General features: G+C 35.8%; 1 protein-coding gene across 1 annotated transcript; it reads left to right on the top strand.

Moving 5' to 3' along the window:
• Positions 1-36,789: 36,789 nt before the first annotated feature.
• Positions 36,790-70,736, top strand: LOC127723410 (glucose dehydrogenase [FAD, quinone]-like). The gene is made up of 12 exons (XM_052230038.1): positions 36,790-36,833; positions 43,991-44,137; positions 49,166-49,371; positions 51,845-52,034; positions 53,176-53,304; positions 56,404-56,525; positions 56,866-57,033; positions 59,435-59,585; positions 60,303-60,454; positions 65,474-65,648; positions 68,591-68,816; positions 69,914-70,736. Exons 2-12 carry the CDS (start codon positions 44,005-44,007, stop codon positions 70,047-70,049), a joined length of 1,788 nt encoding a protein of 595 aa, XP_052085998.1. The 5' UTR covers positions 36,790-36,833; positions 43,991-44,004; the 3' UTR covers positions 70,050-70,736.
• Positions 70,737-72,089: the final 1,353 nt, after the last annotated feature.

Here is a 72,089-nt window from a genome sequence, read left to right as displayed (position 1 = left end):
TCAAATGTTTTTCTATACTATATAACGCTTTTTAGTTAAACAATCGAAGACACTATGAATGCGTTTTAGGGGTGGATCCAAGAATTTTGAAGGTGGGAAAGGGAGGGGGGGGAGGGGTAATTGCCAAAAACGATATATATATATATATACCGCCGAATGGAGGGATACAAAAAATTGTTGGACGATTTTATGCAAAAAATAAGAAGATATTTTCCGTTGGAAGAGGAGGGTGGCGTACGCCCTCCACGCCTAATCTGAATCCGCAACTGACTTTTACATTTTCATTTCTTGATCAAGAATTAAAAGACATTTGTATATTTTATCAACACACCGCGCTTCACGCGTTGAAAGGGTGAGATATAGATTAAAAAAAATATATATATAGTACACTGCAAGAGTGGAGAAATAAGGAAATACTTTTTTAAAACACAGTGTTAAGCAGTATTTTGTTTAACAATTTAAATTGTAACCCTCAAAAGAACGGAAATGTGGAATACAATTTTTGTTAAAAATCTTTAAAAAATATGATTTACCTCCCTTTAAAACTTACTACTTTAGAATAATTAAAATATTAAGTCTTCTTTGATGCGTAAAAATACAAATACTTGTATCATAAGGTGTCAAGCATTTATTCATTAAATATTAATGATCATGTAACAAACAGTTACAGAAATTATATATAATTAAGCTAATTTCAGTTTTATTTTACGCCTATTTCATGAGACTCATTGTGAATATTCATGAAGTTCGAATAACTCTTTTTCTGCTTCGGAAATACAATGAACAGTTATCCACAAATGATATGAGAAGGAAGTGATTACTATTTATTTTGAATTTGGTTGATGAATTGTAGCTAGTTAGAACTGAATGTAAGCAATGAAATGAATAAGCTGTCATAGACAAAGTGAGAACTAAACATAACCCATCTTGTCGAAAACAGGATGAAATGAATATTCTATCCAAAATAAAGAACTATTGTGTACGAAATCGAAAGTAAATTTTCGCGCGGCTTTGCCGGCCCCAAAAATGACTATTGTGAAGCTAGTCGGCGATAACAGTCGGCAACTTTCTATCCAATCTGCAATAATATTTATGAGCCTGCGATAATATTCATGAGATGACCTGGGTTCGATTAAGCGTTGTAAGGAAATATCGTTTATTAGGATAAGATCATGTTTGCTGTTTATATTTGATATTGCTATAAATAACAATAAAATCTGAACACTATGTGTGTCTTCTTAAAGGTTTGCGTTTTCTTAATCAATTATAAAAGGGGAACGCTTACGGAGAACCGACAATTACAAATATTTTTTCGGTAAATTATATAAAATTCCAATTGAAACATCAATGAAAAGCCTTTTATATAAAAACATTAAGCTGAACCATAAATACAATCTACAGATGTTTCTCGGTAAAGACACGTTCCATATAGAATTACAAAATGGTTGTTATTAAATTCTCTTACATGCCGACGTGACATTTTTTACTGGTTTTAAATCACTTTCACAATTATACAGTACTCCTATTATAAACAATCGTTTTCGACCATATTTAACAGCTCAGACTAAAAGATAAGACCAGGTACCCCTACCCTATGCTGACAAACTTGTACGGATTTAGGGCATAGGTTCTATGAGCCACTTTAGAGGCAACAACTGGTACCAACGGGAATAATATCTAGGTTTGGCCAGCCGACAGAAGTGAAGTTGGACTATGTGACATATCAGGATACTAGGAGCCCCCCCCCCCCACCACCACACATGCTAACAAACTCGTACGGGTCTAAAGCAACACACCCTTCGTTAAGTAATGACAAGCTCGTATGGGTCAAGGGTATAAGTGCTCAGAGCCATGTTAGAGGCAATGTCTTCATCTTCTTCTTGTTTCATGGCCAACGTGGTGAATCTCTTAGTGTGGCCAGCCGGCAATAGTTAAGTCGAACTATGTGACATACCCGGTACACCGACTCCCTCGCCCTATGCTGACACAATTAGGTTGACTTGCCAGCAATAGTTAAGTGAGAGTATAGCATACCAGGTACCCCCACCCCATCCTTCGCCCAATGCTGACAAGGTCTTAAGGGTCAAGGGCATAAGTCATAAGGGCCATTTTAAAGGCAATGTCTTCTTCTAATTCTTGTATCATGGACAACGTGTATAATATCTAAGTTTGGCCAGCCGACAGTAGTAAAGTTGGACTATGTGACATATCAGGATGCAAGAAGCCCCCACCCCCACCCCCTCCGCCACCACACATGCTAACAAATACGTACGGGTCTAAAGCATACGTGCTATGGGCCATTTTAAAGTTGGACAATGAGAGGTCCCCCGAACCCAATACTGAAAACTCGTACGGCTCTAGGCCATCAGTGCTATAGGCCATTTTAGAGGCAATGCATACATCTACTTCTGGTATCATGGTCAACGTGAATAATCTTTTAGTTTGACAAGCCGGCAATAATTAAATTGGACTATGTTACATATTAGGTGTCCCTTTTTATCCAATGATGACGAACTCGTACGAGTCTACGACATAAGTACTATGATGCATTTCAGAGGCAATATCTACCTCTACCTCTGGTACCAAGGCCAACGTGAAGAATGTCTTATTTTGATCAGCCGGCAATAGTTAAGTTGGACAATAAGACATACCAGGTCCCCCTAACGCTATGCTGAAAACTCGTACGGCTCTAGGCCATAAGTGCTATAGGCCATGTTTGAGGCCATTCATGCCTCTACTTCTGGTATCATGGTCAACGTGAATAATCTTTTAGTTTGACCTGCCGGTAATAGTTAAATTGGACTATGTTACATATAAGGTGCCCCCTTTTTATCCCATGCTGACGAACTCGTACGAGTCTACGACATTAGTACTATGATTCATGTCAGAGGAAATATCTACCACTACCTCTGGTATCATGGCCAATATGGAGAATATCTTAGTTTGGCCAGGCGGAAAAAGTAAAGTCAGACTATGTGACATTCCAGGTACAACCGGCCCTTCGCCCAATATTGACAAGCTCGTATGGGTCAAGGGCATAAGCGCTCAGAGCCATGTTATAGGCAATGTCTTCTTCTTCCTCTTGTACCATGGCCAACGTGGTGAATCTCTTAGTGTTGCCAGCCGGCAATAGTTAAGTCGGACTATGTGACATACCCGGTACCCCGACTCCCTCGCCCTTTGCTGACACAATTAGTTGGGCTTGCCAGCAATAGTTAAATGAGAGTATGACATACCAGGTACCCCCGACCCATCCTTCACCCAATGCTGAAAAGGTCTTACGGGTCAAGGGCATAAGTCATAATGGCCATTTTAGAGGCAATTTCTTCTTCTACCTCTTGTTTCATGGCCAACGCGAATAATATATAGGTTTGACCAGCCGACAGTAGTGAAGTTAGACTATGTGACATACCAGGTATACCCCATTTAACCCTATGCTGACAATCTGCCTACAGATCTAGGGCATAATTGTTAAGTGCTATTTTAGAGGTAATGTCTGTCTCTACTTCTGGTATCATGGCCCAAAGTTGATAACCTTTAAGTTTGGGCAGCTGGCTCACTGAAATATGCTGACAAACTTATAATTGTCTAGGGCAAAAGTGCTCAGAGCCATTTAAGATGCAACGCGTATCTAAACCTGTGGTACTATGGCTAACGTGGAGAATTTCTTAGTTTGGCAAGCCGGCAATTGTTAAGTGAACTATGTAATAAACCAGGATACAACGACCCCCCTTCCCACCCACCACCCCAATCCCAAAATGCTGACAAGCTCGCATGGGTCTAGGTCATAAGTACTAGTGCTCTGAGCGACTTTAGAGGCAATGTCACCATCTACCTTTGGTATCATGGCAAACATTGTGATCTCTTAGTTTGGCCAACAGATAATAGTAAAGTTCGACAATGAGACATACCAGGTACCCCAAACCCTATGCTGAAAACTCGTACGCGTACGGGTCTAGAGCATCAATACTACGAGCCCATTTAGAGGCAATGTATACCTCCACATCTGGTATCATGGTTGACGTGATCAATCTCTTAGTTTGATAGTTAAATTGGACTATGTGATATTCCAGGTTCCCCCCTTTTTACTCTATGCTGACAAACTCGAACAGGTCTAGGACATGAGTGCAACAAGCTATTTAAGAAGTAATATCTACCACTACCTATGGTACCATGGCTAACTTGGAGTATTTCTGTTTGGCCAGGCGGCAATAGTTAAGTCTGACTATGAGATATAACAAGTTCGCAAGTTAACATACCAGGTACACCCCCTCACCCTTCACCCCATGCTGACAAGCTCGTATGGGTCAAGGGCATAAGTACTCAGGGCCACTTTAGAGGCAATATCTTCTTCTACATCTTGTATCATGGCCACTGTGGAGAATCTCTTATTATGCCAAGCCGGTAATAGTTAAGTCGGAATATGTGAAATGCAAGAACCCCAAACCCTATTCTGACAAACTTATACGGGTCTAGGGCGTAAGTGCTAAGAGCCATTTAGAGGCAATATCTACTTCTTCCTTTGGTACAATGGCTAACGTGGATAATCCCTTAGTTTGGCTAGCAGGCAATAGTTAAGTCACACTATGTGACATACTAGGTACAACGCCTCCCCCTGTTCACCAAATGCTGCCAAGCCCGTTTAGGTCGAGGGCATAAGTGCTAAAGGCCATTTTAGAGGCAATGCCTCTACCTTTTGTATCATGGCCAACATGTAAAATCTTTTAGTTTGGCCATCCGGCAATAGTAAAGTCGGACTATGTTACATACCGAGTTCCCCCACCCGATGCTTACAAACTCGTACGGGTCAAGGGCATAAGTGGTAAAGGACATTTTAGAGGCAATGTCTTCTACCTCTTGTATCACGGACAACGTGGAGAATTTCTTAGTTTGGCCAACAGGCAATAGGTAAGTTAGACTATGTGACATACCAGCTACATGTACCCCCCACCCTATGCTGACAAACTTGTATGGGTCTAGGGCATAAGTGTTATAGACCATTTTTGAGGCAATGTCACCATCTACCTCTGGTAGTATTGATTTTAGAGAATAAATTATTGTATGGTACCATGGCCAACGTGGAGTATCTTTTAGATTGGCCATCCGCCAATAGTTAAATCGGACTATGAGATATAACAAGTTCGCCCCATCCGATGCTGACAAACTCATACAGGTTTAGGGCATTAGTGATCAGAACCATTTTAGAGGCAATGTCTACCTATATCTCTAGTACCATAGCCAACGTGGAGAATTTCTTGTTTTGGCCAGCCGGAAAGAGTTAAGTTGGTCTATGTGATATATGGCAGGTAACCCCCGCCACCCCCACCCCCTTTTCACGATATGCTTGTAAATTGTATGGTCATAGTGCTTCAGTGCTATGAGCCATTTAAGAAGCACTGTCTTCTTCTTCCTCTGATATCATGGCCAACGAAGTGAATCTCTTAGTTTGGCCACCCGGCACTAGTTTACTCGGAATATGTGACATACATGGTACCCTAATTCACCTCATCCCTCACCTTATGCTGACAGGCTCGTATGGGTTATTATTTAGGGCATAAGTGCTAAAAGCCAATTTAGAGGCAATTTCTAATTCTACGTCTGGTTCCATTGCCAACGTGTCTTGGCCATCCCGAAATAGTTAAGTTTGACTACGTGACATACCAGTATCCCCCTCATAACCATATGCTGACAAAATCGTTCGGGTCTAGGGCATAAGTGCTATTGGCCATATTAGAGGCAATGTATGACTCTACTTCTAGTACCATGGCCAAAGTGGAGAATCTTTTATTTTTGCCAGCTGACTCACTCTAGTTTGTTGACAAACTCATACGGGTCTAAGACATAAGTGGGAAGGGCCATTTTAGAGGCAATGTCTACCTGTACCTCTGGTACAAAGGCCAACTTGGAGAATTTCTTAGTTTGGTCGGCCTTCGATAGTCAAGATGGACTATGTGTTATATAGCAGGTACCCCCTCTTTTTTCACCATATGCTGATAAAAGTGTTCGGGTATAGGGCATCAGTGCTATGAGCCTTTTTTGAGGCAATGTCTTCTTCTACCTCTGGTATCATTACCAACTTAGAGAATATCTTAGTTTGGCCAGCCGGTCATAGACAAGTCGGACTATGTGACATACCAGGTACCCCCAACCCTATGCTGACAAGCTTGTACGGGTCTAGGGCATAAGTGCTATAGACCATCTAAGAAGCAATGTCACCCTTTGCCTTTTGCAGTATTGAATTTTAGATAAAACAGTATTGAATGATACAATGGCCAACGTGGAGAATCTTTTAGTTTGGCCTTCTTGCAATACTTAAGTTAGACTGTGTGACATTTCTTGTACCTCCCTTTTACCTGATGCTGACAAACTCGTATATGTCTAGGGAATAAGTGCTTAAGGGCATTTAAGAGGCAATGTCTACCTATACCTCTTCCACTTCCTTTGGTATCATGGCCAACGTGGTGAATCTCTTAGTTTGGCATACTGAAAATAGTTATTTTTAACTATGTGACATATTAGGTAGCCACAGCCCTATGCTGACAAACTCGTACGGGACTAGATCATACGTGCTAAAGACGATTTTAGAGGCAATATCTCGTTCTACCTTTGCTACCATTGCCAACGTGGAGAATGTCTAAGTTTGGCCAGTCGCAATAGTTATTTGGAATATGTGACACACCAGGTACTCCTCACCCTATGGTGACAAATTCGTACGGGTCTAGGGCAGAAGTGCTATTGACCATTTTAGAGGCAATGCCTACCTCTATCTCTGGTACCATGGGAAATGTGGAGAATGTCTTAGATTGGCCAGCCGGCTCATTTTTTCCAGACTTGGGAACTTAGTAAAGTTTTCAGCAAATTGAAAGAGGGTACAAGTTTTGTGTAATTATCTCGTCCTACAATTTTCAAGCTAGTCTCCTGAAACTTTGCAGGACGTTTGTACATATATTGAAGCTATTATTGATTTTTTTGGGGATTTTTCTCTCATTTTTCAAGACATTGGAAATCATTCATTTTTCAGCAACATTTAGTCAAAAAGACTGTGACCTATTTTTACGGGGTAAATTTAGGGTGGTTAGGGGGTTATTTATGTCAGACATTGACCTATGTAGAAGACTTTCCGTTGGTTGTACCACCAGGGATTTTTCGGCAATGATGCCTTTGGCCTCGTGCAGATAATGAATTGCCGTAGAGAAATAAAAGGGAAGAGGCACAATGTCAGATCCCGATATAGGACCTCATTAGGTCACTGACTTTTATTTGTACATAGTGCGAAACAAGAATTGCTATAGGGAACGATTCAAATTTAGGCCAAGTACAGTTTGTCTGTAATGTCAGACCCCGATATTGGACATTCCTGGATTGTCCAAACTAGGCCTATGTATGGTGTAGACCTTTTCCGTGAGTTGTTTGGGCATTTTGAATCAGGAAATAAAAGTTCACTGCCTTTGATTGGAATCTAGTGCATATAAAATAATTTCAGAGGTTTTTTCCAAATTAAATTTAGGGCGAGTGACGGGGGTCAGTAATGTAAGACCCCGATATTGGGCATGTGGTGAAGACCTTCGGTGAGTTTTCTTACCTGGGCCTTTGTCCAGGAAACCTTAGGTCTCTCGTTTGCATTTATACCTTGTGGAGATCAAATAAAAGTATGGTCATAAGGATTTGTTTATGAGTTAGATTTAGGTTGGATAAGTCATACCTTGATATTGGACCCATGGTATAGACCTTCTGTGAATTGTCACCCTTGAGCCTTTTGGTCCAGGAAATATAGGGCTATTGGATTGTATTTGAACATTATAGTGCAGATAAAAGCATTGTCGTATTGATTCTTCTTTTACGAATGAAAATATGGTTGATAGGGTCAGTTATGTAATTCCGATATCCTATGTTCTATATATTATATATGGTTAAGGTTTAGACATTCCGTGAAGTATCCTATCTGGGCATCTTGATTAAATAATCAATAAACCACTGCCTTTCATTTGCATCTAAGGTGAAAAAGGTATCCCACTAGAAAATTTGATCTAGAAAACTATAGGCCACTAGCTTTTATTTGTACCTTTTGTGAATAAAAAGCCTTATAGGATCGATTTTTTTAGGGGGGGGGGGGTAAAAATTAGGGTAGGTATGGGGTCAGGTATTTCATACCACGGTTTGGAACCAATGCTGTAGACCTTCCTTGAGTTGTCTCGCCTGGGCCTTTTAGTCCAATAAATATTTGGCCTCTGTCTTTCATATGCGCCTAGTGCAAAAAAAATTATCGACATAGGAATCTTTTCACAGATTAAATTCAGGCTATGAAAAAAACCTATCATAGATACCATGATTAGAATTTTGTACGCCAGACCCGCGTTTCGTCTACAAAAGACTCGTTAGTGACGCTCAAAATCAAAAAGTTTAAAATGGTAAATTAAAGTACAAAGTTGAAGAGCTTTGAGGACCAAACAATTCCGAAAGGTTTTGCAAATACAGCTAATTTATAAGGTAGCCTATTCCTGAGGTAGAAAATCCTTTTTTATAAAAGTTTAAAGTTTGTTAATTTATAATTATGACCATAATTGTCAATGATAATTCATATCAACCTACAGAGGTCAGTAACGTCAGAACTCGATAATAGAAATGTGTTGTTGACCTTCCAAGAGTTGTGTCAAAATGTGCAATTTGACTCAAGAAACCGTAGGTCACTGGTTTGATTTTGTTAATAGTGTGGATAAAAGCATTGGCGTATGGAGTTAGATTTAGAGTAGCTAAGGGGTCTGTTATATCAGACCCCCATATTCAACATATAAGGTAATCCTTGCGTGAGTCCTCATACCGGGACATTTTAGTCTAGGAAACCTGAAGTCATTGCCTTTAGGTGTCAGACCTAAAATTCACTCACTCCAATCTAGAACGTAAAAGTAGCCCATTTCTTGACTAAAAATAGTGCTTTTGATGTCATTGTTTACTTAAACTGACCAAAAAATTTGCAGAAATAATACTGTTGATGAAAGAAAAATATATATTGAGCCAAAATTTACTTGTCCATAAGCTTGCATTAAAAATTGGGGATTAATGCGGTCCATAGTACACTTATTCAAGATGTCCTGAAAACCAGGGGTTATTGACAGTAGTAGTTACCTTCGGAACGTTGGTATTTTACTACAAGACTTTAAAGAGAGGCGAAAGGGACATTCAAACTCATAAGTCAAAATAAACTGACAACGCCATGGCTAAAAAAGAAAAAGACAAACAGAAGCAACAGTACACAAAACACAACATAGAAAACTAAAGACTAACCAACAAAACCCCACCAAAAACTGGGGGTGATCTCAGGAGCTCCGGAAGGGTAAGCAGATACTGCTCCATATGTGGCACCCGTCGTGTTGCTCATGTTGGTACCCAGTAATAAGTCTAATTCGGTAGATCATATTCGGGAAAAGGGAGGACGGGATTGTAGTTACGACAATCGGAACATATCCGTTATCGGTTATGATCTGTGAATCGGATATTCCATAACGGTCAACCAACACGTGATGGCGTCTGTAAAATTTACGAAGGAATGACTTCAACTTCACCACTTGGAACTCTTGGTTTAGAAGTTTCCTTATGAGCAGCAACCCTCTATCAAGGAAATCATGACAGGAAATACAAGCCCTGGAATATCGTATCAACTTTTAGATATATACGCCGTATGCAGGCGCTGCTGGATGAGTTGAACATGGGTTGAAAATTAGCATGTAGAAAGGTGATACATGTACAATTCAAGATATAACTGGTTTCCATGAAGTTAATCTTGAGGTAAAATATTGCGAAAGCTGTGAAAATGGAAAAAATTGGTTGAATAGATGGGATTTTGAATTGGCGGTTTGACATTTTTAATTTGCATCATGTGCGGATCAAAATATTGTCGTAAGAATCTTTTTAATTAAGTGATGGTAAGGGGTCAGTAATCTCAGACCCCGATTTGTAGCCTATGATGTGGATCTTCTGTTAGTAAACATATCTTGGCCTTATGGTCGGTAAAACCTTATAGTCTATCTTTCATATGCTATAGTCAGGATAAAAGTACTGCAGTGGGGATCTTTTTCGAATTAGATTTAGACCATAGGAAGGAGGTAAGTATTATCAGACCTCGATATTGGATCTGTGGTGAGATCTATCGAGGGTTTTTCCCCCTGGGTATTTTGTTCCAGAAAACATTAGGTCAGTATTATATAATTGACAGTGTGGCTGCACAAAAACATAGCACTGGGTTTTAAAATATAAACCCGAAACATTAATCCTTAACCAGTACAAACAATAGTCTAGTTCGAAAGAACAATTGACCTGGCATGAGAATGATAAAAATGAGAAATACAATAAAGACATGGCATTAAAAAATAAAATGGAAAGTGAGGGAGATTGTATTTACACTGATGATCTAAATGAAAACGAATCATTAAGCTATAAAAAGGGAAAAAAAAATACCAGAAAATGTGATATTTAAAATCACAGGAATTACAGAATTGGATGTAAAAAGTTTTTTATTCTTAGGAATAGAAGAACTGAAAATTAATACAATCTGGGCTTTCACTAGACTAGAAAAAAAAGAAAATGAATTGATGGGAACCTATGTTAAAAGTAACGGTTTACAAATAAACCCTAAATCATAATAGGCTTATTTTCCCTCCTTGTTGATAAGTAACTAGTATCGGGGTAGGGTATAAACAAATTATTAAATAATCTTTGAAATGATAAAAACAATTGTTTAGAAGGATGATAAAAAGATATACAATAGCGAAATGGCATTAAAAAAAGGAGGATGTTGGATGTTGAAATAGTAAAACAGTTATTGCAAGGAATCAACTGCTTGAAAAAATTAAAAGATTAGAAAAAGCTCATATAATTAAACTGATTCAAACAAAACGGAATTTAAACGTAACAAATATGTTGTCAATCAAGAAATCAAGCATCTTGATAATGTCAGTTTCAGAGAATATTTTGTTTGAATCAGAGTGATTCTTTACAAAGTAGGATTTATCCCTCCCCAAGACAAGATACTTGTATCTACGTTCGCCATTCTTTTTAATGAAACTTAGTAATACCAACTCTTTCAATTTGTCTTTTAGTTTAGAATGGGGAATACTTGTGTAAAGTGTAGAAAAGTCAAATGTTTTAATACTATTGCAAGATGAGAGAGTCTTAGATTGTTTGTGCTCTAAACGATCTTTGGAATTTTTTAGTATCCACATCTGATTCACGCCACCTCTAGAATAGGCAGTTTCACAATAACTTTGGAGCCCAGCTTTGATTGCTGATAAAATAGATGTTAATCATTTAGAAGACCCATCAATATACCGTTGTTTGTAAGGACACTTATGTAGTTTAGGTATCCAATAAAGTGATGGAAGATCCAGTTCTTCATCTTTGGTTGAAATTCCAAAGGAACATAGAACAGACCTATGATTATCCAGGAATTCCTCTTTGGTATGTGTCGTGAGGGTATATGTTGAGTTTCCAAATGAATTGTCAATACCTAATTCATTTATCAAGCAGTTTATGTTATGATATTTACACACAAAAACGATGTTGTTTGGGGCTTTATCTGCGGGGACAATAACATAATTGGACGGAGGTAGGACATGTGTTTTGCAAGATTTAGGTCTTTAAAAATTGACGTAGCGTGGGTATTGATAGACCCATTTAGTTTTTTAATTCGGATTTGTTTCAACGACCTCACAGCCTTAATCCATTCGGAAAGAGTATCTACGTCTTCTTTCTCGCGTTTAGCCCATTGCCTGGCATAATCCTCGACTGAATCCATCAGTATTTTGAAGTTGTATTTCCAATTGATGGATTTAGGCTCACGATATTTCGGACCTTTGGATAACAAATTTCGCAGGGAAGTGTTATTGACAATGTTGAGGTCTCCGGTAATAACGTGGCCAGCAGGATTATATGTGAATTGGGAACTAGCACAGGTGCAATCAGGAGGTTTAGACTTGGAGTCACGGCCGGGCGAACAAGTACCAGCGATGGGAGATGAGTTAACGTTGAAAGGATTGATTTCCCAGTGAATCTCAAGAACATTACCAAGTTTGAGAAAAACAATCCAAATATATTCATCAACTTGAAGTGTTTAGAAAAGAAAAGGATCTACCCACTGATGATATCGGACACTGCGAAAAGAGAACTGAATGTGGACTTGTTGACGATTGAGAAAGACGGATTGACACATTGCTTTGTGTACTTGTTTTTTTTTCGTCGTGCTTTGTTTTTTGCCATGGCATTGACAGTTTGTTTTCGACTTGTGAGTTTAAATGTCTCTTTGGTATCTTTCGCCTCTCTTTTAATCACTTCCAAAGTGACCCTATCCCAGCAAAAAGAGTAAGATAATAACAAGAAAACTGTGAATGTAAAGATGCCGGATCAAAGGGCTTAAGAAGATTTTAAAAACCACATAAGAACAATGAAGGTTCCATTATTTCGTAGTGTACGCAGAATTTGACTGCTTTCCTGAGTGTCAATAGCGCAAACTACGTTCCTCTTTTATTGTACTTTCGTTTGTCGACGTCGGTGCGTCAATGATGTCGGCTTGGGCAGAAGTCGAAATAAGATGTTATCAAATGGTAAACTTGAACGACTGTATATTTTACACGTCTCCTACCGCCACTGCATTTTGGTGCCGTGACTGTTGGAAATAATGGATTCGAAGTTGAAAGCAGTACGGGCAGGACACAGAGGACAAGTGACACGGTAACTAAAGAAATTCGAGGACATTGAAAGAATTCGGACTTAGACAAAATTCGAAAAAAACTGTCACACACTGATTCCCTGTCTCAAAATGTAAGAGTCGCATCAACGTCTTTAGATCCAAATGCAAACAGTTTTACGCCAACTTACCCGACGAATTCATCGCTTATCAATGACAATGTCATACATAGCAATGGAAATGGAATAAATGTACAACAAACACATTTTGATGATTTCCGCTCCATGCTAAATACCCATCGTGACTTGCAGTCTACAAGTAATTTGTACAACCAAGGCTTTTCTTCGGTATCAAATAGCAGTCAAAACCATAGATTATCGAAACTAGATTTACCGCACTTTGATGGGGACATTTTACAATGGCAAACCTTTTAGGATTCGTATGAATCAACTATCCATTTAAACAGTAATTTGACCGAGATACAGAAATTTAGTTACCAGAAGGCCCGACTCCATGGTCACGTCGCCCAAACAATTGAAGGTTTCGCACTGACAAATGCAAATTACACCACAGCAATCAATTTACTCAGAGAGTTTTGGACAGCCCCATAAGATAATTCATACCTACATGATAGCGTTAATGGAAATGCCGATTCCTAACAACAGTTCACAATGCCTGACAAGTTATGGAGACAATCTTGAAGCGTATGTTCGGGGGCTAGAATCAAAAGGCCAGGAACAAGAGATGTACGGAGCCCTGTACATGGAAAACTTCCACCTGAAATTCGCAAAAATATCGCACGAGAACATGGCAGCGACAATATTTCTTTGATTGAATTCCGCAAATCGATTGTAAAAAAAATCAGCATTCTAGAAGTAGGCCAGACTACAGATTACAGAGTTAATAGCATGACAGCTACTTGTTTTTCTGGAGCGAAGTCGAGACAACAATCTCATTATGACCATAAATAGACAAAAATGACAAAAGAGACACATGTTTGCGTATTTTGTGACGGAACACACCATTCTAATGATCCTAATGATTGTATAAAGGTAAAAGACCCCAGCGCCAGAGTTGCCGTAGTAAAACGTAAGAAGCTATGTTTTTATTGCCTTGGATCGCTTCTCGCCAAAGAATGTAATTCACAGAATAAATGCCGAAAATGCAACAAGAAGCATACAATCATGTGTGAAGGTCGATTTGTAACTGGACAGAAGTCACAGTCAGTAAAGACGGAAGGTCAAAACGGAGAGAAAGCCGTATCAGTTGTAATGCACACGTCATCTAAAGTTAAACTACACTCGAATGTTTTGTTGAAAACCGCAATAGCACCAGTACATTTTGAACACATTTACGCAGAAACAAACATTTTATTTCACGAGGGTGCTCATCGTTCCTTCATAACTGAGAGTTTAGCCAGGAAAGTGAATGTTAACGCCACAGGAAAAGAAACAGTTCAACTTGCTGCATTTGGAGATGTGAGTAACAATGTACGTCAACTTGAATCTGCAACCATTGATATACAGACCGATTCTGGACAGAATATACCAATTCACGCACTGATTGTTCCAACCATATACGTTCCTATGCAGACCAACATGACACGTAACGTGAGAAATCTGCCGTATTTGAGAAGTCTTAAATTTGCGTATCCACTGACTTCACATGAACAGTTTGAAATTTCGTTGCTGATAGGAGCAGACTTTTACTGTAAGATAGTATAGATTAAGGTGATAAGAGGTGATTGACTCACAGCAATTAGCTCCAAAATTGGTTTTTTATTGTAAGGACCAGTTAGCGATAACAGGACTTCATCAATTTTTCCCGTCCTTTTGAACATCATCAAGTCATCATATGGAGGAGAAAAGAATTGAAAACAGTCTTAAATGATTTGAAAACGAACAGTACCAGGCCAAATTGCCATGGAAACATGAACACCTTGACTTTCCATCAAACTTTTATATCGTTAAATCGGGAACAGAGAGTTACTACACAGATATGGGGATATTATTAAAGAGCACGAGAAAAGAGGATTCATCGAAAAGGTAAATTAAGACACAATTCCAATCAAAACTCATCACATTCCACACCATGCTGTAAGAAAGGAATCAGCTACCACACCCATTAGAATAGTATACGATTGAAGCTGCAAACAATCGCAAAACCATGCCAGCTTAAACGACTTACTTAATGATCTAACAAAAATTCTGATGAGATTTCGACTCAACAAAATTGGAGTGAGCACAGATATTGAGAACGCCTTTCTACATGTTGGCCTAGACAACAGTGACAGAGATGTAACACGCTTCATATGGATCTGAATAATCAAACTAGCCAGCTGACTACTTACAGGTTTAAATCTGTATTATATGGCACCAAATGCTCTCCATTTATCTTAAATGCAGCATTACTGAAGCACTTAGATGAAGATGAATACAAAACGGAAACTGTGTTTACCATGAAGAAGGATTTGTTTGTTGATAACATTTTGTCAAGCCTTAAAAATGAGATGAAAGCTCTTAAATACTTCCGTGAAGCAAGATCGTTAATGTCAGAAGCTGGGTTTAATCTTCGCTCATGGACATCAAGTAGTAACCATCTCCCGAAAACTTGCACAAGCTGAAAATGTACTGGACAAAGACACTAAAACGAAAATACTTGGACTACGTTGGGATACAACAACAGACAAACTAGTCCGGAAGTAAAATTGAACCAGGAAATAGGGAATATCACAAAGCGGGAGATTCTTAGCCAGTCTTCAGGGATTTACGATCCGTTAAGTCCTATTACTGTGTGAGCCAAACTACTAATGCAAGATTTATGGAGACAGAAAATGGACTGGGACAAACCTCTACCGTGGGAACTACAACATCTATGGATAAAACTTGCTAAATATTTAAAGATCACAACAACTGCAGAACTGAGACACTATTTCACAAGCTCGTCAGTCAACATGGACCACAATGAACTACATGTTTTCGTCGATGCAAGTATGGGCGCATATTGAGCAGTAGTATATATTGGTGATGAAAGTAATTTAGCAGTAGTAATGGCGAAGAATCGCGTAGCACCACTAAAAAAGTTGACTCTTCAACAACTAGAACTAATGGAAGCACTTATCGGCGCTCGCCTCGCTAGCCACATCAGGACTACCCTACCTAGCAACAAAGTGGTATTTTGGTCGACAGCCAAATTGTTCTACACTGGTTGAATACGTCGAGACAGTTAAAACGATTCGTTCAGAAAAGAATTGATGAGATAAAAAATTTGACTGCACATGATGAATGGAGATATTGTCCAACTAAAGAGAATCCAGCAGACTTACTGACTCAAGGACTGACTGCGGAACAGTTTTTATAGAACACACTCTTGTTTAACGGACCTGAATGGCTAACAGATGAGAAAAAATGGCCGACATGGAACTCACAAGTAGTACCGTATAATCATCCTTCGTAGAACACGACAACAAGGACAACACACCAACAGAAGAAAGGAACAGTCTAAAGGAAACAGGAATTGATATTATTATGAACATTACTCGGTATAGCACCTTATACAAAACGATCCGAGTGACCGCCTTTATTCTGAGATTTGTAGACAACTGTAAAATTCCAAAATCACAGAGAAAAACCGACCAGCTGCTTGATACTAGTGAATTACAACAACTTGAAGTCACAGACCAGCAAAAGATTGTCACTGGTGAAACAGTTAAGACTATTTTTTGATTTAAATGGAACTATTCGTTGCGGTGGGAGGATTCACAACGAACCACTGACAGAGACTGCTCGATTCCCTTATTTATTACCTATAGATCCCCCACTTACTCCATTGGTTGTACTGGATGTACATGAAACATTGAAACATTCTGGAGTACTAGCTACAGTAACTCAGATAAGACAAACATATTGGGATCCATGTATTCGCCAGTACGCGAAGAAGGTTCTACACAAACGTATAACTTCCCGAAAAGTTAGCGGGAAACCACACAGAGAAACTGACCAGCCACCATTGCCGAAAATCAGATTGACAGAAGCATCAGTACGAGCGAATGAAAGAATTCACAAGTGGATACACGGACAATAATTTGTTAAATTCAGTGAAATCTAATATTGACTGTTTAAAGTTAATTTCACTTTCTGCCGTAACCATGGACATGTTTAGAGAATTATTTGATTTAAAGTCATTAATTGGTAACTGGAAACAAATTTTTTTTTAAATAATTTATTTCTTTGCGTGCCCGGATAATGTCGCGAAAATAGCGCGAACTACGTTCCTCTTTTATTGTACTTTCGTTTGTCGACGTCGGTACGTCGTCTTGGGCGGAAGTCAAAATAAGATGTTATTAAATGGGTCACTTGAACGGCTGTATATTTTATATGTCTTCATCGCCACTACACTGAAGACGTCAAGTCAAAAAATTGTGAGGGATCGAAGAGAAATCAAGCCAAAGACTTTGTAAAATAGATCAATGAACAGAAAGAGATCTCAGCCGCAGAAATCATGAGTCACTGATGCCGAATGAATGACTGCAAACCAGACATCAAACCCTACCAGAAGCACACACCGCCCGGAATTTGCTATTTCATTAAGTGCTATGACGACAGGGTGTTAACTAGAGAACCACTTTGTTATACACATTGTACAATGCAGTGGCCAAGATCTTTGTGAATAAACTTGAATAAGATTTTTGAGCGCTGTACCAGTAAGATAAATATCAAAAATCCAATGATATATCGAAGGAGAATAAACAACGGGTCTAGAGTATAAGTGCTAAAGTTCATTTAGAGGTAATGTCTCCCTCTACCTCTGGTACTATGGCCAACAAGGAGAATATCTAAGTTTGGACAATCGGCAATAGTTATTGGACTACTAGTATGTGACACACCAGGTACCCCTCACACTAATGTGACAAGTTCGTACGGGTGTAGGTATAAGTGCTATTGGCCATTTTAGAGGCAATATCTACCTTTATCTCTGGTACAATGGGCAACGTGGAGAATATCTTAGATTGTCCAGCCGGCTCGTTAAAGATTCCAAGAACTTTCTTATTGACCTTAGTCTAAACTTTAGATTTATGGTCAGTCGGGTAATTGGAGATCTCGTACCACTGAGCACATGTTTATATATGTATTTGTAAATGTCTGTGGTCTGAATATTGCAAACGAGACTTAGTATTGTGTGTGAAGCAGATCGTGGCTCGCGTTCCGTATTTGTTTTTTAGGTAGTCTTATTCATAATCAGTCATAAGTGTTTTTAGCAGGTCCAAAATCTCCAGACGTAGGGAGATTGGTTTGTCAAATACCTGCTTGGTTCGTGTCCTGTGGATTACAGGCAATACATCATTAAATATAGTCCGTTTCTTGAATTTGGGGATGATTGCTAGTTTTAAAGCTTTTGTGTTGTTACGGATACCAACACGGCTCCGGATATTTTCAATGCTTTTGCAAACACTTTGAATTCATCATCCTATTGAATTCTTTTTTAAATGTTGTCATATGTTCGGCTTGGAGTTTCGTTTTCTTGTCAATGTAAGGTTTCAACCGTGGGCTTTGGTTAAACATGATAACTTTATGTAGATTCTTAAGTTTCAACCCCGTGGCCAGATATCTCTTTAAGTGCCATGATGCACCACATATGTTGTCTTGTTCTGAAGATTAGCTACTGGTTCTTGATTTGACTCCGTTCATTTACAAAGCTTGTGGAGCCAGTGGACAATCATTAGGTAACCCTTCTTTTGCTATCATATCTCCATCGATTTCCTTAACAGGAAACGTGATGTCACAATCAATTACTTTTTACTTTCTGGGAACACCATTGATTAATCAAGGCAGTCTGTTGCGTGATATATATTCTTTGCGAAAAAATTAATCCATCGAACACAAAAGATTGTACGTTTATCCAAACCTCAGCCGAGGTATGTAGTTTTCGACAAATTAAAGGCCAGTAAAATTTGGTGACCATTCTTTGTGTATATCTCATACATGTGGTCTTAGTAAATTAAAGTGTGTGTCTAATTTTTCCAGCTTATATTTTACACTCCGAGTTTTACCGCAGTCTAGTATCATAAGAAAAACCCTTCTACTGCAAGTAACGCAATACACATTTATCATTGAGGCTGGCTAGGTAGTCACGTATTCATGTTTACCGGGTAGTCGTGTCTACTGTCATTCGTTTGATATAGCAAGCCCTAAGTTGGAATTCATCCGGATCAAGGGAAAATTTCTCTGAACACTTTCTGTACACTATGATTGGTACTTTCATTTATCTCATATGGTTTTTAAAATCTTGGTAGGTTCCTTGATCCGGCACCGTTACATTCGCAGTAATCTTTTTTTATTACAGTATTCTCTTTGCTAGGTTAGGGTCTGCTCACTTTGTGATTAACAGAGGCGAAAGATGCCAAAAAGGATATTTTTAAAGGGTAAGCAAATCCTGCTGCACATGTGACACCCGTCGTGTTACTCCTATAAAATATGTTCATTAACTATATCAAAATGAAAAAATGATTTATGAGCTTGTTGAAAGCATGTTCTCTATGGGCAAAAAAAACCCAAATACCTCGACAGGGTGATTGTTAAATTGAAACATACGACTGAATCTGAGCGATCACGTAAAACCGACGATGACAAAAAAGTGTTTAACCTCATCAAAGTCCTTTTTCCCATACTAGGTACAAACGAACGTTGGGGAACTAAGGTTTGCTTGAGAAAGAACATCCAGGGTGTAGTATCTTTTTTTTTTAATAGGTTCAAAGTTGGGGTCCGACCCCCTACCCCACCCTAACTTTAAAAGTTAATCAAAAATTTCCTACGGCAATACTTTTTTCCACACTAGGTGCAAATGAAAGTTGGGACCCTTAGGCATGCTTGACTAAAAAATCCAGGTGGGGTATAGCACGGATTTTTTTAAAAATTGGTCCAAAGTTGGGGTCCGACCCCCTTCCCCACCCTAACTTTAAAAGTTAATCAAAAATTTCCTACGGCAATAATTTTTTCCACACTAGGTGCAAATGAAAGTTGGGACCCTTAGGCATGCTTGACTAAAAAATCCAGGTGGGGTATAGCACGGATTTTTTTTAAAATTGGTCCAAAGTTGGGGTCCGACCCCCTACCCCACCCTAACTTTAAAAGTTAATAAAAAATTTCCTACGGCAATACTTTTTTCCACACTAGGTGCAAATGAAAGTTGGGACCCTTAGGCATGCTTGACTAAAAAATCCAGGTGGGGTATAGCACGGATTTTTTTAAAAATTGGTCCAAAGTTGGGGTCCGACCCCCTACCCCACCCTAACTTTAAAAGTTAATCAAAAATTTCCTACGGCAATACTTTTTTCCACACTAGGTGCAAATGAAAGTTGGGACCCTTAGGCATGCTTGACTAAAATATCCAGGTGGGGTATAACACGGATTTTTTTTAAAATTGGTCCAAAGTTGGGGTCCGACCCCCTTCCCCACCCTAACTTTAAAAGTTAATCAAAAATTTCCTACGGCAATAATTTTTTCCACACTAGGTGCAAATGAAAGTTGGGACCCTTAGGCATGCTTGACTAAAAAATCCAGGTGGGGTATAGCACGGATTTTTTTTAAAATTGGTCCAAAGTTGGGGTCCGACCCCCTACCCCACCCTAACTTTAAAAGTTAATAAAAAATTTCCTACGGCAATACTTTTTTCCACACTAGGTGCAAATGAAAGTTGGGACCCTTAGGCATGCTTGACTAAAAAATCCAGGTGGGGTATAGCACGGATTTTTTTAAAAATTGGTCCAAAGTTGGGGTCCGACCCCCTACCCCACCCTAACTTTAAAAGTTAATAAAAAATTTCCTACGGCAATACTTTTTTCCACACTAGGTGCAAATGAAAGTTGGGACCCTTAGGCATGCTTGACTAAAAAATCCAGGTGGGGTATAGCACGGATTTTTTTAAAAATTGGTCCAAAGTTGGGGTCCGACCCCCTACCCCACCCTAACTTTAAAAGTTAATCAAAAATTTCCTACGGCAATACTTTTTTCCACACTAGGTGCAAATGAAAGTTGGGACCCTTAGGCATGCTTGACTAAAATATCCAGGTGGGGTATAACACGGATTTTTTTTAAAATTGGTCCAAAGTTGGGGTCCGACCCCCTTCCCCACCCTAACTTTAAAAGTTAATCAAAAATTTCCTACGGCAATAATTTTTTCCACACTAGGTGCAAATGAAAGTTGGGACCCTTAGGCATGCTTGACTAAAAAATCCAGGTGGGGTATAGCACGGATTTTTTTTAAAATTGGTCCAAAGTTGGGGTCCGACCCCCTACCCCACCCTAACTTTAAAAGTTAATAAAAAATTTCCTACGGCAATACTTTTTTCCACACTAGGTGCAAATGAAAGTTGGGACCCTTAGGCATGCTTGACTAAAAAATCCAGGTGGGGTATAGCACGGATTTTTTTAAAAATTGGTCCAAAGTTGGGGTCCGACCCCCTACCCCACCCTAACTTTAAAAGTTAATCAAAAATTTCCTACGGCAATACTTTTTTCCACACTAGGTGCAAATGAAAGTTGGGACCCTTAGGCATGCTTGACTAAAATATCCAGGTGGGGTATAACACGGATTTTTTTTAAAATTGGTCCAAAGTTGGGGTCCGACCCCCTTCCCCACCCTAACTTTAAAAGTTAATCAAAAATTTCCTACGGCAATAATTTTTTCCACACTAGGTGCAAATGAAAGTTGGGACCCTTAGGCATGCTTGACTAAAAAATCCAGGTGGGGTATAGCACGGATTTTTTTTAAAATTGGTCCAAAGTTGGGGTCCGACCCCCTACCCCACCCTAACTTTAAAAGTTAATAAAAAATTTCCTACGGCAATACTTTTTTCCACACTAGGTGCAAATGAAAGTTGGGACCCTTAGGCATGCTTGACTAAAAAATCCAGGTGGGGTATAGCACGGATTTTTTTAAAAATTGGTCCAAAGTTGGGGTCCGACCCCCTACCCCACCCTAACTTTAAAAGTTAATCAAAAATTTCCTACGGCAATACTTTTTTCCACACTAGGTGCAAATGAAAGTTGGGACCCTTAGGCATGCTTGACTAAAATATCCAGGTGGGGTATAACACGGATTTTTTTTAAAATTGGTCCAAAGTTGGGGTCCGACCCCCTTCCCCACCCTAACTTTAAAAGTTAATCAAAAATTTCCTACGGCAATAATTTTTTCCACACTAGGTGCAAATGAAAGTTGGGACCCTTAGGCATGCTTGACTAAAAAATCCAGGTGGGGTATAGCACGGATTTTTTTAAAAATTGGTCCAAAGTTGGGGTCCGACCCCCTACCCCACCCTAACTTTAAAAGTTAATCAAAAATTTCCTACGGCAATACTTTTTTCCACACTAGGTGCAAATGAAAGTTGGGACCCTTAGGCATGCTTGACTAAAATATCCAGGTGGGGTATAACACGGATTTTTTTTAAAATTGGTCCAAAGTTGGGGTCCGACCCCCTTCCCCACCCTAACTTTAAAAGTTAATCAAAAATTTCCTACGGCAATAATTTTTTCCACACTAGGTGCAAATGAAAGTTGGGACCCTTAGGCATGCTTGACTAAAAAATCCAGGTGGGGTATAGCACGGATTTTTTTTAAAATTGGTCCAAAGTTGGGGTCCGACCCCCTACCCCACCCTAACTTTAAAAGTTAATAAAAAATTTCCTACGGCAATACTTTTTTCCACACTAGGTGCAAATGAAAGTTGGGACCCTTAGGCATGCTTGACTAAAAAATCCAGGTGGGGTATAGCACGGATTTTTTTAAAAATTGGTCCAAAGTTGGGGTCCGACCCCCTACCCCACCCTAACTTTAAAAGTTAATCAAAAATTTCCTACGGCAATACTTTTTTCCACACTAGGTGCAAATGAAAGTTGGGACCCTTAGGCATGCTTGACTAAAATATCCAGGTGGGGTATAACACGGATTTTTTTTAAAATTGGTCCAAAGTTGGGGTCCGACCCCCTTCCCCACCCTAACTTTAAAAGTTAATCAAAAATTTCCTACGGCAATAATTTTTTCCACACTAGGTGCAAATGAAAGTTGGGACCCTTAGGCATGCTTGACTAAAAAATCCAGGTGGGGTATAGCACGGATTTTTTTTAAAATTGGTCCAAAGTTGGGGTCCGACCCCCTACCCCACCCTAACTTTAAAAGTTAATAAAAAATTTCCTACGGCAATACTTTTTTCCACACTAGGTGCAAATGAAAGTTGGGACCCTTAGGCATGCTTGACTAAAAAATCCAGGTGGGGTATAGCACGGATTTTTTTAAAAATTGGTCCAAAGTTGGGGTCCGACCCCCTACCCCACCCTAACTTTAAAAGTTAATCAAAAATTTCCTACGGCAATACTTTTTTCCACACTAGGTGCAAATGAAAGTTGGGACCCTTAGGCATGCTTGACTAAAATATCCAGGTGGGGTATAACACGGATTTTTTTTAAAATTGGTCCAAAGTTGGGGTCCGACCCCCTTCCCCACCCTAACTTTAAAAGTTAATCAAAAATTTCCTACGGCAATAATTTTTTCCACACTAGGTGCAAATGAAAGTTGGGACCCTTAGGCATGCTTGACTAAAAAATCCAGGTGGGGTATAGCACGGATTTTTTTTAAAATTGGTCCAAAGTTGGGGTCCGACCCCCTACCCCACCCTAACTTTAAAAGTTAATAAAAAATTTCCTACGGCAATACTTTTTTCCACACTAGGTGCAAATGAAAGTTGGGACCCTTAGGCATGCTTGACTAAAAAATCCAGGTGGGGTATAGCACGGATTTTTTTAAAAATTGGTCCAAAGTTGGGGTCCGACCCCCTACCCCACCCTAACTTTAAAAGTTAATCAAAAATTTCCTACGGCAATACTTTTTTCCACACTAGGTGCAAATGAAAGTTGGGACCCTTAGGCATGCTTGACTAAAATATCCAGGTGGGGTATAACACGGATTTTTTTTAAAATTGGTCCAAAGTTGGGGTCCGACCCCCTTCCCCACCCTAACTTTAAAAGTTAATCAAAAATTTCCTACGGCAATAATTTTTTCCACACTAGGTGCAAATGAAAGTTGGGACCCTTAGGCATGCTTGACTAAAAAATCCAGGTGGGGTATAGCACGGATTTTTTTTAAAATTGGTCCAAAGTTGGGGTCCGACCCCCTACCCCACCCTAACTTTAAAAGTTAATAAAAAATTTCCTACGGCAATACTTTTTTCCACACTAGGTGCAAATGAAAGTTGGGACCCTTAGGCATGCTTGACTAAAAAATCCAGGTGGGGTATAGCACGGATTTTTTTAAAAATTGGTCCAAAGTTGGGGTCCGACCCCCTACCCCACCCTAACTTTAAAAGTTAATCAAAAATTTCCTACGGCAATACTTTTTTCCACACTAGGTGCAAATGAAAGTTGGGACCCTTAGGCATGCTTGACTAAAATATCCAGGTGGGGTATAACACGGATTTTTTTTAAAATTGGTCCAAAGTTGGGGTCCGACCCCCTTCCCCACCCTAACTTTAAAAGTTAATCAAAAATTTCCTACGGCAATAATTTTTTCCACACTAGGTGCAAATGAAAGTTGGGACCCTTAGGCATGCTTGACTAAAAAATCCAGGTGGGGTATAGCACGGATTTTTTTTAAAATTGGTCCAAAGTTGGGGTCCGACCCCCTACCCCACCCTAACTTTAAAAGTTAATAAAAAATTTCCTACGGCAATACTTTTTTCCACACTAGGTGCAAATGAAAGTTGGGACCCTTAGGCATGCTTGACTAAAAAATCCAGGTGGGGTATAGCACGGATTTTTTTAAAAATTGGTCCAAAGTTGGGGTCCGACCCCCTACCCCACCCTAACTTTAAAAGTTAATCAAAAATTTCCTACGGCAATACTTTTTTCCACACTAGGTGCAAATGAAAGTTGGGACCCTTAGGCATGCTTGACTAAAATATCCAGGTGGGGTATAACACGGATTTTTTTTAAAATTGGTCCAAAGTTGGGGTCCGACCCCCTTCCCCACCCTAACTTTAAAAGTTAATCAAAAATTTCCTACGGCAATAATTTTTTCCACACTAGGTGCAAATGAAAGTTGGGACCCTTAGGCATGCTTGACTAAAAAATCCAGGTGGGGTATAGCACGGATTTTTTTTAAAATTGGTCCAAAGTTGGGGTCCGACCCCCTACCCCACCCTAACTTTAAAAGTTAATAAAAAATTTCCTACGGCAATACTTTTTTCCACACTAGGTGCAAATGAAAGTTGGGACCCTTAGGCATGCTTGACTAAAAAATCCAGGTGGGGTATAGCACGGATTTTTTTAAAAATTGGTCCAAAGTTGGGGTCCGACCCCCTACCCCACCCTAACTTTAAAAGTTAATCAAAAATTTCCTACGGCAATACTTTTTTCCACACTAGGTGCAAATGAAAGTTGGGACCCTTAGGCATGCTTGACTAAAATATCCAGGTGGGGTATAACACGGATTTTTTTTAAAATTGGTCCAAAGTTGGGGTCCGACCCCCTTCCCCACCCTAACTTTAAAAGTTAATCAAAAATTTCCTACGGCAATAATTTTTTCCACACTAGGTGCAAATGAAAGTTGGGACCCTTAGGCATGCTTGACTAAAAAATCCAGGTGGGGTATAGCACGGATTTTTTTTAAAATTGGTCCAAAGTTGGGGTCCGACCCCCTACCCCACCCTAACTTTAAAAGTTAATAAAAAATTTCCTACGGCAATACTTTTTTCCACACTAGGTGCAAATGAAAGTTGGGACCCTTAGGCATGCTTGACTAAAAAATCCAGGTGGGGTATAGCACGGATTTTTTTAAAAATTGGTCCAAAGTTGGGGTCCGACCCCCTACCCCACCCTAACTTTAAAAGTTAATCAAAAATTTCCTACGGCAATACTTTTTTCCACACTAGGTGCAAATGAAAGTTGGGACCCTTAGGCATGCTTGACTAAAATATCCAGGTGGGGTATAACACGGATTTTTTTTAAAATTGGTCCAAAGTTGGGGTCCGACCCCCTTCCCCACCCTAACTTTAAAAGTTAATCAAAAATTTCCTACGGCAATAATTTTTTCCACACTAGGTGCAAATGAAAGTTGGGACCCTTAGGCATGCTTGACTAAAAAATCCAGGTGGGGTATAGCACGGATTTTTTTTAAAATTGGTCCAAAGTTGGGGTCCGACCCCCTACCCCACCCTAACTTTAAAAGTTAATAAAAAATTTCCTACGGCAATACTTTTTTCCACACTAGGTGCAAATGAAAGTTGGGACCCTTAGGCATGCTTGACTAAAAAATCCAGGTGGGGTATAGCACGGATTTTTTTAAAAATTGGTCCAAAGTTGGGGTCCGACCCCCTACCCCACCCTAACTTTAAAAGTTAATCAAAAATTTCCTACGGCAATACTTTTTTCCACACTAGGTGCAAATGAAAGTTGGGACCCTTAGGCATGCTTGACTAAAATATCCAGGTGGGGTATAACACGGATTTTTTTTAAAATTGGTCCAAAGTTGGGGTCCGACCCCCTTCCCCACCCTAACTTTAAAAGTTAATCAAAAATTTCCTACGGCAATAATTTTTTCCACACTAGGTGCAAATGAAAGTTGGGACCCTTAGGCATGCTTGACTAAAAAATCCAGGTGGGGTATAGCACGGATTTTTTTTAAAATTGGTCCAAAGTTGGGGTCCGACCCCCTACCCCACCCTAACTTTAAAAGTTAATAAAAAATTTCCTACGGCAATACTTTTTTCCACACTAGGTGCAAATGAAAGTTGGGACCCTTAGGCATGCTTGACTAAAAAATCCAGGTGGGGTATAGCACGGATTTTTTTAAAAATTGGTCCAAAGTTGGGGTCCGACCCCCTACCCCACCCTAACTTTAAAAGTTAATCAAAAATTTCCTACGGCAATACTTTTTTCCACACTAGGTGCAAATGAAAGTTGGGACCCTTAGGCATGCTTGACTAAAATATCCAGGTGGGGTATAACACGGATTTTTTTTAAAATTGGTCCAAAGTTGGGGTCCGACCCCCTTCCCCACCCTAACTTTAAAAGTTAATCAAAAATTTCCTACGGCAATAATTTTTTCCACACTAGGTGCAAATGAAAGTTGGGACCCTTAGGCATGCTTGACTAAAAAATCCAGGTGGGGTATAGCACGGATTTTTTTTAAAATTGGTCCAAAGTTGGGGTCCGACCCCCTACCCCACCCTAACTTTAAAAGTTAATAAAAAATTTCCTACGGCAATACTTTTTTCCACACTAGGTGCAAATGAAAGTTGGGACCCTTAGGCATGCTTGACTAAAAAATCCAGGTGGGGTATAGCACGGATTTTTTTAAAAATTGGTCCAAAGTTGGGGTCCGACCCCCTACCCCACCCTAACTTTAAAAGTTAATCAAAAATTTCCTACGGCAATACTTTTTTCCACACTAGGTGCAAATGAAAGTTGGGACCCTTAGGCATGCTTGACTAAAATATCCAGGTGGGGTATAACACGGATTTTTTTTAAAATTGGTCCAAAGTTGGGGTCCGACCCCCTTCCCCACCCTAACTTTAAAAGTTAATCAAAAATTTCCTACGGCAATAATTTTTTCCACACTAGGTGCAAATGAAAGTTGGGACCCTTAGGCATGCTTGACTAAAAAATCCAGGTGGGGTATAGCACGGATTTTTTTTAAAATTGGTCCAAAGTTGGGGTCCGACCCCCTACCCCACCCTAACTTTAAAAGTTAATAAAAAATTTCCTACGGCAATACTTTTTTCCACACTAGGTGCAAATGAAAGTTGGGACCCTTAGGCATGCTTGACTAAAAAATCCAGGTGGGGTATAGCACGGATTTTTTTAAAAATTGGTCCAAAGTTGGGGTCCGACCCCCTACCCCACCCTAACTTTAAAAGTTAATCAAAAATTTCCTACGGCAATACTTTTTTCCACACTAGGTGCAAATGAAAGTTGGGACCCTTAGGCATGCTTGACTAAAATATCCAGGTGGGGTATAACACGGATTTTTTTTAAAATTGGTCCAAAGTTGGGGTCCGACCCCCTTCCCCACCCTAACTTTAAAAGTTAATCAAAAATTTCCTACGGCAATAATTTTTTCCACACTAGGTGCAAATGAAAGTTGGGACCCTTAGGCATGCTTGACTAAAAAATCCAGGTGGGGTATAGCACGGATTTTTTTTAAAATTGGTCCAAAGTTGGGGTCCGACCCCCTACCCCACCCTAACTTTAAAAGTTAATAAAAAATTTCCTACGGCAATACTTTTTTCCACACTAGGTGCAAATGAAAGTTGGGACCCTTAGGCATGCTTGACTAAAAAATCCAGGTGGGGTATAGCACGGATTTTTTTAAAAATTGGTCCAAAGTTGGGGTCCGACCCCCTACCCCACCCTAACTTTAAAAGTTAATCAAAAATTTCCTACGGCAATACTTTTTTCCACACTAGGTGCAAATGAAAGTTGGGACCCTTAGGCATGCTTGACTAAAATATCCAGGTGGGGTATAACACGGATTTTTTTTAAAATTGGTCCAAAGTTGGGGTCCGACCCCCTTCCCCACCCTAACTTTAAAAGTTAATCAAAAATTTCCTACGGCAATAATTTTTTCCACACTAGGTGCAAATGAAAGTTGGGACCCTTAGGCATGCTTGACTAAAAAATCCAGGTGGGGTATAGCACGGATTTTTTTTAAAATTGGTCCAAAGTTGGGGTCCGACCCCCTACCCCACCCTAACTTTAAAAGTTAATAAAAAATTTCCTACGGCAATACTTTTTTCCACACTAGGTGCAAATGAAAGTTGGGACCCTTAGGCATGCTTGACTAAAAAATCCAGGTGGGGTATAGCACGGATTTTTTTAAAAATTGGTCCAAAGTTGGGGTCCGACCCCCTACCCCACCCTAACTTTAAAAGTTAATCAAAAATTTCCTACGGCAATACTTTTTTCCACACTAGGTGCAAATGAAAGTTGGGACCCTTAGGCATGCTTGACTAAAATATCCAGGTGGGGTATAACACGGATTTTTTTTAAAATTGGTCCAAAGTTGGGGTCCGACCCCCTTCCCCACCCTAACTTTAAAAGTTAATCAAAAATTTCCTACGGCAATAATTTTTTCCACACTAGGTGCAAATGAAAGTTGGGACCCTTAGGCATGCTTGACTAAAAAATCCAGGTGGGGTATAGCACGGATTTTTTTTAAAATTGGTCCAAAGTTGGGGTCCGACCCCCTACCCCACCCTAACTTTAAAAGTTAATAAAAAATTTCCTACGGCAATACTTTTTTCCACACTAGGTGCAAATGAAAGTTGGGACCCTTAGGCATGCTTGACTAAAAAATCCAGGTGGGGTATAGCACGGATTTTTTTAAAAATTGGTCCAAAGTTGGGGTCCGACCCCCTACCCCACCCTAACTTTAAAAGTTAATCAAAAATTTCCTACGGCAATACTTTTTTCCACACTAGGTGCAAATGAAAGTTGGGACCCTTAGGCATGCTTGACTAAAATATCCAGGTGGGGTATAACACGGATTTTTTTTAAAATTGGTCCAAAGTTGGGGTCCGACCCCCTTCCCCACCCTAACTTTAAAAGTTAATCAAAAATTTCCTACGGCAATAATTTTTTCCACACTAGGTGCAAATGAAAGTTGGGACCCTTAGGCATGCTTGACTAAAAAATCCAGGTGGGGTATAGCACGGATTTTTTTTAAAATTGGTCCAAAGTTGGGGTCCGACCCCCTACCCCACCCTAACTTTAAAAGTTAATAAAAAATTTCCTACGGCAATACTTTTTTCCACACTAGGTGCAAATGAAAGTTGGGACCCTTAGGCATGCTTGACTAAAAAATCCAGGTGGGGTATAGCACGGATTTTTTTAAAAATTGGTCCAAAGTTGGGGTCCGACCCCCTACCCCACCCTAACTTTAAAAGTTAATCAAAAATTTCCTACGGCAATACTTTTTTCCACACTAGGTGCAAATGAAAGTTGGGACCCTTAGGCATGCTTGACTAAAATATCCAGGTGGGGTATAACACGGATTTTTTTTAAAATTGGTCCAAAGTTGGGGTCCGACCCCCTTCCCCACCCTAACTTTAAAAGTTAATCAAAAATTTCCTACGGCAATAATTTTTTCCACACTAGGTGCAAATGAAAGTTGGGACCCTTAGGCATGCTTGACTAAAAAATCCAGGTGGGGTATAGCACGGATTTTTTTTAAAATTGGTCCAAAGTTGGGGTCCGACCCCCTACCCCACCCTAACTTTAAAAGTTAATAAAAAATTTCCTACGGCAATACTTTTTTCCACACTAGGTGCAAATGAAAGTTGGGACCCTTAGGCATGCTTGACTAAAAAATCCAGGTGGGGTATAGCACGGATTTTTTTAAAAATTGGTCCAAAGTTGGGGTCCGACCCCCTACCCCACCCTAACTTTAAAAGTTAATCAAAAATTTCCTACGGCAATACTTTTTTCCACACTAGGTGCAAATGAAAGTTGGGACCCTTAGGCATGCTTGACTAAAATATCCAGGTGGGGTATAACACGGATTTTTTTTAAAATTGGTCCAAAGTTGGGGTCCGACCCCCTTCCCCACCCTAACTTTAAAAGTTAATCAAAAATTTCCTACGGCAATAATTTTTTCCACACTAGGTGCAAATGAAAGTTGGGACCCTTAGGCATGCTTGACTAAAAAATCCAGGTGGGGTATAGCACGGATTTTTTTTAAAATTGGTCCAAAGTTGGGGTCCGACCCCCTACCCCACCCTAACTTTAAAAGTTAATAAAAAATTTCCTACGGCAATACTTTTTTCCACACTAGGTGCAAATGAAAGTTGGGACCCTTAGGCATGCTTGACTAAAAAATCCAGGTGGGGTATAGCACGGATTTTTTTAAAAATTGGTCCAAAGTTGGGGTCCGACCCCCTACCCCACCCTAACTTTAAAAGTTAATCAAAAATTTCCTACGGCAATACTTTTTTCCACACTAGGTGCAAATGAAAGTTGGGACCCTTAGGCATGCTTGACTAAAATATCCAGGTGGGGTATAACACGGATTTTTTTTAAAATTGGTCCAAAGTTGGGGTCCGACCCCCTTCCCCACCCTAACTTTAAAAGTTAATCAAAAATTTCCTACGGCAATAATTTTTTCCACACTAGGTGCAAATGAAAGTTGGGACCCTTAGGCATGCTTGACTAAAAAATCCAGGTGGGGTATAGCACGGATTTTTTTTAAAATTGGTCCAAAGTTGGGGTCCGACCCCCTACCCCACCCTAACTTTAAAAGTTAATAAAAAATTTCCTACGGCAATACTTTTTTCCACACTAGGTGCAAATGAAAGTTGGGACCCTTAGGCATGCTTGACTAAAAAATCCAGGTGGGGTATAGCACGGATTTTTTTAAAAATTGGTCCAAAGTTGGGGTCCGACCCCCTACCCCACCCTAACTTTAAAAGTTAATCAAAAATTTCCTACGGCAATACTTTTTTCCACACTAGGTGCAAATGAAAGTTGGGACCCTTAGGCATGCTTGACTAAAATATCCAGGTGGGGTATAACACGGATTTTTTTTAAAATTGGTCCAAAGTTGGGGTCCGACCCCCTTCCCCACCCTAACTTTAAAAGTTAATCAAAAATTTCCTACGGCAATAATTTTTTCCACACTAGGTGCAAATGAAAGTTGGGACCCTTAGGCATGCTTGACTAAAAAATCCAGGTGGGGTATAGCACGGATTTTTTTTAAAATTGGTCCAAAGTTGGGGTCCGACCCCCTACCCCACCCTAACTTTAAAAGTTAATAAAAAATTTCCTACGGCAATACTTTTTTCCACACTAGGTGCAAATGAAAGTTGGGACCCTTAGGCATGCTTGACTAAAAAATCCAGGTGGGGTATAGCACGGATTTTTTTAAAAATTGGTCCAAAGTTGGGGTCCGACCCCCTACCCCACCCTAACTTTAAAAGTTAATCAAAAATTTCCTACGGCAATACTTTTTTCCACACTAGGTGCAAATGAAAGTTGGGACCCTTAGGCATGCTTGACTAAAATATCCAGGTGGGGTATAACACGGATTTTTTTTAAAATTGGTCCAAAGTTGGGGTCCGACCCCCTTCCCCACCCTAACTTTAAAAGTTAATCAAAAATTTCCTACGGCAATAATTTTTTCCACACTAGGTGCAAATGAAAGTTGGGACCCTTAGGCATGCTTGACTAAAAAATCCAGGTGGGGTATAGCACGGATTTTTTTTAAAATTGGTCCAAAGTTGGGGTCCGACCCCCTACCCCACCCTAACTTTAAAAGTTAATAAAAAATTTCCTACGGCAATACTTTTTTCCACACTAGGTGCAAATGAAAGTTGGGACCCTTAGGCATGCTTGACTAAAAAATCCAGGTGGGGTATAGCACGGATTTTTTTAAAAATTGGTCCAAAGTTGGGGTCCGACCCCCTACCCCACCCTAACTTTAAAAGTTAATCAAAAATTTCCTACGGCAATACTTTTTTCCACACTAGGTGCAAATGAAAGTTGGGACCCTTAGGCATGCTTGACTAAAATATCCAGGTGGGGTATAACACGGATTTTTTTTAAAATTGGTCCAAAGTTGGGGTCCGACCCCCTTCCCCACCCTAACTTTAAAAGTTAATCAAAAATTTCCTACGGCAATAATTTTTTCCACACTAGGTGCAAATGAAAGTTGGGACCCTTAGGCATGCTTGACTAAAAAATCCAGGTGGGGTATAGCACGGATTTTTTTTAAAATTGGTCCAAAGTTGGGGTCCGACCCCCTACCCCACCCTAACTTTAAAAGTTAATAAAAAATTTCCTACGGCAATACTTTTTTCCACACTAGGTGCAAATGAAAGTTGGGACCCTTAGGCATGCTTGACTAAAAAATCCAGGTGGGGTATAGCACGGATTTTTTTAAAAATTGGTCCAAAGTTGGGGTCCGACCCCCTACCCCACCCTAACTTTAAAAGTTAATCAAAAATTTCCTACGGCAATACTTTTTTCCACACTAGGTGCAAATGAAAGTTGGGACCCTTAGGCATGCTTGACTAAAATATCCAGGTGGGGTATAACACGGATTTTTTTTAAAATTGGTCCAAAGTTGGGGTCCGACCCCCTTCCCCACCCTAACTTTAAAAGTTAATCAAAAATTTCCTACGGCAATAATTTTTTCCACACTAGGTGCAAATGAAAGTTGGGACCCTTAGGCATGCTTGACTAAAAAATCCAGGTGGGGTATAGCACGGATTTTTTTTAATATTGGTAAATTAGCTAATTAGTACTATCCCTGCACACCATACTTTGATTACTAAAAATAAACCCTGCGTGCCATCAAAACTGCGCGAAACCCATTGCTATAGTAAGAGAATGATTCGCTAAAACAGATTGGGCTAACATGAAAGTATTTAAGTACGAACGCAACTATGAATTCTTGTAGCGTAGAAATATTGTTACTTTTTAGGAACTATTTTACAGGATGCCGAGAATATGGAAAGCTATTTCACACAATATCGAACAAAAATTTTCTGATGGAAAAGTAAGAAAATTTGGCCAATATTTAAATAATTTCATTTTGTCAGTGTTGACAGTTGAAGTCTTAAAGCGCGCAGCACGATGTTGAAAGCACATAATACTGTTTTTAAAATATTGAACAGGAAATGAAATTTCAAAATTCATTGAATTATGTTTTCGACTGCTAAATTCAAGTTAAAACATGTATTGTTGTGGTTATATAAAACAAAAACGTTTTAGTAAGTTTGAATCTTATGCAACTTTTGGGTTTATAGACATATCTGAAAACTGGCTGCTAGCGGAGTGGCTGCTAGCGAGTGGCTGCTAGCTTGAGTCTAGCCAACATTACTTACAGACGAGCCGAATAGCCTTCTGTTGAATTTGGTGCATAAAAACATTATCAAAATTAAACGTTTCAATCTTTAATGTTAATGCTCCATCATTTGAAATGAATCCCCAGCATTTCATTTTGTATACATTACAAAATCTCATGTTTATTCTTTTTTTTCTATAATATTTTTCACCTTTTTCTCATTTATATATTTACTAGAGCATGACACTACTTATGTTTCGACAAATAAGTGATTTGTATTTTGGTATAAGAGTAAGCAGATTTGTAAAAGCAATTTTGATTATTTCTGAATCCTATATATTTATTTCAAGCGTATCCTATAGTTATGTGATGATTTATCTAAATACAAATTGTTCAAACTAAGTTTCTCCTGCTGTGAATACTTCGCGTCCACGTCAATTAAAGTGTCACAATCGGTTAAAACTACAGATCAGACGATTTATTCTGGTATTTTAAGATCTTTGTCAGCGAAACCAATTCATTATCACATGAATTAATTAAATGCCACCATGGAATAAAGGTGATCATGATATGATGAGTCTTTTGTAGATAAAACACGCGACTGGTGTATAAATTTATAAACCGGATATCATATATGACTATTTGTTATACTGTGACATGTTTACAGAATTATCTGTTTGAAGCAATAAAAGAAAGTTAAAATATTTGACACTGATGTGTTCCAAAAGGATAAAACATATTTGCAAATGATCAACAACTGGCACCTGAGCTGCCAGCATATCCATTTCTAATAGAAAAAGAAAATAACAGTCTTTGCTCTGTATTGTGTGTTTTATATACTCGAGATAATTATATATGAAATGTTATATTAATAAGCTGAAGAAATTATGTATGTTACTCTACATGTGCGGCGTTAAACATGTGTGTTTTTAATTACCCTGTTAATTACATAAATGACATATCCTGATAGTGTAGATGTCCATGTATTATTGAATATTATGAATAATGGAGGTAATGGATGAATGTCAATTAGACAGTGACAAATCAACACGCGCTTGTCAAATACAACTTTGCTTTTTTTAAATCACTTGATTAATAACGGGAACTATTAACATCTGTCATACATATGGGAGACTAAGCTAGCTATAAACACACGTTTAACAGACCATTTACTTCGGAAAATGATGTCTGTACCAAATCAAGAATATCACAGTTTTTTCAGTCATTTGTTGGTTGATATAGTATAGCATTTGGTTTAGTAAATTTATATGTACTTTCCTTTTATGAATTCGACTTGAAGTTCGGAAGTTTTATTATTACAATCTTTCTGTATTAAACCATCTATAGATTATGTTTTTGGCTCAACTTGTGCTCTGTTCCCTTTTTCATTCTACCTAAAGTAAATATGTATCTCGTAAGAGTAGAATATTTGCCATGTCTAAATCAGAACTGCGACCAAACCTTGTGGTCCAACGTTATTTTCACCAAACGACAATTATTTATTTCTTCTTCGTCGTGCAAATTGGAGCAAAATTGAAAGGGCTTATATTTTCTACTTGACAATGTGCATTCCCAAAGAGGAAAAGGGGGCGGTCAATTTACTGCGTGCACATTCATATTTGGTAATTTCGCGAATGTGTATCCTCCCGCGGGACAATGATTTAACTCTTGGTGATTATTCTATCAGTGATTTATTTAATAATAATGATAATAATAATAATAATGATAATAATAATAATAATAATAACAATAATGATAATAATAATAATAATAATAATAATAACAATAATAATACTAATGTCTCTTAACCAAGTTTGACCTTAAGGGGTGTTTTTTTTCTTTTTTTACTTAAATAGATTTTAAAAGTTGCAAATAAATTAACTTGTACCAAATACCTCATTTTAGGTTTGGAAATACATTTGTGTTCTCGTCAATCTGATTACAATAGAGATCCTCTGTTTCTTAGCATTGCATACATTGATCTGAAAACTATTCTTTCTACTTTCTGTTTGAAAGACCGTTCGGGGTCCTCTAGTGTTGTCGGATTAATACACACCTTCAAAAAATTAAAGGCTGAAATTTCATTGGCTGATGTAATTATTACCAGAACAGAAAGTAACACGGAGTGTTGCCAGATCATTGAGAGTAAAGCTTATAGACACAAGATCTGTTTTTTTTAATCAGACTGTTTTATTGCTAAGTTAAGGGTATTGACTCTGTCGGTGTTAATTTCGGTTCTTATGTATCTGTTACTAACAAGAAAAGAACAAACAGTTTAACGAGTTCACGCCGATGAAAACGTTCGGCTAAAAAACAATGTTTCTGGCGCATTCTATAACACAGCGTTCAAATAACAGTTTCAGGATCGATGATTATGATTGCGTTGGAGAAAGTAATTTTGCCAAAATTTGCAACTGAACTGTTTTTTTTTTCAGTTGAAATAGACCTTTAACTTAATTGGATAATAACTTAACTGCATTCATGTGCATCACATTTGATTCGTATTCAAAATACTTATGTGCAAATATAATTAGATGCTTCGTTTGAAACTTCTGATTTTCCTTTTGGATGCAAAATTAAACAACAAACAAAATAGAAACTTAACGGCTACTATAACAATGTGGTTATGTGGTCTTTTCTGAAACGGAAGTAAGAACGTAGCTGAATGGGGAAGTCTTTTTGGCTGTTTGTGGTAAATACGCAACCATGGCGGATCGTAATATGGGTTTGTTTAAGAGTGCAAGTGGCTGTTACAAACACACATTTTGCTATACAAAATATACGATTGTGTATACTGAACCTTTTTAAACGAAAGTCTAATTTTATATAAGTTGATCACGGTAAACCAAACTCTCATGTTATTGTTCCATTTCGTTCTCTTCCTATATAGATATAGATTTTTTGACTGGTTGACAACCTAAAATTTCTCGCAGTTTTTGTCGAGGTTTGTGTTGGCAAGTATATAGTTTTCTGTGTAGTGTTATATTATATCGTTGTCAGGTTTTCTTTGACTTGTGAGTTTTGAATTTTCTGTGGTATCTATCGGCATTTTGGAAACCGCGTTGTACATAACCTTCGTTTAACAATCAATTTGTGAGAAAAGTAATATGATGAATAATAGAGATTTATCAATTTGGTTCTCCATAATATGTGTGTTTTCCGATGCCTCATTAATTATAACCATTAACAAAAACACAAAAAAAAAAATTTAATTGTTATAACATGTTAAAAATTCATGCACGTACTTTAAATCGTTTTTAATTATTACCTATACTTAACATTTTCCCTTGGGCTTCACTGCAAGGACAATATCTGTTTAGGCAATAACGGTAGGATTTGCTTTCTTATTTCATTTTATCATTTTTGATCAATGTCTTTTACAGTTTATACATTTATTTTCCGTGTCAAGTATTTTTTATGACATATAGGTAAATGCTTTATTTAGATAACGTGCATGAAGAATGCTTAAGAATGACATTGTTATAAGTGTTGTTGACTTCTTTTCTGTTCTTCTCTTTTTAGTGACATATTAAGGAACGTTAAAAAATGAGTTATATATGAGATTGAGTACAAATAACCATAATTAAAGTAATTTGGGGGTATAGAAAAAAATTACAGAATTTTCTTATACTTTGTGGACTTAATTTGTGTTGCATAGTTATTGAAAAAATGCAATAAAATTTGAGGGTCACCGGCCATCCAAGATTTTTTTACCTCTGAAAATGAGTGCAAACAGGCTAATTTCTCAATGTTCTTTCATAATTATTTTTAGCATCTTTTGTTAAGAGATAGAGGGGCAATTACTGCTATTTCTCTACCAGTCATATTTTTAGGAAGAAGTGAATGATAGATATTTCTCATTTATAGATATGAAGTACCACAATTTTAAGTCTTAAAAACCATTGCCATAGACATATGTGCATCAGTAATATCTCAGATGTTAAATTCTCCAAAAGAGTATACCTGTATATTAAATGTGAATTCTTGATTCACTAGTAAATATTCAATTGATTCAAAGAAATGTCTTTACATATAATATATACATTTTTACGTCTTCGTAACAGACGTAACTACAATGTACTTATTCATATACATTGTTGCTGGCAGAATCTCTTAATTTCCTTCAAAGCTTTTTCACAACATAAACAATGTAGTACCTGGATTTTCCTAAAATTCCACAGTGACGCTTTTCCAATGAGATTTCAGGCCATTTGTTTAAATTTTTTAAATGCCTCACATTGTGTCATGTACAGACCTTGTTTAGCTGACTTTACAGTATGGACATTGCTAACTGTTGAAGGCCAAAGGGTGACTTTTAGTGTATAACATCATTGTTCTTTGGTCTCTGGTGGATATCTAAAGTAAACATAAGAAACTTTTTAACACTTCTTACATTTAAGAGGACATTGCAGATACTTAGGTCCACTCAATGAGATATTTAAGTCGAATGTCAGAGATTTCAGTCGACATGTCATATTAAACTTAGAAAAAAAAAACTGGTATCTTATTTCTTGTTTCTGTAATTTGGAGATTTGAGATACCAGTTTTTCTATTGTTTGCCATACTCCAAACATTAATCTATCAAACTAAAATGATACGTGTACGTTGTGTTCCATACTGTTTGTTTTTGCAAAATTAGTGACATAAGGATCCTACATTATGCAGATCCATAATAAAATTGAGAATGGAAACGGGGAATGTGTCAAAGAGACAACAACCTGACCGAAGAGCAGAAAACAACCTCAGGCGACCAATGGGCCTTCAACACAGCGAGAAAATCCTGCATCCGGAGGCGGGCTTCAGCTGGCCCCTTAACAATAATGCCTGTACATTGTATGTCAGATGGTATATGCATTTAAATGTAGAAATAGCACAAACTTTCATTCCATGATGTATGTTTGTACATAATTTCAACACTTTTATGAATCCGATATAATGGCCTTTATTGACTGGTTTACCACATAATTTCGCTGTTGCTACATGCTCAAATTGGATATTGTTTATGTTAAAAGTACATTCATTGTGTGAAGAAGAAAATTTTGTACCAAATAACATTTTGCCATTTAGCGTAAACATATAACTTTAATTGTATAAGAACTATTTGTCAGCCTGATTTGAATTAATCTTCATTGTAGACTTTTTAATTCTGTCCATGAAAAGATAAAACACATATTGGTACATGTATAACTTTATCAATTATAATTAATTCTGCAAAGTGAATACCATTTCAATCAAATAGTGAATAGTTTAAAATTTGTTGTTTAATATGAAACGTCAACCTACATTATAATATTCTACACCGCTTGATATGTGTCTAGTTTTAAACGACTAATTATAATTAACAATTTATACTTGTTTGAAACAAGTTTCCCAGGATTATAACCAAATGCTGACCAGTCAGTTTCCCAGGATTATAACCAAATGCTGACCAGTCAGTTTCCCAGGATTATAACCAAATGCTGATCAGTCAAAAGCAATATCATAAAAAGAGGCCTAATAAGCTATAAAAATAAAAAAAAAACATTTGATGACAAGATAGATTCTCCTGCTTGTTTGTTTTTTTTTCCTAATGAAGATTCTGCAGGATCAAATAGGAGGGTCTGGATGAGTTTTAAAGAATAGAGATTAATGCATGTAATGTGCACATTAAATAAAGATAGAAAAATAGACAAAATTATAGACTAATGGGGTATTAAATTATAAGGTATACAGAAAAATGGGAAATACAAAATAAAGAATAGAGAAAAATAGTATAAAAAAAATTTAATGGTGCTTCCATAAAATGTATTTTAACAAGTTCATGTTCTTGGCCAATTAACATACATATTTAATTTCATTATATAGAATCTCTGTGAAATGACTCAGTTAACAGGAATTGGTGCGGAAAAAAAACCAACATTATTTGCGAAACAAATCCATCTGACGACTGGAATCGGGACAAAATCACCTGCATTCGAATATTCCAGGTTGCAACAAGAAAAAATGAAAATTCTGTTTGCAAAAAACCTCCTACTTTTCCCCATCAATAACTTATTGATGTGACAGTAAAGTAAATAGTAAATATGAATTATGATTATATTTAATGTGTACATAACACTGCAGGGAGATAACTCTGTAAAATTCAGCTGAACGTTTTTTAAAATCACGTTCTTTTTTATGGAAATATTAAGCTTCTCAAAGATCAAAATTAGTGTTTGTCAAACTGCTATATATCCAATGAAATTTTTCCGATATAGTGTGTGGTTCAAGTTTTTTGAAATTTTTCTATTTTTGTCAAAGGGTCAAAGTAAATATATTGTCAACATTTTATGAAAATTAAACGAGCCAAATTAATTTTAGTCAAGGTGTTTGGTACCACCTTAAGGAAGGAAACATAAGTTTTTTTTTGTATATAATTTGTATAAATCACGTTTAATATTAATATCACAATTTAGATAAGGTTTTAAACAGAATAACAAAATAGTTTTTCTTTAACATACTTAGCTAAAGAACATGTTCATGTGATGTTACTATTATACATTTTAAGCTATCTTATTCGTCCCTTACATCCCAGCTCCTTTGTTCTACCAGGGGTGATCTGAGCCTTACATCCCAGTCCTATTGTTATACTTCATAGTTTCTATTTCTGAAACAAGTGTAAATTGAATAGATCTATTGTTACGAATAACAATGGATTTTGACCACAGGGTGTGACGAGTGGGGTTTCTGGAAACCCCTTCTTCTACATCCCACAAACAAAGTCCATTGTTATTCGTAACAATATAAATTGATTATTTTTTAAATAGCATGAACATAAGAAATTACTAATAGTGTTCACTACAAATTGCTTCATGATATTAAAAAAAACACATTTTATGAAATTCCAATAAGCATCTATAGTATGGAATACAAAATTAATTCTTTAAATACCCTTTTGCTTGAAGGTATTTTTTTTAACCCAGTCATATGTCTCTATACTAAAGCATTGTTCTTTAAAAAAAATTGGAATTTTTACTCTAACTGGATGAAGAGATGTCTCATTGGCACTCATACCACATCTTCCTATGTCTATTTGAATGGTTGGACCCCCCCCCTTTTCTCTTGAGTTTGGAACCCCCGGTTGGATCAGCCCCTGAATGCCCCAAGAAAGGGAGTTCCTCAATATCAAATATTATATGTTGAGCGTGTCTGGTAGTCGGATTTCTAATGCAGACACACCTATCTATCCCTTAGTATGTTCGAATATGAATGTTTGTTTATTCTCGAGAAGAGGAGGAGGGGGGGGGGGGGGGGGGGGGGCTTCTGATTTTGATAAAATCGTAAGATATAAAATACAGTTATGATTACCTTTATCTGTTTATTTAACTGATACAGGTAAGTACTTTGGGTTATAATATTGCCTTTATCTTTAGTCTCTTCTACAAAATCCAACGCTTGCCACAAAATGTCGTCCGTCTTATACCCGTCCATATTGACAATTGTATACCAGGAGCATGATGTATTTTTTGTTTGTAATAAGAATACACGAAACAGTCAACCTTGACCTGCTGGTCCATATAAGCACATGGATTTAACGGGAATATGCAAAACAACTTGACATTTGTAAAATATACTCACTTGTCAAAGTTTGAACGAAGATAACCAAAAAAAGGTTACTAGTGGGGTTTCATGTAATAAAAAAATATTCTTATAAATCAGGGTTTGATATTGTCAATACATATGCTATCGTTTTTTTTTTTCATTTAATAATCAATGTTAACAAATATAGGGTTTAGAATGGAGTGTAAGTTAGTTATACTCCTCGGGATACGGCGTGTCTGGATAAGAAACCCCTCCGGCCTCCGGCCGACGGGGTTTCTTATCCAGACACACCTATCCCTCGGTGTATAACTATTACGGATAAACCCTACCAGATCATCCTAGCTTGAGTTTTTTTGTTCTGCATGCTTTCCTTCGTTATGTAACATTTTGGCGGGAATGTCAAATCCACAATAAAACTTAGAAATATTTATACGGAAAAGACTAACTATCACAATTTATGTAGAAAAAATCCAGTGTCTATGCTGGGAATCGAACTCAAGACCTTTAGCATATAGACCCACGATTCATACCCCAATACCAGGACGACTTGATAGAAATTTACTGTTAATTTAACATATTTAAACATTGAATCCACGGTTGATAAAAGGTATATACTATAAAGTAATATATAAAATATATTATAATGATTGTGTGGCGTTCTAAGCTAGATTTTATGAAGCGTAAATGGTTTTTTATCCAATCTAGAACAGCTGGGATGTAAAATAGTTATCCCATTCGGACTTGATGTGTTAGTGTAAAATCACCCTCTGGCCTCCGGACATCGGGGTGATCTTACACTGACACACCGCGTCCTCATGGGATAACTATGACATATCATACAATCAGTTCTTTTTTTATATCCGTTTGATGACACTAATTGATGATTAGAAATCAGTAATAATAATTATGACGGCAATCATCCTTATCACGCACATCTTCAAATAGACTGTCTTTATGCAAATCAAAACGTAAGTTCCGCCCGTTCAGTTGAAAAAAAACATTGTTTATACAGTATGTTTTTGTGCATAATTGTAAATTCACTGGAAGAAAAAAAAAAGATGGACGAAAGATGCCAGAGGGACAGTCAAACTCATAGATCGAAAACCAACTGACAACGCCATGAAATAAAGCATGGCATCAAACAATTACGTTCCACATTTTTAAGAAGAAAGGTTTTGAGAAAAGGTGAATATTAGCCAAGCCTTGGTTACAAATTTGATGATGACATTATTAAGGTGAGGTCATAGGAGAAATGGTCAGGTTTTTATTATTTAATTAAACATTTAAAGGTAAATCCAGAAAAGCGCTTCGGACGCCTGAAGTTAATAACGTGTTGTTTTCATTTTTTAAACTTAATGTACTCTACGTATACCTTACAACAAAATTATTTTTATTTACCTGTGTACGTTATTTTATTTGGCCGTATTTTGTTCAAGGTTATGGTTGTCTTTTTGATATTGTTTTACATCTAACCCCTCTTGTTTCAATAATTTGGTATTTACATTGTGTCAAAAATCAAATTTATTCGTTCAGTGTATGTTCATTTGTTTTTGTTAATATGTCTTTTGATTGAGTTCAGCCATTTCAATTGATATTTTATAGTGTGTCTCTCTATGTTGTGATGTTACACTATTGTTTCAGGTAGAGTGAAGGTTGGTACCTATTAAAACGTTTAAACCCGCTGCATTTGTTTGCACCTGTCCTAAGTCAGGAACCTGATGTTCAGTGGTTGTCGTTTGTTGATGTCGTCCATAAATGTTTCTCGTTTCTCGTTTTTATATAGATCAGACCAATGGTTTTCCTGTTTGAATGGTTTTACACAAGTCATTTTTGGGGCCCTTTATAGCTTGCTGTTTGGTGTGAGCCAAAGGTCCGTGTTTGAAGGCCGTATTTTGACCTATAATGGTTTACTTTTACAAATTGTGACTTGGATGGAGAGTTGTCTCATTGGCACTCATACCACATCTTCTTATATCTATAGATCATAGGTGTCACCTAAAACAATGTTTGGCCATCGAATAGATAAACATAAAGTTCTCATACCTTGGATATATCTGTTGTTGTTCTATTATATCCTAGCGTACACATGTCAAAAGGGCAAAACTGTGCTTAATGTGATTGAATAAACTGTCCTTTAAAGAAAAGGGAATGTTTTACAACAAAAATGTTATGTTTTATATAATTAAAAGATAAAACAGTTAATTTTGAAATCTAGAAATATTTTGAACATATTTCTTTTTAAAGCTGATTTGGTCTCAGATCGCACCTTCTTCTTTGCTATTTTCAATCAAGACCCATTATTTGCAATCCTTTACTATCAAGATGAATCTCGACACCCGATCTAACTGAACTCACTGTAGTTGAATTATCTGCGTGAAATACTACGCATGATTTACTTGTGTATGTTTTTTGTGTATGTTTCAGTATTTTGAATGGATAAAAATGACCGTTTAAATTAATCTCTCTACTAACAAACTATAGTTCCATTAGATAGCCACTGCTTAGTTACCTTGAAAAGCAAGTAACTTCATTCTAATGTATAGCATTATAATGAACTATTTATGAATGACTGAGTGTTAGTTCAGAGTTTAGGTGATTAACCGAAAATAATTGATAAAATGTAATCGTAACTCCACTTTTCGCACTCTTTTTCTTTTGATCTTGTTCAATGACCGACGGAATGGCCAATGTTTAATATAGTACACTAAAATAGATAAAAGCAAACAATGTTCATTAACTGCCTGTAAAGTAAGTACTGGTTAGTCACAGTTGAAGAGGGCTAAACACTAAATTCAGAATATAATCTTTCCTAAAGCACGAAAAAGAATGAAACTAAATGATGCACAAATGAATCATTATTTCGTAAAATGCAAACGCTGGTTTGTTGAATGTATGAGATCATGGAGAATATGGTTAATTTTTTTAGGGTGAACTTTCATCATGTTCCTTGGGCATTCACTTTTGAACAGTGTAACCATAGCAAATTTCCTGCAAAATGTGTTGCCGCCTGGACCGAAAGACCCACCTGGAGTTTTTAACAGATCATTGCGACGGTACTACGATTATATTATAGGTATGTGAACATAAATATATATATTCCGATGTATGGTAGACAAAACTCATCAAGATACCTATCTATAATTGTGTACGCCAGACGAGCATTTCGTCTACAAAGACTCATCAGTGATGCTCGAATCATAAAAGGTTAAAGGCCAAATAAAATTAAGAGGACAAAATTTCGAAAATTTTTGCCAAATACAACTAATTTATCTATTCCAGAGATAAAAAAAGGAGTAAAGTATGATTGCGAAGTGCCAACTTCAAAGCTATTATTTTTATAAAAGTTGTAGGTTTAAATGACATGTGAAGCCATTTGTCTACACAATTTTATAAAACAATACAATTTACATCTTTATTTGATTAGTTTATGGCCGATAGCTATCAAAGTCTTGTATTTTTTCCAATCAGCTGATTATTGATGTTCTGTCAAGTTCGAAACGTGTGACGATTTCAAAGTTAAAAAGCCAACTGATACGAAAAAGGTCAGAGAGGCCCGAAAAAAAACCCAAAAAAAGATGGACGATATCGGATAACTTTAATTCTTTCGCAAAACACTTTTGCCAATAATAATTTGTTTTTGAACAATTTTCTCTTTTGTAAAAAGCGAAAACCCTGTTACTAGATAAGAAGTCTGTCCTATCACTGATATATATAGAGAAAATAACAATGGAGATATATATTCTCTTTGTCTCATTCCGGTGGAACATGGAAAGAATGCCGATGTTTTCTTGATTTGTTTTTATCGTTTTTATCATACACATTTTTTATAACAGTTTACATTTTACCACAAATATTGTTGAGAATTAGTCCATTTATACAGATGCAAATCAATGAATGCACATTAAAGCTTTTTGTTTTCGATTTGATATTTTGTTGAAGATTGAATGAATGAAGGATAAAGATATTATTAACAGTCGATTAGTCTTTCCGATATCCACTCTGATTATGATAAATTAAAAAAATCTTTCATTTAGTACAGAAGTGTACAATTTGTCAAGAAACAGCTTAATATAATAATGTGTCTTTAATTGCTTGGATCTTTTTGATTTCATTTATTTTTGAAAATCGGATGTAGCTTTCCTTTTAGCTACGAATTTGGTATATGCCCGGACTCAAATGTGAAATTTGAAAAAAAGTACATTAATGTGAATAAATTGGTCTGATGTAAATTTGAAGTATTCTCTGAAGATTTTAATTTATTATAATTTTTTAACTTCATGATTCATTTTTACTTATTTTTTCTGCTGTTGTAACTGAATTCATTATCTCGTTTAAGTCACCAGTAGTATCGTTTGTGAGATTTTCAGGATCATGTACGTCTTCGCAATCATCAGTATTAAGATTTGTGAAGAAATCGCAAAATATTTCAATTGGAATTTCGGGCGATATGTTCTTTTAGTCTTGACTCAAAATATTCTAACATTCATCAGAATTCTGATTTTTTCAATCTGTGATGCTTTTTCTTTTATTTATTCTAAAGTCATTTAAACTTTTGTAAAGTATCTTTCTGTTCTTTCTTTCTCTTAATTTGTTTTAAGCTTTCTTCGGTGAAAACTCTTTTGTTGTTCTTGAGCATGTTGATAACTCATTTTGCTTTTTTGTAATTGAAGTCATACCTCGGTTTGTTATTTTTCGTTGAAGGATTATCCATTTTTTTTTTTTGGGGGGGGGGGGATCGTTTTACTTAATTCAGGAGTAGCAGCTTCCGTAAACAAATCGCCTATTTCGTAAACAACTCTGTTTATAAAAGTTATGTCTTTTACTGCTTCATAAGGACAACTTAATAATTTTACAGCATCTACTTTAGCTTCAAATACATCATTTCTTTCAATGTTCCATTTGATTAACTTTTCTTCACTTCGAAATATGTTGTCCTTGCTACACGTATTATGTCTTAGTACAATGTATTAAAGTCGATTGCATCGGAATTACTAACCATTTCTGAAAATCGTGTTATCCTATGAAATTATAATCTACCACAGATGAATTTTACTTGTTAATTTGCCTGATATATTTTTACCCATTCCAATTGAATTTGCTCATATCAAGAAGCATGTTTCCAAAAAAGTATAACACAAATACTGAACTCCAAACCATATCTTAAAAGAGGAAGTCCATAAAAACTGACAAAATCAAACGCTACTGATCAACAAAACAAGTGAAAAACAACTGTTATATTCCTGACTTGGTAGTGGCATTTTCTGAAGCAAATGGTAAGTTAAATCTAGTTTAATAGCTAGCTAAACCTCCAACTTAGTTGACAGTTGTGTATAGTTCTTTATAAATTTTATGGTAGCACATGAAATTTATCAAAAGTAAAAGCAAATAGGTTTAACCAAAGTTGTTTTTATTTCTATCCGTATTACCTCGTATTTTAGGAATAGTATAACTTACTAGTTTGCCCGCATCGTTTTTGCCGTTAATCATTGATCTCATCGATAATATTCTTTGGATCTATTTGTATAACATCTCGATCAGTTGCCATTCGGCTATTTCAGTCCCCTGCTAAGCATATATATTAACAATCGGTCGAACAAGTTAAAAGTAGAATAACAAGAATACCGAACTCCAAGGAACATTCAAAACCGAATGTCCCTTAAGGATGTTCGCTACTCTGTTTCAAAATAACAAGCTTTTTAAAAGACTGTTATAAATTGATAGTATATAAATAAAGGAACTAAAAAAGCAGAAAAAAAAAAATAAGAGTCCGTGTGCTTGTTTTTGAGATATAAGCCATTGAAAATTTGGCGGGAAATGATTCTCTCTAGATTTTTCATACTTTTATCATTGTACGCTTTTCTCTTTTAAAAACTATGAAAAAATAACAAAGATTTTATAAGATTTTCAAATATGGCTTTTAAAACTATATGAAATAAAATTATGAAAAGAAAAGTAGGGGTTAGAGGACAAAATTATTTAATGGCAAAACATGCATAAAACCAGAGGATTCCGAAAATATGGCAAAAATTCAAAAACAAGAGGAGCGAACATCCTTAACAAATGGCAAAATCAAAAGCTCAAACACCTCAAATGATTGGAAAACAACTGTCATATTCCTGACTTGGAACATGCATATCCTTATGTAAAAAAATGTGAATTAAACCTGGTTTTATAACCAGCTAAATCTCTCACTTGTATGACAGTCGCGTAAAATTTCATCATATTGACAACAATGAGTGAGCAAAACAAACAGACATAATAGGTAAAAATGTCAAACATTGGGGTACAACAGTCAACATTGTGTTATTATCTTAATCACTATAAAAAGAAACAAGTATGTCAACAAAGAAAAACAAAATGGCATGTAGACACTCTATAGACAAAGCACATAAGCAAAAATGAAAGTCATGAATAAAAAATGACCATAGCTCAATCACACAATTGCGGGATGTATAAATACCGAGCTATGCCAAAAGGATATTACCAAAAACGGACTAAACAGTAAAGGTAAAAAATTAAAAGAACAATATACCACGTAATTAAAATAATAAACAACGTCAGTACCTATACTCTATACTTCAAGACCATCATGTATTATTTTTGAAGTTGATACTGAATATTTATTAACAAGGTCTTGGTATCTTCCGATGAAAATTTTTAGAAGAAGGACGAGACGTTCTTTGACAAAACCCTGGTTCATCAACTTTCTGCTCAGACACTGGTGACGTTTTATAAAGTCTGAGTAAGGGCTGCAAGCTCTTGAATACCGAATGAGTTGGGAAATGTATATCCTATATGCAGAGAAAGTTGCTGCTAAGGTGGGGGAATGTTATAATTTCAAAATGAAAATCCTCTCGTTTGTTATAGATTCTAAAGATAAATAGTTTGTTTTCAATTTCACTGAATGCACCGTGTGATCTATCATTAATATGTTTTGGCGGAATATATACAGTGCCAACTAGGTCATCCTCATCTAAATTAGTGAAAGCAGAAGAGAGATTAAACCTATTTTCTTTTACTGTTGATAATTTTGATGTGTTTCCGTAAAGTTTCTTAAAAACATACAATTAAACCCCCGTGTCTTCTGTTATCAAATCTCCATCTGTTTTTCTTTTCTTACGTATAAGCTAGAAAGAAAATGTCATCGCAATCATCGGTTTTTGTCTCTTGTAAGCCAAGAACATCAAACGAATTTATTGATTTAATAAAGTCCGGATATAGTATTCGTCTTTTGATACCGCAAACGTTTAAAGAAAGTATTTTCAAACAAGTTATGTCAATATCGGTGTTCGATCTAAGAATCCTCAATCGCAACAATATTCAGGTGTATTGGAGAATGAGTTAGTTCGTGCTCTTTTACTTGACCTATTCATGTTCAAACAACATCATAATGTGTGTATTTAAATATTCTGCAAAAGACCATTTTCCAAAAACAGTCTCATATAGAAATTGTATAATTAACAAAATGTTGCCTAGTTGAAATTTTGTGTTGTCCACTGCGAATTATATATTCATTAGTTATATGGGTATTTCGGGAAAAAGGACAGACAGCAATAATTTAAATCAACTTATTCAACAGTCCATTACTTGCAAGTTTAGTTTGCAGTTGTCAATCAAAACACTATAAATATAGACAATGCAATTTCCAATAGGAAATTCCTTTTACGACTAAAACTGAGCCACTTTTACTATGAAGTGTCATGAAAAGTTATATCCTAGAATGGAAAATTCATATTCACTACTATTTTTTTCAAAGATCAAAACATAGGGCTGTGCGGCATATTTTCATCATTGATATGCCCCGAACTTCTGTGAGTTCACACTTGTACTAAAATTCTGTACTACACCTCCTTTTATTTTGGGTCTTCCTCAGAAATAAATTTGGCCGATATCCATGTGTATTTATACTGGTAACATTCCCAGACATAAAGATCATATTTTGGAACCAGTACGTAAACAAAGCAAAATATCAATGAACATTATATATCTCACAAAAAGAGGCGTGGTTTGTGAAACAGCTGTATTTACAAAGTGCAACCTATAGCCATGGTTCCAAGTACTATGCACATGATGCATGACAATGATTTTCTTTTTGTTGCAGTTGGCGGTGGCTCTGCAGGGTCTGTGCTTGCTGCACGTCTGACAGAGGACAAAACATCTGTCTTGGTTGTAGAAGCTGGTGGATCTGATTTGGAAAACGAAGCCACTGTTATACCAGGGGCATGGGTAACTCTCTTAAGGACTAAGCAAGACTGGAATTATCATAGCGTTCCACAGAAATATTCATCTTTTGCTATGGAAAAAAAGGTATTTACGATATCGCAATGTTCAATTTATATTAACTATCAAATATGGATTACTTTACTTTTTCCGGGACCTTTGCATTGTAACAATAAACAGATTAGAGAGTTGTTAGCAAAAGACCATAAATATAAAATTCCCCAAGCCTATAAACTAGAAGAATAGCTTCAGGTGATAGATGGATGGAGTCGAGGTTATAAGGTCGAGTCAGTTGATCTTTAACTTAACATTTCATCTGAAGGATCTGGTTTGTTTTGTTATGTATTCAGAATCGAATTCATAAAGTTATATAAATCATGAACACACGGGTTTCCTACGTTTTCGGGATGCATGAGGTTGTTAATGCATTATCCTTTCTTCGCCACGAATATGATATTGTTCAATCAGACAAAGCCTCTAAGCTTAGTATTGTATATGAAAAAATCATAAGTAGGATTTCCTAAACATGTAAAAATTAACGTTCAATTCTCAGTCTAGGAATCCCACCTATACAACAACATCATTTATGAAAATGAGATCTATGTAAATCCCTAATTCGTCCTTCTGTCAATATCCTAGCTTTATTTGGCAAAACATTTCGGAATTGTTACCCTTAATTCTCTGTCACTTCGTACTTTATTTGACCTTTTAATTGTTTTGATTCGTGCGTCACTAGTGAGTCTTTTTGTAGACGAAACCCGCGTCTGGCGTACAAAAAGATAAGCCTGGCATCTTTGATGAGGTCTATTAGAATAACAATAAAAAAGGACAATGAAAACGTCCTTTCTTCCTATTGGATTACAAAACACTACATGGGTCCTTGTAATGAACGATACATAGCTTGTTGGTCAGAATGTTCGACTTAACATCGTTCTAAAGTTCTAACTTGCATACTTTCAACATCAAAATATTGCCGCAAAAATATTGTGAGGATTGGTATAATCAAACATCATTGTGTCGATGTTTTAGAATTCTTAAGATCTACTGCATAATGGTTAATAATCGATCCAGTTTTGCAGTTTTACGAGTATTGAAACTGTTGATTTTTCTGAGCTCTACAAATATTCCCCATCCAAGATTGGATGATCTTTTAACCGTCTAGTTATTTATAAAAGAAAATGGGACTCGTAGATACCAATGGTTGGCTTATGTAATGCAAAATCTGTTTTTGTTAAGATCCAAGTCGCTTCCAACAACAAATACACAGAAGATGATATCATCAAAAATGCTGACCTTTCTAGCGAAACATATTTGTTGTATTTCGTGGAATGATAATTTAGTTTGTATTGTACATGTTGTAATTGGTACCAATTGTGCAATCAGATTGACTTGAGTCATACTCATATGACGCACAATCCATACAAACACAAAAAGAATAGGTATCTTGACAAGTGTTTTAATTCCACTTTCAGGTATACTGATGATGTTCTGAAATTTAACATCCATCATTTCAAACAGTGCTGGCATCATATCCTAGCGCCCTCGAAATGAAGTATATTTTTGCACTAGCAAGGATGCTTCATTTTATTTTACTCCAAACTAGGATCTATGATTTCATTTTTTGGTATACTGATGATGTTCTGAAATTTAACATCCATCATTTCAAACAGTGCTGGCATCATATCCTAGCGCCCTCGAAATGAAGTATATTTTTGCACTAGCAAGGATGCTTCATTTTATTTTACTCCAAACTAGGATCTATGAAACATGTGACGATTTCAGCTTTCTTACTGTCGACTCAACTACCCATTTCCCAGTTAAAATACCATCTGTTCCATCGTATATGGTTTATATATCCCAATTGAACGTTAAGAGCGGAGTTTTACTGTGTGTATTGCTGTGTGTTTGTTTATTCTACATTTGCTAGAGATATAGGGGAGGGTTGAGATGTCAAAAAACATGTTTAAATCCGCCGCATTTTTGCGCCTGTCCCAGGTCAAGAGCTTTTGGCCTTTGTTAGTCTTGTATGTTTTTTTTTAATTTTAGTTCATTTATATGTTTCGGAGTTTAATGTGACCTCCATTTTCACTGAACTAGTACACATTTTGTTTAAGGGCCAGCTGAAGCACGCCTCCGGGTGCGGAAATTTCTCGCTGTGTTGAAGACCCATTGGTGGCCTTTGACACATTTCCAATTTCCATTCTCAATTTTAGTTGACATTATATAGACTTCATTAACACGGATTTAATCCTTACAATTGAAACTCCTTCAGTAGGGTAAACATCCAGCCTAGCTTGGTTGGGAGTTCATGCGATTTCCTCGTGCTAAGCTTTTAACCTTAATTTGTATTTGCAAAAATGATTTGCGAGATTTGAACACCGGCAGACAAAATTTGCCTCTAATTTATAAGGAAGAATGACTGAAATCGACATTTCATAAGTTTTACGGCCAACGAACTGGTTAATCAATACAAAGTTTGTTTTGTTACATATCTTAACGTGTCATGCTCATTACACTTACTGCAATACTACACTCTGTATATCTATAAAAAATTTGACAGCAAATATATTTGGCCAGTGGTAAGATGTTAGGAGGATCCGGGAGTATGAATGGTATGATTATGGTCAGAGGTAGTCGCCATGATTATGATGAGTGGGCAAGACAAGGATGCAAGGGTTGGAGCTACGAAGAAGTTTTACCTTACTTCAAAATGATAGAAAAAATTCAAATACCAGCACTATCAGGTTCACGTAAGTAAGATAGCTGGGTGTATATACACTTATGAAAACGCATCGTCTGAACAAACCAATATTTCAATTCACAAGGACAAAAATCAAACTTCGGACGAACCACGGTAATATGTAATACGTTGATGGATACAGTAGGGAATGCAGACTAAGACAATCAATCGCGTTCACTTATCATAAGCAGTCATGTGCTTGCTAACAGGCAAACGTGAATAAGAACTTCGCCTTTTATATTTACTGGAAACATGTATATAAACAACTTGTTATGGGTGTTTTTAATATTCACGTAAGTTGTATCCTAAACCTGCTATAAAATGAAAAATTACATTTAATAAAATTGCGACGCCGGAAGCTTTCTTTTTGGATTTAGCTTCACTTGGAATGTTCAAATGGTAAAACAATACGGTGAAGGTAGATTATTGACTTTTATCGGTTTTTTCTAAAAACAACAAAAAAAGGATGGCAATTATATTTTTTTAATATTTCAAATATTCGTTCATATTAAAGAATAAAAGTGTCGTTACATTCAAAAGGAAGAATTAACCAAAATGATTGCAGGAAAGTTAAAGGAATTTTAAGACCGAGGTTGTGGTCTTTTTAAACGTTCCAAGTATTTCTCCTCTTATTGAAATCTCATCTCGAGTGAAATATTAACAGCTGTTTGTAAAAATGTTTAAAAGTAGTGAAACGTTATATTAGTGATGAAAAAAAACACCAAATTGTATGATGCCCTTTACAATTTTGTTTTTTTTTTCATTTTGACTCAGAAAAAATTTTGACAAATGATTTCAAAATGTTAACGGTAACTTGTTTTGTCAGTAAACAGACTGAAATCGAAGGACCAAACATTACACAATAGATATCAACACGTTTCTGCCAGACTGACAGTAATCAAAGTTAAAATTAAAGAACAGTTGCATTATTTATTCGGAGTTAAGTCTAGAAAGTATCAACATAAAGGTAAAGAAGTTATTGCCTGTTTCATATTACCACCAATATCATACAAAAGTAATGTTTAATTGCTGAGCCAATTGAGCTTTGAAATGGGTATTTTGAGCGGTAACATACTTCCTTTGTGCAAATATGTTTCATTAACGATGGGATAAAACGTTTTAAGTTCTTAAGCATGTATTTATCCTTTCAGCTTATAGAGGCACAAAAGGACAAATTGTGGTGACACCTCAGAAAAGCACAACTTTAGAATATTTCTATCGGAAAGCTGCTTCGGAAATTGGTTACAGGTCTGTGGACTGCAATGGATATAGCGAAATAGGTACAATTAACATTAGTATAAATGGCAAGGTGTTTACTCAAAGTTACTATTGACGTCTAATAATAGGTTGTCTTCATACTGTTTAAAAACATATATGGTTTCTATATACTTTTGTCTGAAGTAAGGAAGATCATTTGCTACTTCCGGTTTAGAAAATGTCACTTTTGGTCTCATATGATAGTTACAATGTATGTGTTTGTCTCATTCATGTTATATCAATAATGCTAACATTATCGTGTTATCTGATATTATATTTAGTAGTCAACATATGTCATGTATGATAGCTTTATTAGCACCGATTCCAAAAATCTATTGTTTTTATATACTTTTGCCTGAAAACCGGAGATAATTTGCAAAGTCCAGTTAAGAAAATGTCATTTCTGATCTCATATGATAGCTATATTTACACTGATTTCAAAATATATGGTTTCTATATACTTTTGCCTCAAATAAGGGAGATACTTAGCTACTTCCTGTTTATTGAAGGTAATTTCCGGTCTCAAATGATAAGTTTTATGTATGCCTATTAAAAATATAATAGTTATATTTTCCATGAAAATGTGCAAAAAATGGCTACTTCCGGTTGACATTTTTAAAGGTCATGTGTCACCCAACATTTCACAAAAGACCCTATGGCGTTATTATGAACCAAGTTGAAGTAATAATCAACAAACCTTAAATTCAAGCATTTCAGGGGCAATAGCTCCTATAAGATATCATGGGATTGGTTCAGACCAAATGTGTCATACCTTTATCACAATTAAACAAACATTTTGCACTTGTTTTTTTATATATATCTTTAAAAGTGTCCGAGGAGATCATAAAACAAGAAAAGGTCAAAATTTTGAACATGACCTTGACCTTTGACTTTGACCTTAAATAGATTTTTCTGAACCAAGGACCTCAAATCAAAACACTTTACGTCTCTATCACTTACCATTCATGTAAAACATCAATATATCATTATGTATAATAAAGAAGGAGAAATAACTCTCATATGGAATCTTCGTATCGCTTCTGTCAAAATGCGACAAAACATCCTGAGGATATAACGAGCAATTTAATAAAATAAATTGGTAAAACAGAAAAGTGGAAAGACCAAACATAATATGTCTTTCCGTAGAAAAGTGGAAAGACCTAATAAAAAAGCGAACACTGAGGTAAATTCAAAAAGGGGAAAGTCCTTAAAAAGTGACAAAATAACACAATAGGACTTACAATTTAAAGTATACATACATGACATATGTTGACTACTAAATATAATATCAGATAACACGATAATGATAGCATTATTGATATAACATGAATGAGACAAACACATACATTGTAACTATCAAACTATTTATAAAAGAGAGGCGAAACAAACCAGTGGGACATTCAAACTCATAAGTCGAAAATGAACTGACAACGCCATGGCTAAAAAAGAAAAAGACCAACAGACAAACAATAGTACACAAAACACAAGATAGAAAACTAAAGACTGAGCAACACGAACCCCACCAAAAACTGGGGGTGATCTCAGGTGCTCCACATGTGGCATTCGTCGTGTTGCTCATGTTAATACAAACCTGGTAATAAGTCTAATTTTGTAGGTCACATTCGGGAAAATGGGGGGACGGGATTGTAGTTACTACATTAGGAACATATCCGCTATCATTTGTGAAACGGATATTCCATAACGGTCAACAAACTCGTGATTGCGTCCGTAAAACTAACGAAGGGATGATTTCAACTTCACCACTTGGAACTCTTGGTTTAATAGCTTCCTTGTGAGCAGCAACCCTATATCAAGATAGAAATAAAAGCCCTGGAATATCATATCAACTGGTATAATAAAAAAAATTATTCAACTGTTTGAAAATTAAGATAGCTTCATAAATATCTGATTTGTTAAGAATCACCCACAAGAAATAGAACAACAAGAACAACAACAAAAATACTTTACTCTCTAAAAACCAATGCAATGTAGGTACACAGAATGAAATACAAAAAGAAATTGATTAGTGTTAAACTCCACTTTCATCACTACTGTGCTATTTCGTTGCGGTTAGTTTTTATTGGTGGAGGACGCAGGAGTGCCTCGAGAGAATCACCGACCTTCGGTAGGAAAACTGACAATCCTAGTCACTTAAGATTATAGTCGAGTGCACCTACTACGTGCGGAATTCGAACTCGTAACATCAGTTTTGACCGAATAGTGACACAGTAGTTCGACTACTTAGACAACTCGCCCCGAAAAACGATATGCAAATTATACTTAGTATGGTAGAGGTGAGTTAACAAAACATCGTATTCCCATTTCGTCTTTGCGTTGTTATCAAGTTTCAAATCTTTTTAACTAAACGCAACATGATAAGCATCGTGTGAAGCTTATTTCCGGCGTATAACAAAAAAAGTAAAACAAGACTTTTGTCATATAATAAACAAGCTTTTATTAATGTTATATTTAGTTCAGGTAATAATGAATTATAGCGACAATAGTTTATACCGAGGTTCGAATCCAATTAATCGATTAAGAGACAAATCAAGGTTATTCATACTGACTAAGGGAATCGCATAAACTCTAAAAGGTGCGAGAACTGGTATGTCGACAAGGAAAACGCCTTCTTATATACGTGCACTCTGTCCGGGAATAGGACACAAGTGGTAAAATTAATGATCAGACGACTATACTATATTCAGATCTAAAACCGAGGAACCCTGGGCCTTGTGAGTTGAGACACCGACACATCGTGTCGATCAATAGATGTGTAATAGTAACCGTAATTGTATGTTCCTTTTAACTTATATTCCCCTTCTGCAATCGGGGGAATTGCATGTGTTATTAGTAGTTGAGTAAATAATAGTTTCCTTTGCCTTACGGAATATTTCATCACCTAGAAATTTCATATTTTCCGAGGGTATATCCAATCATATCTTCCTTTGACAAGTGTATTACATATATAGCCTGCCTCTGTTCTTGTGTTAAACATACACATTTGTCATATACATGTTTACCCTTACATTTTGTCAATTAAAACTTTTGATAATTATCATTTTACATATCAAATTTAATATACATATGAATGTGTTCAATACAAATAAGTTCAACATTTTTAGGATACTGTCCAACACAGGCGAATATAAAAGACGGTGAACGTTGTAGCTCAACTGCGTGTTATCTTAGACCTGTTATGCACCGACGTAATCTACAAATCAGTATAAACAGCTATGTAACAAAGGTAATTAAAACTAGTGCAAAATATTTGTGTAAGAAATTAATGATGATCGTGAATAAGCTTATTTTAACCTTATTATATGTTTAGACGAAGCTGCCTACCTGTATTTTTCAATGATCATACGCAAATTAAAATGATTTACTATTCCTTATTTTATTTTAAATTGATCAATTAACAGTAAACATTTTATAACAGAAAACGATTTTTAAAAGAAACTTAAAGCAATAGCAGTCTACATGTTCTAAGACTATAAGCATAAATGTATATTATTAAGACATGTAAACATTATGTTTAACGACTTTTCATTTTAGACATTTTGCTTTAATGTTCTATTGGTTTGTAGGTACTTATTCGTAGAAAACGCGCTATTGGGGTACAATTTGTGAAAGGAGGGCGGAAATATAAAGTTTATGCTCGTAAAGAAGTCATAATGTCTGCAGGAGCATTCGGTTCACCACATATATTACTTTTGTCTGGAGTTGGGCCTAAAAAGCATCTACGAAAGCTCAAGGTATGTTTTCTCTACGCTACTTCAACTATTTGAATGTATGAGATCTGTAGATTCATTTTGTTTTATCAAATGGCTATCGTGCTATCTAAAAACAAATATGTAGTGCCTTTTTTTATTGATAATCATACACAGAATGAATACGAAATACTAAAGGTTTATTCGACATATTTTCGCAGTCTTAGATCCTTAGATACTGGGTAAGTAGTCTTAGCTTATCTGTTATTTATCCGATTTTGTCCTTTTCCCGATTGTGAAATAATGACCGAGTGTTGAATCGCGACGTGGTTAATTCATGCATTCCTGTCGACACATCGGTTTCTCTCCTTTTGTAGTTCATGAGATTTCCGCAGTATCTGTCTGTTTCCTATGTTTGTATCCTTTGAATCGCATAATGAGATTTGAACATCCGTTAACAATCTCGCCTAAATTTAGTCGGTGTATCAATACAGTCATGTAAATATCACACGGGTTAATCTCGCACCAACAGTAAAGAAAAACAAGTTATAAAACAGAATGTGTTCTGTTTGAATGAACATCCTCGGGTACAAAAAAAGTTAAATCACAAAAATACTGAACTCCGAGGAAAATTCAAAACGGAAAGTCTTAATCAAATGGCAAAATCAAGAGCACAAACACATCAACCCAATGGACAACAACTGTCATATTCCTGACTTGGTACAGGCATTTTCTTATGTAGAAAATGGTGGATTGAACCTTGTTTCATAGCGCTTAACCTCTCACCTGTATGACAAAGTGTTTAGTTGTTGGTGAGATGATGAAAAATGGCCAACAAAACTCGCCAGTCAGGATCTTTTTGTGTAAATCACTTATAATTTAAAATCCTGAAATATTGTTTATTTATTCATCGTTTGGTTTCATTGGTTCATAATCCTTAATTAAAGATGGTATTGTCTCGTCGAATATTTTTCGACGTAGCCAAACACAACACGGAACGATCAAAAGAGATGAATGATACATTTCTACGGAAACGCCATTTAAGTCTTCCTGGAAGCGTTTTATAATATCAACCAAACCTCATAGTTACCTATCGTTACTTGAATACGAACGTAACTGAGTAAATTAAAAACACAATTGTATTGCTTTCAAATGCATTATGAAGGGAATGCTTGCCTGTCAACTGACCTGCATTTTGTGGGTCACACCCGGGAATTTAAGAGCACAACCGCAATTTGTCTATAGTTGCCCGGGTTATTAAATGACACGTAATTTCGGTATTGACCATTTTCAACCGTATTCTTGTGCCTTGAGACTGTTTAAGTATGAACTGATAGATTTCATAAGTGATTTTCCTTCGAAATACCGGCAAATTCGTAATTTTTTCTGGACAGGAAGTTCAACTAGCTGTGTAAAATGTCAAATCAAGTGACCCATTGAGTGCATGGCTTCACTTGACAGCTTTAGTTTTAAACACACTTAAATAACACCAATTACCTTAGCCTAGGGTCATAAATGATTTCAAAGATGTTTGACAAAACATTCGAGTGAGTCCCCCTTGTTTGCCACAGCATACTCCTCAAATTGATGTTCCTTTGTAAAAAGACTAAATCTAAGGCAGTTATATATCAAAATATTACTTAAAAGATTTTAATCATTAAGGACAATTAGGAAAATATTTTTATCATCACGACTTCCTTTGAATGCATCAATTTTAAATTATATCAACTAATATAAATTACTTTATAAATCATTTAGTAAAGCGATTTATTGAGATTAAGCTATTACAAACCATAAAGTATAGTACTTACAGGTAACCTTAACACTTTGTAAATGAAACATTTAGAGGTTGGAGGGCCGAAATATATATAGTTTAAACAAATTGATATTTCAATGATTATTAAAAGCAATAAAACAATGAAATTAAAGTTCTAAAATATTTTCAGTAAATACTTAACCATGTGAACGTGATTTGGAGACTGTTTATTTCAAAATATAAAAAATGTCCCCTAAATACTTAAATTCAGCTGAGAAAAGTTTGTATGCATTATGACCTGAGGTTTTCCTCTTCAATGCAGGTCATGACCTGCATTTTCATGTTCACAAGTATGGGAATGTATTTTTCACAAGCTCTTGGAAGATGAATAATCAATCTAGTTAATCCCAATTAGTCAATTCATAAAACAATTGTTTATAAGGTGAAATTCACTTATACTTAAGTTTCGCCATCTTTGCAAAGAGCTAAGCAAAGATACAGGCTTATATCTTTTTACGCCAGACGCGCGTTTCGTCTACAAACGACTTTTCAGTGACACTTGAATAAAACAAATTAAAAGATCAAGTAAGGTACGAAATTAAACATGTTAAAGAGCATTGAAAATCCTACTTCTTACAATGCTGTAGAACTATATTTGAGTTTATTAACATTATATTTGTTTATAAATAGATTCCAGTACATGCTGATCTGCCCGTTGGAAACAACTTACAAGATCACCCTGTCCTTATAATGTCTTATTCAATCAATACGACGCTGAATACCAACGTAAACAAATTTACAGATCCAGAGAACGTTTTAGACTATATACTTCACAACAAAGGTATATAAGACATTGAGGAAAATAAAACATTTGATGAATATTTTGAGATATGATATGATTCTTAATGACCAAAGGACAATGTGGTAACAGCTCTTGATCATGGTGCGGCCTTCATAAATGAGCCAAGACTCATCCTTTTATTAGACTTTATCAAAAAGTAAACAACAACCTGGTTTATGCTAAAACAACGTACAAAATCAAATACGGCAGATGGAAACCAACGACAATCAATTATTACAGGTCCCGGACAATCACATAAAACATGTGGCAGTGTTAAACATGTTTGTCAGCGGTCAACCCTCCGTCTTACCAGGGACGGCACAATATAAAAACAAAATGTATAAATCAGTTTGAAAAAGCTACACTCAACGGCATGAAGCACAATAAAAAATAACACAAGGAAAAAATACACAAGTTACCGATTTAAGAATACACGAAATTACAAGAAACTAGTTTCATGCTTATTGCATGCATGCCCTTGTGAATATGGCAACGGAAATTAAAAACCTCAACCTATATAGGATTGAATTATACTTCAATTCAAAGATATTTTCAGATATTTTAAGAATAAGAATACTTAAGACTTTTCTTTTTCAAAGCTCAAACGATAGGAAGATAATAGTTATTTTCTAACTTCTAGAACCATAGAAATGAAAGGTGCATAAGTGAATCTGGCATATTTACGACCTCTTTGTCTTTTCTGTTAATGATTTTCAGGTTTTTATACAACACCATTAATGGATGGACTCATGTTTGATAAATTGGACAAAACATCGCCTTCAAAGTATACAGACTCTCAGGATATCTTTGTTCCTATTGCATTTGAAAGACCAAGTGTTGTTAATGCATACAGCGACTATATCAACAAGGTATTTGGCACTTTGCCGTTAGCTGCAAATTTTATTCGAATTTCAATGACAAAAATGACCGTTTTGATCTGTTGAATTATCCAGCAATAGGTTTCAGATAGGAACATTGGAAGCCAATTGGCTGTCTTATGGTTGTCTTTCTGATATTGTTTTACATCTAACCCCCTTGTTTTATTAATTTTGTATTTACATTGTATCATAGATCAAATTTATTCGTTCAGTGTATGTTCACTTGTTTTTGTTAATATGTCTTTTGATTGAGTTAAGCCATTTCAATTGATATTTTATAGTGTGTCTTTCTATGTTGTGATGTTACACTATTGTTTCAGGAAAGGTGAAGGTTGGCGTCATTAAAACGTTTAAACCCGCTGCATTTGTTTGCACCTGTCCTAAGTCAGGAACCTGATGTTCAGTGGTTGTCGTTTGTTGATGTGGTTCATAAGTGTTTCTCGTTTCTCGTTTTTTGATGTGGTTCATAAGTGTTTCTCGTTTCTCGTTTTTTATATAGATTAGACCGTTGGTTTTCCTGTTTGAATGGTTTTACACTAATCATTTTTGCGACCCTTTATAGCTTGCTGTTCGGTGTGATCCAAGTCTCTGTGTTGAAGGCCGTACTTTGACCTATAATGGTTTACTTTTACAAATTGTGACTTGGATGGAGAGTTGTCTTATTGGCACTCATACCACATCTTCTTATATCTAATTGGTCTAATTAGTTCATACACAGGATCACAAAATTGTTAATACTAAGGTTGTGATTTGAACCTCGCACGTAGCAGGTGCGTTCGACTTCGATCTTAATTGACTAGAAACGCCAGTTTGCATGCCTTTCTCAACCAATAAAGCCTCCACGATATAACATCTACTCTTTTTCGTTTACAAATTGATATATTTCTATCAATTCTTAAAAAACTACTAAATAATAAATCAAAGTTATGTCTGTAAGCAAATTTATGATTTTATTGGCTTCAAATGGTTGGTTGACGATGCATCAATAGTAAACAGACAGGGTTCCCTCAGCAGGAATAACTTCCAGCATAATGTCACTATATTACAACAAAACAAACACTACATAGAAAGCTATTTTTGTACAAACTTCTTATCTGTATGGGTTACTTCAAAACCTTGAGCAAAAAAAAAAGTATGATAAGGCCATTTTATTCAAACTGGTCAAATCCAAATGACGGTATAATGCGATCAAATATACATAATTGTATACAATATTACCAATTATGAAGGATTTTTGTCAAATAGTCTCAGAGCAGTTGATGTGTACACAAGGTGTCGTTACAATACTTAAACTAATGACCAAGGTCCTTTAAAACCCTCAAAATGGTTAAATCAAATTGGCGGTTCTATGGTTACTAATCATAATGCCAAACAATAGTACCAAGCATGCGAGCTTTCAGTAAAAAATGTCTAAGAGGAGTTGAGTTCACAAGATGTTATTTCATAACACTTCAAACCCTTACACCCGTAAAAGTTGTAAAATTATGATGGCGATGAAATATATAGTCAACTACACATGAGGCCAAACAAGCCTACCAAGTATGAGAGTTTTCTTTAAAATGGACTCAGAGGAGTTGCATTCACAAGGTGTCATTGTTACAATACTAACAAAAATTACCAAAAGCTAATTCTTCCCGTACAAATGGTTTAAATAAAATTGAGGATATAGCACAGTCAACAGGATATATATATGTAAGTTTATGTCAAACGGTCTTTGGGTATTGTGTGTTTCGGACGAGTAGACGAACGGACGGAGATCATTATCATATATTCCGCTGCGCGAAGGGCGGGTACAAAAACCCATTGATTAATATTGGAATTGCCCTATAAGTCCCCTGGAAGATATACAAATTTGAAAATAAAATTTGCATTTAGAACGGGGAAGGTATAGCAGCCTTTATTCGGCAGCTAAAATAGCTTATACTTCTCGGACAATAACGGCTGGTGTCTGTTTCATTCTTTTAAATGTTATATATATGTTGTGTACAAGATGTAAGTTTGTACAAATTATAATTTGTACAGGGTTTTTGTACACATTATAAGTTTTTTCACACATACCTTCTTGCACCAGGTGATACATGTTTTTATTAAAAAATGTACCAGTTTAATGTTTTAAATTCAAATTTATATACTTCAACCTAACATTTAGTGCAGTCACAGATATAATTATATTATAAGATAATTTTATTATATTTATCTATTGTAAAGGATCCTACAAATTATTGTAAGATGCAGTCACAGAAATAATTATATTACTTTACGGATCCTTTACAATAGATATTTCAGCTGATCTGCAAATTTACAGATCTTACACTGTTGGGCTGTTGTTTAGACAAATTTCTAGATACAGAATTTATTTTCAGCCTTGTATCACCATCACTGCTGGTGATCCGATGGATAAAATCTGTTGTAGAGTCGTCACTGGTTCAGACGTACTTATAATATAGTTATTTCTGTGACTACATCTTACATTAATTTGTAGGATCCTTTACAATAGATAGTTCAGCTAATCTGTAACAATTCCATCTTCATGCCTTATATAGCATGTACTGTGTTACGACGCTAGATAAAAACTGACGAGGAAAGGTAACACCCGGCCACCGAAAGCTTTATTTTGATAGAGCTTAGGTGGTCGAGTGGTCTTGCGCGACGGGCATAGTGCAAGGCGATTTGGTGCCACGATATCTCAGTAGCATGAGTTCGAATCCCGGCCAGGGAAGAACAAAAAAATTTGCTTCCGCAAATTTACAGATCTAACACTGTTGGGCTGTTGTTAAGACGATTTTTATATAAACAGAATGTATTTTCTTCCTTGTATCACCATCACTGATGGTGATCCGGTGGATAAAATCTGTTGTAGAGTCGTCACTGGTTTAGACGTACTTATATATATATATGCAAGTCTAAATTGAAAACTACGTTCAAACCTATGATTGCGTTGGATAAAAACCGCAATTTTTATACGTGTGCATGCAAAACAAATTTCTTGGTAGAGGGGTCTAAATACAGCACAAACAACATTTTCGAAAAGACGAAATGAGTGAAAAAGTATATTTTAACAAAACGCATTTGACTAGCAGGTCGAACAACTGATGTTCTTAAACCCTGCTGACTGCCATTGACGATTGCCAAATAAACGGATATATATATACATGGAATCACATTTATTACTCAGTAGTGAGAGATTTTGTTACCAATAGATATAAGAAGATGTGATATGAGTGCCAATGAGACAACTCTCCATCCAAGCATATAAGACTCGATGGAAACTGAAAAAGCTTAAATTTCACCGTATGACGGACTCATTTGTTTTTGAAGATATCGGAACTTTCATTTAGGTTAGAGACAAATATTAATTTATGAAAGCAACTAAGGATTTAATCATCATCTGCAAGATATGATAATTTGGTTGATTGTAATGCATATGTGTGTTAGTCATATATTTATATCATAATTATACAGATTCATATTACTAATAAACCTTTTTTTACCGTTCTATTTTACTGAGAAGGAAATAGCTGTTATTTATTTATATGCAATAACAACTTAATGAACAACGTATTTACATAAAGATATGCTACTATTTGTTTATTTAGAACTGATTTTAATCTAATTGACAACAAGTCATGCTTTCCTATTCGAATGAAACAATAACTCTATATTTATCATCTGAAAAAAGTAAAATAGCAAAAATACCGATTTCTAAGGAAAATTCATAACGGAAAGTCCTTTATCAAATGGCAAAATCAAAAGCTCAAACACATCAAACGAATGGAAAACAACTGTCATATTCCTGACTTGGTACAGAAATTTTCTTGTGTAAAAGTGGTGGATTAAGGGCATACGTAACAGTTTTGATCCCACGGTGATTTGTTTACGAAAATTTGCAAACAAGCTATTTTTCACCGAGTCAATGCAAATATTTTATAAAAAATATACCTTCATGTGCTACTTTAAGAGATAAATGGGGTCGAAATTTAAGACATTTACTCAAAATTTCGTTTTTTGGAACATTTCTATCCTTTGGATAGACATACCTAACTTTTGTGTTTCAAAAGAAAAACACAATAGGATTTTTGTAAAAACATTTCGAAAATCTCTTGAACATAAGTATGCTCTAAATTTTTATAACAATTCTTTGAAAATAATTAATTTTTATCAAAGTTTCAGGATTTTAGGAAAAAAACGGAATTTTTTGCTGTATACTTATCTAATTTTAAAAAATCTCATCGGTGACTTTTTCATAAAAATTGGTACAAATAATCTTCATACGTAATCAATCCTAATGTCATTTTTAGAAAGAGGGGTCCATGAACTCGTTTACAAGTTAAATCAGTCTGAATGATAAAAATAAGTCGAAAAATGCATCTTTTCCCGATATGTCGCAGTTTGACGTCGCGAAAAATAACATTTTACGTTGGCAACGTCATTACCTCCCCTGTAACTGTATCGTATGCCCTTAAAAGGTTTTATAGCTAGCTAAACCTTCTCCTTTGTATGACAGTCGCATATATATTTCCATTATATTGACAACAATGTGTGAGCAAATCAAACATAAACATGTTTAACCCCGCCGCATTTTTGCGCCTGTCCCAAGTCAGGAGCCTCTAGCCTTTGTTAGTCTTGTATTATTTTTAATTTTAGTTTCTTGTGTACAATTTGGAGTTTAGTATGGCGTTCATTATCACTGAACTAGTATACATATTTGTTTAGGGGCCAGCTGAATGACGCCTCCGGGTGCGGGAATTTCTCGCTGCATTGAAGACCTGTTGGTGGCCTTCTGCTGTTGTCTGTTCTGTGGTCGGGTTGTTGTCACTTTGACACATTCCCCATTTCCATTCTCAATTTTATAATAGGTAAAATGGTCAAAAATTGAGGTACATTAGTCAACATTGTGTTATAATCCTAATTACTATTAAAACAAATAACTATTTCAACAAAGAAAAACAAAATGGCATATAGACACTCTATAAAAAAGTACATAAGTGAAACATACACGATATTTTCCAGGTAAAACAAGAACTTTTGACCCGAACAACTGACAGTTCATTTGATGTTGCTCTATTTTTGTTGCATCCAAAAAGCAAAGGATATGTACGACTGGCAACCGCTAATCCTTTTAGGCATCCTCTCTTGGACCCAAGATTTTTAGCGGATCCTTATGATATAGAAATGCTGCTAAAAAGTAAGTAAAGAAAATAAGTAAGGTATGGAAGGAAGAAAAAAAATACAAGACTTAGGGATAAAAAAGAAAAAAATACCTTAATGGTGACTGAAAGGAATGCAAAATTCGTAGTCGTCAGACACCTAAATACCTTAGTGCTTATATTGAATTACTAAATATCATTCACAAGGCAAATGACTTATTAAGAAAATATTTTTACGGATTTGTGATTCGTTAAAAATTGATCACATGTACGTTTGTATTTACTAAGTTTGCACGCTAATACTGTTGTGTTTAACTTTTCTTAGGTCAAAAACAGCAAATTGCACAGGACATACAGCATGTTACAAAAAATATATTCTAGAAATCCCTATTTACATTGTTCCTGCAATAGTTGTTGATTAATAATATAACAATTGTAGCCTTTGGTTGACATATGCTTCTCTTAGGTCGATATAACCTCGTATCGACCGCATACAAAGGCTATAATTGTATTTTAACAAAGAAGATTGATATGAATTATTAACAATTAGTTTGAAATCAAAATGCTGAAATAGGAAATTCTTTCAAGCAAATTAATTCTGTTGAGTGGTCCTTTGTGACTCCAATATTATATAAAATATAGAACTGAGGTTAGCATGTGACTAAAGTCGTTGATTTATTTAGGTAGTGGGACTCCCAAATAAATGTTTCATTGTATTTTTATAAACGCAAGTCATATAAGTTAACCAACTTAAACTCCTTTTCATTGATTGATGTAGTATTTGTTTATTCACTTCTATGCTAGATTGATTGACAATGGTCAATTTGCAGGAAACTGAGACATTATAATATTAATAAGTACAAACGTATTATTTTCTATAAAATGAGGAATTAGTTCCAGTCAAAGAAGCAAGTAGGAATTTTTTTAATTGGATTTTAAATGACTTCTTATAAAATTAATATAAAGATAAGGAGATGTGGTATGATAGCCAATGTGACAATTATCCATCAAAGTTCAAATGAATTGGATGTAAGCAATTATAGGCAACCGTACGGCCTTCAATAATGAGAAAAACCCATACCGTATAGTCGGCTAAAAAAAGGCCTCGACAATAAAATTATTAAATAATTCAATTGAGAAAACTACATGTAACAGCCTAATCTATAATAAAACAATTTACGAAAAAACAAATATGACAGAAATGAACCAACGACAACCACCGAACTACAGGCTCCTGACTGTGGACAGGCACATAATGAATGTGGCGGGGTTAATCATGTTTGTGAGCGCTCAACCATCCCCCTAACCTGTGACAGTGGTGTTACAGCACGACATAAGACTAAACTATAAAAATCACTTGAAAAGGGCTTAACTCATCAGATTGGTACAAAGCAGAAAAACATGTAACAGGTTTATATACATCCCTATCAAAAAAGACAAAAGTACATACCTGAGAGTACTCGCAATTACTGACAGCTAGTTCAAAGCCAATAACGACCTATACATAAATCATGTATCTAACACTAAAATATCAATCAGTACATATCCAACATTCAATTGATTTAGTGTAAAGACGTCATTACAAGTTAGAGAAAAACGTATTCTCGTGCACTACCAAAATATAGGTATCGATAGATTGTAGTACCGTGAAACTTCACAAGTGTATAAAAATAATATTAAGTATGGTTTTAATTTATTGATAACAAAATCAACATTTAAGCCTATAAACACATTATTCAAAGATCTAATTACAGTGTTGAATAGGTAACCATTTAGAATAAGTTTATTTAAATAAACTCATCATAGATACCAGGATTGAAATTTTGTATTTACGCCAGACGCGCGTTGCGTCTACAAAAGACTCATCAGTGACGCTCGAATAAAAAAAAGTTAAAAAGGCAAAATAAAGTACGAAGTTGAAGAGCATTGAGGACCAAAAATTCCTAAAAGGTTTGCCAAATACAGCTAAGGTAATCTATTCCTGAGGTAGAAAAGCCTTAGTATTTCAAAAATTCAAAGTTTTGTAAACAGTTAATTTACAACTACGACCATATCAATGATAATTCATGTCAACACAGAAGTGCTGACTACTGTGCTGGTGATAAAGGATTGATAAGTTTACCCGGTTCGTATCTGAATTTTCTACAGGTACAGCCAAACTTGCAAATCAAATCATAGTATCTATGGAAGAATTTAGCAAAGGTTTTAAGTAGTTTTTTGTAACGAAATCCCTGACTTGATAAATTACCTGTAATACCTAGACTACGCTCATTGAAATCCAAAACGTCACTACAAACAAAGGCATAGCGAACGAGTTGGGATATATAAATACCGTAAGACGGTGCAAAAGAGACATCACCATCCAAATAGGGAAAATTAACAATAGGGAAAGAAAAATCATCTTTTTGTCGTAAATTTCAGTGCAGAGTTTCTGGTGTAAAACTGAAATATCTAAATCTAAGAATGGACAGTTATTGCTGTTAAAAATTAATTTATTTAAAGTAAGTTCCATACAAATTTTCATTGAGTGAGTTATATTGACTGCAATACTGTTAAAATACTCTTAATTTCAATTAAAAGATTTTTTAAAATTTTAAATTCTGTTTAATTTATAAAGCGAATTATTTGGGGTGTGATAAGGTTTTGTTTTATTTGTTCATTGTATATGTTTTGTGTGTGTTCATTTGTATTTCTATAATCGAATCTAAATCATTAAAGCACATTAATGTAAGGTTTGTTGGTAAACATTTTAAACTAATCTTAATTTTCTGTTAATCAAAAGATACGAAACTGCATTATGATTAAAAATCTTTTTGTGATGTTTATTGGAAGGAAGTTGAAAACCATTATTACCAAATGATGGTACAAAAAAGTTATTTTTATTTATTGACATTCATCCATGAATGTAATACATAACTTCTCAAAATTCCACAATTCTTTGAAACTGCGTTCGATAATACCAGTATTACATATATTATAGTGATTCGTTGGACACAGCAACTTGAAAAGACTTCGTCATGGCGGAGCCTTGATGTTAGACTAATTAGACTAGATATGGAAGGACACTGCGGAGAATTAGAATTCAATACGGACAACTACTGGAGATGCATTATTCGACATTTTATAGTATCGGGACTTCATCCCACAAGTTCGTGTAGGATGGGTTCAAAAAGAGACCCAACTGCAGTTGTAGATCCTACCTTAAGGTATTATTAATATATTGTTAAAACTTTTAATTTGTTTTTTTTACATCCAATTTGGTCATAAAGCTCTTTACATCCTTGGCTTTGAAATTTTGTGTGTTTGAATGTTCCTGATGAAGGTAAATCCAGAAAGGCGCTTCGGACGCACATAGTTAATTAAATGTTATTTTAATTTTCTAAAATCTATCAAATTAAAAAAAAAAATAAAAATCTGTCAATTACTCCGTAATTGTTCCGTTAATTTCACATTTAAATTTGGTTGTCTTTAAATATGGCTAAAATATACGTACATCAACTGTAGTATGACATTGGTACAATTGCGAGGGTTGAATACAAGTATGTGCATGTTAAAATAAGGACAAAGGTATACATTGTATGAAGCGGTACGCATAAAAGTACAAAAGCTCAAACGTATGCAATTTTGAAGTAAAAGAATCGTTAAATGAATTCTTTTGATTTCGTGTATTTTTTTTAACACCATAAAGGCCAAATGCTAACAATGTTCAGGAACTAAGTTCTTCTTAATCTGTTGTCTTTGTTTATTATTTCTAACGTAGTTCCTAGCGTTTCTGCGTATTTATACATCGCTGGTTACCTAGAAAAGCAAAATGTTAATCATTAATATCACACTACAAAGATCACCGAATAACTAGTGGATTAAAAACGGGTGAAAATGTAAATAACTAACGCATAATAATAGATCGTAATATAAAACTCACGTTCAACCACAGTAAAAGTAAACTGTCAATTGGCCATCTACATTTGCATTTGGCTAAATTTTGTTATACATACGCTACAATGCAGAACTGTGAATATTTTTGTGCAATGCAAACATTAGCGTTGCAACATGTCCATCGTTTCGATACTGTTTGTTTTTTTATTAATGTACACTTATTACATCTACTTTAACTGTTATACTTATTTCATTGTTTCTCCCTTGTTGTATTTAGTGTATTCAGAAAATGGTTTACGTAATAAATATCATATTCATTTAATTCAAATCACTAAATGTCGTTAGGGTATGTTTTGAATATAAGTATACATTAATCGAATAAGCGTTTTTTGCTCCTAGTTGCCTAATGATAATTGATATCTTTCAGGGTAAAAGGTATAAAAAATCTGAGGGTAGTCGATGCATCTGTCATGCGCAATGTTATATCTGGAAATACTTATTCACCAACCATGATGATTGCAGAAAAGGCAGCTGATATGATAAAACGTGGAACCAAATGTTAAAATCTGACAATACTGAAAGATGTGTACTAAACATAACTTTTACGGTCGAGTTAATAGACTATTTTCATTTTATCGACTTTTGACTCCGGATTATAGAACTTTTCGACTGGTTACAGAATCTATGGTAGGACATCATGGTACTCGGTTAAGGAAGAGCCATCAAATGTAGTAAAATCAAACATATAATCGGTGCAATTTTGGGAGAATGTTTACTGTTTACCGATTATTTTGTCGTGTTTATAAAACATAAAACAATTAATTTCCCCCCAGAATTTTGCCGATTGTAAGCATGATGTTACTTCCTTATTTTGCTCTTACTTGACCGAGTACCAGACTGTCCTATACTGCAGAAAAGGTAACCTGTCGAAAAATAATAAAACTCCGGAGACAAAAGTCGGTGATATGAATATAGTCTACTGTGGATTCATTAATATTCGTTGGATACCAATTTTCATGGATTTCATGGGTACAGTAGGACCACGAATTTAAACGTTCAACGAATTACAAGTTTTCTAAAGGAATGTATGCACACTTTGCCAAAACAACGAAATTAAATATCCACGAAAATGCTAGTTTTCCTCAATCCACGAAAATTGGAACCCACGAAAATAAATGAATCCACAGTATTTAAAGATGTGTCTTGTAACTGATAACTGAAAGTAAAATACACTATTTTCTTAACTTTTATTTCTTTATTATTTCATGATTGTAAATCTTTGATGTGTATTTATTTTTCATATTTTTCTGTTACATGAGTTAGTAGCATGATTGTTAGAAAGAAAAAGTAGTTCATCATGTAAGGAAAGAAAAAAACCAACAGGAGGGCTTCTTAGCGTTTTAATAACTTAAAATGCAAAATAGCTTACACATATATTTGGTGTATACACTAGAATTCTTTACATCAACGAAGCAAACCCCAGGCTTCATTTAAAGGTGTAGACGACTCAAAAGCCGATTTGATAGAAACTCGTTGCTAGATATCAGTAGTGCTACTTTTGAGCACTGATGATTAATAAGGGGAAAAAAAAACTATGGTTAAAAACGATGAAATGACAAAGTCTACATGCAGTTCACCCAAAACTCATGATAGAGTACACAAAATCCGTCTTGAACTCAGATGCCCTAGCAGGGTAAGTAGTTCCTACTACAATTATGCAACCCGTCATTTTGACGATGACACAGAAATACTCAGTAGGAAGTATTGCTAGTTGATGTACTAATCAAGGTAAATGATAAATTATAAGTGGATCATATCCATGGTAATCTATTCTATAAAAGACAACCACAATCATGATAACGTCTGTAAAATTTGAACAAAAAATCTTCAACTATTCGATTTGGTCACCTTGTAGGACACTGACATATAGCTTGCTGCATTAAAATAATTATCGAAAACATAGATCAATCACAAAATACATACTCAATTAATAGGCAAACATTGATAAAAGTTGCTGCAGAGATATTGAAAATGTATTGCCTTGAATTCGAAACTTGTGAAACTGAAATTTAAAAAATGTTAATCTTTGCTGCATATTGATAAAAAAATTGAAAAAAGTCATATACATACAAAATCTAAAGATCTTTCAGGTCAAAAGTTTTCAGAGTGTTCCATAAAGTCCTTAGCATGTTACAATTTACCAAAATATATAAATAAGAAGATGTGGTATGTTTGCCAAAGAGACAACTATCCATCCAAGTGACAATGTCTCAAAAGTAAACAATTATAGGTCAAAGTACAGCCTTCAACACGGAGCCTTGGCTCACACCGAACAGCAAGCTATAAAGGGCCCATAAAAAGACTAGTGTAAAATAATTCAAACAGGCAAACAAACGGTCTAATCTATATAAAAAACGAGAAACAAGAAACACTTATGAACCGCACCAACAAAGGACAACCACTGAACAACAGGCTCCTGACTTAGGACAGGTGCATAAAAATGCAACGGGTTTAAACGTTTAAACAGGCGCCAACCTTCACCCTAACCTGAAACAGTTGTATAATATTACAACATAAAAAGACATACAATAAAATATCAATTG

The sequence above is a fragment of the Mytilus californianus genome, unplaced genomic scaffold (assembly GCF_021869535.1).
Source record: "Mytilus californianus isolate M0D057914Y unplaced genomic scaffold, xbMytCali1.0.p SCAF_13, whole genome shotgun sequence".
Taxonomy (NCBI): Eukaryota; Metazoa; Mollusca; class Bivalvia; order Mytilida; family Mytilidae; genus Mytilus; species Mytilus californianus.
The sequence above is the reverse complement of the archived record's forward strand: the minus strand, read 5'-3'. Positions and strand labels throughout refer to the sequence as shown.

Bases quoted from the DNA above. Each gene is read 5' to 3' on its own strand.
- LOC127723410 (XM_052230038.1), top strand. From the start codon at position 44,005: ATGTTCCTTGGGCATTCACTTTTGAACAGTGTAACCATAGCAAATTTC. The intron at 52,035-53,175 runs GTAAGTAAGATA...TTATCCTTTCAG, and splicing joins ACCAGCACTATCAGGTTCAC to CTTATAGAGGCACAAAAGGA. The intron at 56,526-56,865 runs GTAATTAAAACT...ATTGGTTTGTAG, and splicing joins TAAACAGCTATGTAACAAAG to GTACTTATTCGTAGAAAACG.